Below are 66,820 nucleotides of genomic sequence, written 5' to 3'. Positions count from 1 at the left end.
CATTATTGAACTGTATATGGAAATGCCTGAAAGAAACGACTCTGTAGAGTTTGGTTGACATAGCTATAGTAGTTTCCGAGATATGTACAAAAGACTTAGTAGGGGGCGGGGCCACGCCCATTTTTCCAAAAAAATTGCGTCCAAATATGCCCGTCCCTAATGCGATCCTTTGCGCCAAATTTCACTTTAATATCTTTATTTATGGCTTAGTTATGACACTTTATACGTTTTCGGTTTCCGCCATTTTTTGGGCGTGGCAGTAGGCCGATTTTGTCGATCTTCGAACTTAACATTCTTATGGAGCCAAGAAATACGTGTACCAAGTTTCATCATGATATCTCAATTTTTACTCAAGTTACAGCTTGCACGGACGGACAGACAGACATCCGGATTTCAACTCTACTCGTCACCCTGATCACTTTGGTATATATAACCCTATATCTGACTCTTTTAGTTTTAGGACTTACAAACAACCATTATGTGCACAAAACTATAATACTTTCCTTAGCAACATTGTTGCGAGAGTATAAAAATGGTATGTCTATTGTTTATTGCTATTTTATTTAGCAGATAATTGATGCTTTAATAATCACTAATAATTTAATTTTTTTTAATTAACCAAAACTGTTGAAACTCGATGGGTGCTAATCCGATGAAGCGCAGTATAAGTAGCTACCATACAAGTTGGCTAATCAAAATCAAGTTCTTGTAAGAATCTTTTGTATTTGTGAATATGTAGTATTGTATCTAGTTACAGTGCAACCGAGGTAAACCTTTTTTCTTGTTATAAAGTTATCTTACTTACAACAAAACCCTTGTCAAAAATACATATTTTCAACTACATACATACATGCATGCATCTACTGGTATTCTTATTCGCCTGCGCCATCAGCAATTTTGCACACGATTTGCTAAAATCAGTTGCTTAACCCAACTTGTAAACCATTTGCAGAACTTACAAAAGTTGCAGTTTGCTTACAATGGTGGCTAAGAAATGCTCTACTTGATTAAACGAAACGTGACAACACCATTATACAGCACCAGCTAACACCAATGTACACAACATGTACCCGCTTGCTTGACTGAGTCAATCAGTTCCAGCAATTTAGTTGTTAAATATTAAGAAAACGACCAGCAAAGGGGTTTTCGCACTTAAGATTCACACATTTGTTGTGCTCTTGACAGAGTGCTGGACAGTCAACTCATTAGCCAAAACACACCCATTCCATTTTCAGACCATTTAAGGAAAAAGTGTCAGTGTTATGAAACTGGTGTGACCAAATATTTTGCCGCTTATGGTGTCATAACAGCAGTGTCTTTAGCGCTTAGAAAAGAACTGCATGAAAAGCGAAAGTGTTGTTAGAGTGGTGGCTGTGTAAATGTAGGTAAATGAGAGTGGCACACCTCTGGCTTTACTTTAGCGGTTTAATTCTTTTAAATTTGAAGTACACACAGAGTAAAGGCCAAGTGCATCATAAAAATTATGATTTTTATTTAATTAAACTTGTAATCTCTGTCAAATATGCAAAATTAACAAATGAGCGAGAGCTAAGTTCCTGCGTCATTAGGTTAGTCTGTAAGGCTAATGAGTTACGCATGTTTTGGTCCTTAACGATACCAAATGGAGTGCCATTATGTAGTCCATCAGAAGTGGTCAGCATGTAGGATGCCTGCGATAGCGCAAGAACAGCGCTGGCGGGAACTTTGCCAGCCTAACAATCCAGTAGTAGAACACTTTAAGAATACTAAGTCCATCAGAAGTGGTCAGCCAGTAGGATGCCTGCGATGGCGCAAGAACAGCGCTGGCGGGAACTTCGCCAGCCTAACAATCCAGTAGTAGAACACAGAAGGAGCCTTACTCTTGCAATCTTGTCAGTCTCTCAACTTCACTCTCCATTCTCTCGAGTGCCAGTGCTGGTATTGTGTCTTTCTGATCTACGACTTTACATATGACTTTTGCAGTTTTATACGTAGGTAGATCGTTCCATTGTGTTTTGACCACGTTTTCGAGGGACAGCCATACACCAACCTTGATCCACAAACTCTTTGCTGTTAACTCAGGAGTTGATCTACTTACTTAATTACAAGATATCGGCTGTTGAGTAGATTATCTCACAAATCTGCTAGATTTAGCAAGATTTCACCATACTCGTCACCGATGAGGTTCCAAGTTAATCTACTCGAAATCTTCCTGTGCGACTCTGATTTAACGCCATCTGTTTGTCAGTAGGAGGATGGAGTCATGTGTAGAAGTTCACGCAAGTGAGGAAAGTTCTCTGATGGCCATTCACTTGGGAGTGGCCAGAAACGATTCTTTTACACATGGCTCAAGCAGCTCACAACTTCCGGTCTTTGACCAAGTATCCTCTGGGTAGCCTAAGAACATCCGTTCGAAGGCGAGCTAATGTGAGAAGGCGAACAACCCCTACATAGGGTTGTGCGCTGGATTTGGGACCCGCCACGTAAAAAAATCCCCCAATGAAAGGAAGCAACAAGCCTCGGATAAACTCTATAAGTCGCTCATAATTCCCGTCCTGCTGTATGGTGCAGAGGCTTGGGCGATGACAACAACCGATGAGTCGACGTTACGAGTTTTCGAGAGAAAAATTCTGCGAAAGATTTATGGTCCTTTGCGCATTGGCCACGGCGAATATCACATTCGATGGAACGATGAGCTGTACGAGATATATGACGACATTGACATAGTTCGGCGAATTAAAAGACAGCGGCTACGCTGGCTAGGTCATGTTGTCCGGATGGATGAAAACACTCCAGCTCTGAAAGTATTCGACGCAGTACACGCCGGGGGACATACATACATATGTAAAAGCCATCCAAGTAGCATATAACAGAGAACGTAAAATAACGGTTATTTACAATGCTGCGCAGCCAGAAAGTAACTGACACTGGCTGCGGGCTGTGTTTCTACGGTATAATAACTGCCGCAAGTGTACTCAGAGCGCGCTCAGAGAGTGCCCGCTGACAATAAGCTGCCGATCACTGTTTTAAATAGCTGCAGAGCGCTACCTATTGTCCGATAGCCACAATAATCAGTCTTTTATTTCAGTACAATAAAAGGCATATGCATACATATTTTTATTTACTCAGCAGAAGCAGATGTTACTTACGAGTATTTGTTTATTTGAAGTTATCGCTCTTCGACTAAATTTTATTGAATCGAACGTTTTCTTAAATGGAAAGTAAATTTATTAAATAAAATATATAATATTTGTACATAAATATAGATAAAGAGTTATTGCGTTTTAAATATCAGTATGTTTGTGTTATCGGTGCGAAAATGAGCTTCGAACAAAGAGCCAACATTCAATTTTGTTTTCAAATTGGTGAAACTTTTACCGAAACGATTCAATTCACGAAACAAGTTTATGCCTATCCCGTAGCGGAGTGCACTAGTGGTTTCAACGTCTTCAAAGTGATCGTGAGGACATAAATGACGATCAACATGTGGGCCAATCAAAATCTGTGATCACCGGAAATTCTTTCGAAACGGTGCGTGAATTCATCAAAAATCAACCGAAATCAGCCAAAATCATCATGGAAATTCATGGAAATGGAATTGAACATCTCAAAAACATCGATTTAACGCATTCTGACCGAACATTTGGGCTTACGAAAGGTGTGTGCACGGTTTGTTCCGCACAAATTGACTGACGATCAAAAATTGCTCAGAATCCAACACTCGAAGGACATCATTGTGACCGAAAATCACATTTTAACCATTAACCACTCCCCGTATTCACCTGATATGGCACCGTGCGACTTCTTCCTTTTCGGAAAAATGCATTTGCCCATGAAAGGAAAGTATTACGCAGACGAAGAAGCCATTCAAAAGGCTTGCACCGGCATACAGGCGGCCATACCGGCCAACGAGCTAAAACCCTCGTTCGCATGCTTTTGGACCATTCAAAAAGCTGTATTGAAGCAGAAGGAGACTATTTTGAATAAAATAAATTGATTTTTTTTGTTTTTTTTTTAAGTCCTGTTTACTTTGGAGCGCATCTCGTATTACCACTTATTTTCTCATTGCGACAGTCAAACTTTAAATGGCTGCAACTATCAAATGGAAACATAAATTTTCAAATCCTCAGATTTCGAATACGACCATCTCAGCTTATAGCTGACTTTGTTCGCTCAGTGAATAGAAATAAAAAGCAAATTATTTATTTTTTCGACTTCAAAGTAATCCCTACCAGATGTAATACACTTATGCCAACGATTTTTCCATTCCACGAAACACTTTTCATAAGCACTTCAGCTCCTTCTGCGAATTTTGTTTTATAGCTTCGAGCGACTGAGAACGGGTTCCACGGAGAGGCAATTTCAGTGAACAAGAAAAAATAACACGGAGCCAAAGCTGGTGAATATGGTGGTTGATCGATGGCATATATTGCGTTTTTGACTTTAAATTGGGACACAATCATGTCTCTAAGCGATGGTGCATTACCATTGTGTAAAATATATGAATTATTCTTCCACAATCCCGCCCTTTTTCGATAGATATTCTCACGCAAACGCCTCAATACGGCCAAATATAACTCCTAATTGCTGTGTTGTTGGTTTCGGTTCGTTTTTGCTCTCCATTCCGATGACTGTTGACTTGTTTGTATGTCAAACTCATAAATGTGTGGGATCGGAATTCATATGTCAGAGATCATCATGTCATCATGTTCAGAGCGACCTGTTTACGGCACTCTTCTTGAAAGCAATTCAACCGAGTTCAGGAAGAACACGTTTCATAACCAAAATATCCACCAAAATCATTCGAACGGACTCGTGAGAGATGTCGAGTTCTCTTGCCATCTCTCTAACAAAATTTATAGCAAAAATATCAATTGCCTTTATACGACACTTCAAGAATTAGCTTCAATTATTGCCTAAATTAAAGTGGTTGGGACTCCAGTCTGTAGGGTAACCCGTTTGATTTCCACCGCTCCAGTTGACTTCTCATTCATATAACCAATATATTAAATTTTTTCTCTTTAGGTTTTTATCATTCCGTATGTTCAATAAAATGAATATATATGAACCCAAGCTAGAGCTATATATTTTGAGACATAATTGAAGCAACCAAAGTATACAGTATATGCGCCTTAGATATTTTTACAATGCCTCTTGTACTTAAATTTAAGTAAATAAAATAATTCAAATAAATAAAATTAAACAAATATGTAAACATTTTATTTATCTAAAAATAAAGGAATGTTTTCGCCAGTTCATTTATATGCCACAGAGTGCCTTTGATTTATTACATGTGTACATAATGGTAGCCAGTCGGTCAAGATAACCTGGGATCATACGTAAATGGTAAAACGTATTTTCCAACAAAGTGAAACAAACACCTTCCGAAGTACAGCTATAAGCGGAAAATTAGCAATTGAATAATGAAAACTTTACCAAATTTTTAATACCAAGAAAATATCTCAATGCCATGCTTATGGTTTTATACGGCCCTACCAACTTCGTTCTTTATACTTTTACAGCTAGGGTGTACTATATTTATTTAATTCTAGTAGAGTTCTTAAACATCATCTTTCTTTGAAAACTTGTACTTTTTCTTACCAAAAATAGTGAACCTAGCGTTCACTCAGCTCTTGTTTTGAAGTGGAAATAGAGACTTTTGTTTATTATTTACCTATCTTTTGAAGAAAAAAAACTGTTAATCAGCTATGGTTAATGGAACAATAGACTGCAACAGAGCACCAGCATTTATGCTTATTTTATATTATTAAGCATTGGCTAGAGAGAGATTTGGTATAGAGAAAGGTTAACTTGTCCCGCATTGGCAAGACTACGCTGTAAGCATCTGCAGTCCCCACAGTATGATATAATGGAGGAGGTATCTATAGTAAGGCTGCGAAATCTATTAAAATTCACGTCAAACGCAGACATCCTGAGCGATGACTACTCCTATTGGACTTAATAAGTGAAGTACATTTGATAAAGCAAAGAACCAAAGTGGTCTATGCGTATTGGTCTACCAGATCAACCTAATCTAACTTAAGCATTTGGTATATGCTTCGTTAGTAAAGATGTTTTCCTTTACCGACCTTATATGCAGAGCTCCTGTACAAAATTGGTGAATCGAAATAAAGCATAACGAACTAATGTGGAAATGCTAGACATGAAGCACTGGAAATGTGCCATAAGTGAGCAATTCACAATAATTGTGAAGTCAGTAACAACTTAGGAAAAGGGCTTGATTTCCTTTGACGAATTTATTAGGTACTCTTGTAAAGATATTTTCCTTATCTCAACTGTAGACGCAGTTATACAACATCTTAGAAGTTGAATGGCGTGCGAATTTAAACCAAGAATTGTATATCAAATTTGTCTACTTTTTAAATATTTTAAGTAAATTCAACAAAAGTGTAAATCCTATTTGCGTAACCAAATATCAACTCAAATAAAACATTTTTCACTCTAAGTTCGCTGAACGCTTACTTTCCCATCTACATTAGACAGATAAGCATACAAAAGCTCTATAGTTTTAAATTTGGATTCCATTCAGCTTCAGCTTCTAATGCAGTTCAGACTACATCCAGAAGATTACTTATTTGAAAATATCCTTTTTAGAGACTCCTCAGTGGCGTCCTTCCTTACAATATGACAGCTACAATTGAGTTAAGCAACAATGCTTTGCATAGACTTTGCCAGAGCTACCACAAGTACAATGAGTTCAAACAGCCACGTACACTAGAGGTTCTCAGTTATGAGCATTCAGCCAACGCAGACACCGTCACTGGTTTTCTGGGTCGCCACCAATTCCTCACGCTTAAAGTGCGTCGAATTGATGCCGAAGGAAAGGAGCATTTGGAAAAAGTACGTTTCTTCACCAAATCTCCACCATTGGAATTGGCATCTCGTATGGAGTATGTAGAAGAGTTTGGCGTTTTCAAAAAAGAGGTTAGTGTATACCGTCAGTTATTGCCTCAATTGCAAAAAATTATTCCACATGTGGCTCCTAATTGCTACTACGCTGACGAGCGCCTACTTGTCTTCGAACATCTTGCAGATCAGAAATTCCGTATGGCTGCCGGTCGTGACGGCATTCTCAACTATGATCACCTACATTGTGTGTTGAAAACACTTGCAGCGCTGCATGCCAGTTCCATAATCTATGAAGTGCGTTGTGGACGCAAGTTGAACGAGCTACATCCCGAAGCTGTGGTGGAGAACTCTTATCCGTTGGGCATTCCGGAGACTCACGTGCGTAAACAAAATTTCAATAATGCAAATCGAGTATTTGCGGAACTGATAAAATTACTGCCGAAATATCAAAAGAATTTGGACTATATCTTAAAGGAGTTTCCGAAACGCATGGCGGTGATCTTCAAATTGGCACAGACGTCGGACAAATATCGAAACGTATTCTGTCATGGCGACCTGTGGGCAAACAATGTCATGTTTCAGTATAGTAAATCTAGTAAGACGCCCATACAGTGCCGTGTGGTAGACTTTCAGCTTTGCCGTTATGCACCGCCCATGTTAGATGTGATAACAATACTCACCATACCGACAAGAAGTAGCTTCCGAAAGCAATATTTAACTGAATTACTCGATGACTACTATAGTTTTCTGTCCAAATTCATGGAGCGGGAGCGTCTCAACATTGAAGACTACTTAGCGCGCCAAGAGTTCAATGAGACGGCAGACAAATTTCGCATTGTTGGACTTATTGAAAGTCTACTTTTCTCGCACTTGACGGATCTGCCAACAGAACTGGCAGAAGCTGTAACCTCGTCGGCGAACGGGTTCACCGATTTCTTTGATGCCAAACGTGTGGAGATGTGTTTGGAAGCTTTTCGCACCGATGACGTATATCGGGAAAGAATCACGGACATGTTGGAAGATTTTGTAGATAATTTTGTGTTAAACAACCAACATTAATATTTGTGACTGTGCAGCGGAAAGAAAGTTATAGTTTCAATAATATATATAGATTTAAATATATTTTGTTATACAATTTTTAAAAGGATGAATTCAGCTGTTTGTCAAGTCGTCATTTTTTCTATTAAAATATTTAAACAAGTTTAAGTTGCTAATATTTGGCAGCGATTAATTAAGGGTTTAGTGAGGCAGCCACTGAAGGGTACGGACTTTCAGTTTAAACAAATCAAGAAATTATTACATACAGTCAATACAAATACATACAATAATTTTAATGATATTTCCATAGACTTGGAAATAATTAAATCAGAAGTAAAGGGTTTTTGAAAAGTTGGACTGATTTGATCAATTTTTAAGGAAGCTCAATTTGGTCGACATAGTCATGAAGCCATGAAACAGTTTCGCTCCATCTTTACTCCAGTGGATAATGCGCATCCTCAAAGACACCGCACAGAGTGCACCGAAGAGCCTATTGCTGCTAAGGAGCAGCGTATAAAAGAAGACCCGAAAGAGTTCATCCACCATCGCGTGCCACAATTGGAGCTATGTCCGTCCATTTTATGGGAAATTTTGCGGAAAAATTTTGGTTTGTGAGCTTACAAAATCAAACTCGTACAAGAATTGAAGCCGAACGACCGTCAATGATGTCGCTCGTTCGATGAATGGCCCCAGAACAAGATGTCCACCGGTCGTTCGGTGATGGGTGATGGTTGAATCTTCTTCTTCTTCTTTACTGACGTAGGCACCGCTTACGCGGTTATAGCCGAGTTTACAACAACGGTCGTGACTGTCGAGTCGTTCTTCCTTTTTACTGTGGCAATTGGAAATTCCAAGTGTAGCCAGGTCTTTCTCAACCTGATTTTTCCAACGAAGTGGAGGTCTTCCTCTTCCTCTGCTAACCCGGACGGTACTGCGTCGAATACTCTCAGAGCTGGAGTGGTTTAATCCATTTAGACGACATGACCTAACCAGGGAAGCCGCTGTCTCTTAATCCACTGAACTAGATCAATGTCGTCCTATATCTCGTACAGCTCATCGTTCCATCACCTGCGATATTCGCCGTTGCCAATGCGAAAAGCACCATAAATCTTCCACAGAACCTTTCTCTCGAAATCTCGTAACGCCGACTCATCGGATGTTGTTATTGTCCATGCCTCTGCACCATATAGCAGAACGGGGATGGTGGGTGATTTGTAGAATTTGGCCTTTGCGCGTCTCGGGAGGACTTTACTTCTCAATTGGCTACTCAGTCCGAAGTGGTACCTGTTGGCAAGAGTTATTCTGCGTTGAATTTCGAGACTGACATTGTTGTTGCTGTTAATACTGTTCCAAGAAAGACGAAATTATCTACGACTTCGTAGTTATGACTGTCAGCAGAGACGTGGGAGCCAAGTCGCGATTGCTGTGTCTGTTTGTTTGACGACAGGAGATATTTCGTCTTGACCTCGTTCACTACCAGACCCATTTGTTTCGCTTCTTTGTCCAACCTGGAAAAATCAGAACTAACGGCGCGGTTGTTTTGGCCAATTTAGTTGAATAGGTGCGTTAATAAAAAGAATAGCCGCATTTAATGGGATTAAAATCCGCAAGCCATTGTTGAGACGTCATTATATTCTCGAAAAGTCACTACTTGGGGTGTTCTTTAAGCAAATTTTGTCGAAACTTAAACCGACCATAATGCTACAGTCAATGGTGAACGCTAAAGAGCCATGATTAAGGACTTTTTATGACTGAATTGGATGATTCGATGCGAACGACCTTTGTTTCCAATAACATGGCGCTTCATGCGTCATCTAACGAAATAATCAACTTATTGAAGAAAATTTTTGTTGAGCTCTTAATCTCGCGTCCTAGGCCTGTAGCGCGGTCTTCAAGATCGTGCGATTTAACACCGCTACATTATATTTTTGGGTTATGTGAAGTCGCAAAAAGTGGTAATAAAATATGGCCAATTGGACCTTTGGGCTGGAATTTATTCGAGTCAGCCGCGGGGGTCACATAATGGCAAACCCTTTTCTTTATAAGAAAATCAAATTCTTGGCCAATACATTTAATTGTATGCCTATTATTTCCTTTTGAAAACCGCATGTCTAAAAAACACCCTTTTTTACATACACAGTCCTCTTAACAAATAAATTATCCAGCATTTTGAGAGAAAATGTAATTATCAATTTTCCTGTTTATCACACCGGCACTCTTCGGCTATTTTCGCATTATTTTTTACCCGTCACATATCGAGTGGTTTTGCATACTTACTTACATACTAACATACAAGTACATAGTCGTGGCTAAAGTTGAACGTTGATATGTACGTACCACCTTATATCCATTGCACTGTACATCGCATGGCTAACGGTTTATTACTTAATTTCTTTTCGTAACTTGACCATCTTCTTTTCTCGACTTCTTCATCGCTTTTCGCCACAAGCATTCGTTTCGGTGGCCGTTTTGATTTTGCCACTTAAAGACTAACCCATTCCACAATATTTGGCGGGCTTGAGTGTCTACAACGGTTACTTGGTCAAGACGTGAAATTCAGTTGCCAATCGGACGCGTTCAATTAAACTACGAACAAAGCGCGAAAGTAAACATTTCATTTTCAACTCACCTGCCGCCGAGTGGAAATCAAGTGCCGTCACCTACAGTTACTTAATTTAATTAAAAGTGTGGAAAATTTAGTGTGAAAATGTGAGTTCTCAAAAACTAAGTAACTAAAATTTTAATACATAATTTTTGTTTCCATCAATGATTCGAAATCAAAGTTTGTACGAATAAGCTTAAGACAAGTCGCAAGTCTATTGATGATTGAATTAAGAAAGAGATGTTTATAAGTATGTTGAGATGTGGTAAGATTGGAGACAGTGTTTTGTCTTATAAATAAGCTTTGATATGTCGCTTAATAATATATACATATGTATAATGATTCCAAAAATTTTCCCAAACCCTTTCCACCAAAACTTTAGCACAATAAACTAACAACAAATTAAGTTTTTTCACGAGTTAACAAAACTGTTTACGTTTCTGCTCACAATTTACAAGCCATTTGAGCGCTTTTCTATGCTGCAACTTCTCTACGACCTAAGGCGTCACCGGTATTTAGATGTTGCAATATTGTTTTCATAATTCTTTACTTCGTCACTACACAGCCTTCACTGAAAGCTAGTAAGGAAGGCTAAGTTCGGGTGCAGCCGAACATTTTATACTCTTGCAACTTGCTATAATCAAAGCCAAGGAAATACCTTAAGATGTAAAACGTGCACCAGATGAATCTAAGCAATTTTACACCACATAAAATCACCAATCATATGGAGCAAAGTCACACGGATGTTCGAAAACCTTTATATTAGGTATATGGGGTCTAAGGGAAGTATTGGCCCGATTCAAACCATTTTTGACTTACAGACTTACTATTGTCAGCGAAGGATTATTCCGTAATTTTATTTATATATCTCATAGATTGAGCGATATTTTCGGTCAAAAGTCAACTATAAATACTGGGCTCACATCTTCGATACCTAGGGGCTTCAACAGTTTTGCACGGATTTAAACAATTTTTGGTCACTTACTTACTGGCTTACTTTGAAATAATTATTAGTGCTAAATTTTATACCGTTATATTAATTTCTTCTTGATTTGTGTACTCGAAAGAGAGAAGCAAATGGTATTTAAAATTGTATTGTATGGGAAGTAGGCGGGAAGAATGCTAGATAATAAATTTCGTCGAAATCGGCTGATCGGATTCCGCGTATGTGATTCCACCAAAAATCGTACAATTTTCACACCATCATTTCTGAGGTAAAATTTAATGTCTCAGGCGTATTTATGTAGTTGTTTTGAACAATACCGTAACATGGAGAGTGAGTGTGATTATCTTTCAATTTCATCAGTTTTCACACAGTTCTTATCCGTATAATACTTGTGCTGCGCAATTTGGTTGTTGTAGCTTTAGTGGTATATTAAACTTACTAGAGAACCACAGGTGCCCTTTGCTACTGAAGAATGTTCTTTCAACAAGATATCTAAATTTTTACTCAAGTTACAGCTTACACCGACGGATTTATCTCGATTAATTTTAGGTCATACATACAATCGCTAGGTGAAACAAAACTATTATACCGTGTAGCAACATGGTTCAAGAGTATAAAGTAACGATAAAATATTGGCGTAATCTTTAACTCTATCATTCGTGTAAGGCCGAACGTCAATCCAACCCCAGAGATATAACATAGCGGTCATTCCATAATTTGGCGACATGGTTTTGTACCCGTATTCCGATCAAACAAATATGATAAAAATATTTTCAAAATCCAAAAAAAAATATTTTTTTCCAAAAAAACGTTTTTTATGCTTTTCCAACAACTATTTTTTTCAAAATTGACTTTTCCATTCGATTCCGCGTTCAATTTTACATAAGAATCAATGTTCAAAAATATGGGACTCTGACCCCATGAACAGCATTCGGCTATAAGAAATAGAGAAATATATAAACTGGGAATTTTACTCATTAGACTTAGTCCTGGATAACTTTTCAATGTTTAACTGACCCAACTAGTAAGATAAACTCAAGAACCGTAGTAGCTTAATTTCCTAACTAGCAGACAAATTTTAAGCGTTACATGCGCTTGGCGGCTCTAAAAAATAATATTTTTATTGTTTTATTTAATTCTATAAGATCACTTGAATAATGTATTAAATGCTTAAGTTGATTCGGGTCCTAGTTTTGAAGATATAGCCTTGAAAAGTAGTGCGCTCGAGGTCAGCAGTATAGTCACCTAAAACTTTAAAGGCGTTTCTCACGAAGTTGTGTTTTCAAAGTCGGTTATAAAGGATTCTCTATCTAACCGGTCTCTATGATTGCGAATCCCTGCAGGTTTGGCTCCATATAATTTTTACTTGTTCCACAAACTGAAATTGTTTCTCCGTGAAACCCGTGAAACATGATTATGTCTGTACAAAACACTTTTCATAAGCACTTTTTGGAATGGCCTACTGCTCCTTAAGCGAATTTTGTTTTATTCGATCCACTAACAACGGGTTTCACGAGGAAACAATTTCAGTTTGCGGAACAAGAAAGAATTATATGGAGCCAAATCTGCAGGGATTCGCAATCATAATTCGCAGGATCAATCATGTCCAAAGAGACCTGTTTGCGCTACTGTTTTTGAAAAAACTCATACGAACGGACTCGCAAGAGACGTCGAGCTCTCTTGCCATCTCTCTGACACTTGCCTGACGATTTTCAAGCACCATATCCTTCACTTCAGTTTCTTCAGTTGAAGAGGTCGAAGGTCCAGAACAAGGCATGTCTTCATCGACCTCTCGCCCATCTTAGTGGGTTTTATACAAATTTTTGGCATGTGTTTTTGATAAAACACCATCAAGTAAGCCTTTTTCAACATTGCCAACAATTCCGCACACGAAATTTGGTTATGTAGAAATAAAAAATTTCAGACAAATTCTTTGTTCGATATTTATATTTATCTGTATTGTAAAAATCGCAACGCACTACTGAGCAGTATTTACTTCAGCAGCAGCTGTAAACAAACTGGTTGACACGCGCTCATAATTGGCATTGTAATTAATTGGCGTGGACACCGCTTACGCGATTATAGCCGACTTAACAACAGCGTGCCAGTCGTTTCTTCTTTTCGCTACGTGGCGCCAATTAGATGTTCCAAGCGTAGCCAGGTCCTTCTCCACCAGGTCCTTCCAACGGATTAGAGGTCTTTCTCTTCCTTTGCTTCCCCCGGCGGGTACTGCGTCGAATACCTTCAGAGCTGGAGTGTTTTCGTCCATTCAGACAACATGACCTGGCCAGCGTAGCCGCTGTCTTTTAATTCGCTGAACTATGTCAATGTCGTCATATACCTCATACAACTAATCGTTCCATCGAATGCGATATTCGCCGTGGCTAATGCGCAAAGAACCATAAATCTTTCGCAGATTTTTTCTCTCGAAAACTCGTAACGTCGACTCATCGGTTGCTGTCATCGCCCAAGCCTCTGCACCATATAGCAGGACGGGAGTTATGAGTGACTTAAAGAGTTTGGTTTTTGTTCGTCGAGAGAGGACTTTGCTTCTCAATTGCCTACTCAGTCCGAAGTAGCTCCTGCTGGCAATAGTTATCTTACGTTGGATTTCCAGGCGGACATTGTTGGTCGTGTTTGCGCTGGTTCCAAGATAGACGAAATTATCTACGACTTCAAAGTTATGACTGTCAACAGTGAGAGCCAAGTCGCGAGTGCGACAACTGTTTGTTTGATGACAGCAGATATTTCGTCTTGCCCTCGTGCACTGCCAGACCCATTTTGTTTGCTTCCTTGTCCAGTCTGAAGAAAGCAGAACTAACGGCGCGGGTGTGGAGGCCGATGATATCAATATCATCGGCATACGCCAGCAGCTGTACACTCTTATAAAAGATTGTACCTGCTTGATTAAGTTCTGTAGCTCGAATTATTTTCTCCAGCAGCAGGTTAAACAAGTCGCACGACTGGGACTTAGCAAAATACACTGCTTTGAAATATCATTTACCAGGGAACTTTATTAACAATTTCCGGGTCCTTTTTTGTCAGAATGTATAAGTAAACAGCGTGACGAGCTGAGTCGACTTAGCTATGTCCGTCTGTACGGAACAAGTAATTCAGTTTTTGAGGTATCGATCTGAAATTTTACACACATCCTTTTCTCGTCACGAAGTTGCTCACTTGTCAAAGGCGCCGATATCGGACCATTATACGTAGCATACATCTGTCATACAAATTGATTGGACAGAATCAAGTGATTAGATTGGATGCAAGCCTCTTCCACTTGACGAGATATCCTTAAGAATTTGGTGTGGATTATTTTCCTAGGCAAGAGTACTACAACCTCCGAGGGAATTTTTCAGATCGGACCACTACAGCATACAGGCATAGCTGTCATACAAACTGATCAAACAAATGCAGTTCTTGTGCGGAATCTTTTGTATTTGTGAATAGTATTATAGCTTCGGCGCAACCGAACCGACGTTGACGTTTATTCATGTCTTTTTTTTGATGTTGGCAGCTGTTCGAAGGCGTTTTAAAACTTAAATTGGTAGGGCCCACATTTTATCGCAGATCATCAGGGCGCGTGCCACCACAAATAAGGCGAGAAGTTCAAACAATCAAATGTGTCTGTACGAATGAATTAATTTGTCTTACATCACATAATTTTTAACTTGCTTGCCTAAATTAGCTTATTTAGCATTCAATGAGCGTAGTGCAATTGGTTATTTAAAGTTTCACCTTAACCTAATTGTAAATCAGTGATTATATTAGCTTTGCGGTAACGTGAATACTGTAAACAAACCGCTAAGTCTGAGTTGAAAATTAATTATACTTGTATGTGTGTTACAAGATATTTTGTTTTGTGTTGTGGCATGTAAATTTTTGGCGAACCGCAAATTTTAGTAAATATAATAGTTAAACAAAAACGAACATAACTCCAAGCAAAGCAAAGATGAATTGAAGACTGTAGACACTTGTAAACAATTTGACAGAAATTAACATTCGTGGAACACGCCGTAACAGACTACAAATTGACGGCTAATGTCCGCTATTTGTCACAACAACAGTGCAGCATAAATTCATACATAATACCAGAAGTCTCCAAAGTGGCGCAAAAGTCAAGTGAGGTCGACGAATGTTTACTTCACTGGCAAAATAACTATTTGTTGTATTTGTGCTTACCGACACTGCCAGCGAATTTTATCATGTCTTAGCTTGTAGGCTTACAAATGTTAAACGACTTTGTGGGTAATTTAGATTTGGGGAGTGATAAAACTCATAAGCAATGCTTGTTTGTAATTTCTTCTATTGCTTAGGCTTTCATTTGAGAAAGAGCGAGGAAACAATGCACTGAAAAATGAACAAACTTGTTGTATACATTTAAAACGATTTGATCCAACATTACGCTTCGGCTTTGCAAGCTATTTCAAGGTTAATTATGCGCTCAGTGAAAAAAATACCAAAACACTGTAAAGCGCCTTAAAACTTGTAGAAATTTGCATTTATCGGAAAACTTCTGTGTAATTGAAAATATATTAAAAAATCTTCGTATACCTTGCTCCGAACCATCGTCAAGAAATCCTTGATCGATAATTCTTTCCCTGTACAAAACTTTGCATTGTTTGATAATATCCTCTTGTTCTACCTCCTGACAGATTCCATTCCACAACAGTCATTACATGGTGCTCCTAGTTTACCGGCTTGTCTGTCAATTAGACAGTGCCCTGTTAACACTCCAACTAGCGTTCTTATGTCATTTTAATAATCGGCATGTGCGGCCCATATTTCGTTCATACCAAGCTGACTGCTTGTTGGGCACGTCTCCGGGACTCATCTAGTATATCTAACATATTTGTCGATTAAACATCTACAAGTAGCTAGAGGCATATAATTTCCTTTTTTTTCTGCATTCTCATTGTAGGTAGTGGAGCCTGCTCTGGCTAGTTCATCTGCTTCAGACTTACCAGAGATATCACTACACCCTGAAATAGGATGTTAGCTCCACAAAGAGATCAAGACATTATTTTACCATTTTTGATGAAGCTCTAAGAGGCTTTAATGATTTCAAAACCGCATGGCTTGTGTACAGAAATATATTCCCTGCAGTGAGCACACTATTTTGTCAGAACAAGAAAGCTTCTTTCGACTTTATTGGGTAGACACGGGAGCTTACTAAGTATCTTAAAATAACCCTTATTGCACGCGACCAATAGGGGGATTATTTCAGACCAAAAGCTGACTTCGCTGCCATTTACTTACAGAAGAAGTGTGTTGGCAGTAAGTGTAAAATTACGTAAAGTGCCTGACTTAGCGTGGGGAATATTTAACGAAGAACATTCTTTGGCATTTATTTTTTGAAGATTATCTCTTTGAAATTTTGGCCGCGGCTATGTCTCAAATGATCCATCCGTTGAGTGCAATTTTCCATGACCCGTTCGAGCATTACGGCTGGTAACTGGCGAGTGATTGCTTCCAGGCAATCGAAAAGGGATTAACCGCATAGACTTTAGACCTTACATATCCCCACAGGAAAAAGTTTAACGATGAGATCTTGGTGATCAAACTTCCTCACCAAAGTATTCTCTCCATAAATTCCTTGATTAATGTGATGTGTGGGAAGTGGCGCCGTCTCGTTGAAACCAAATGTCATTGAGATCATGAGATTCAATTCCGGGCATCAACAAGACGGTTATAATAGGGCGATAACGGGAACCACTGATGGTTAACTTACGGCATCATTTTTGAAGAAATATGGACCGATGATTTCACCGACCCACAAACCACATCACACCGTTATTGCTTCTGGGTGAAATGAGAGCTGACTGAAGAGATTCGCTTCAGGTTGCTCTGCGTCCCAAATGCGGCAACTTTGCTTGGTTATTATACACATCCATTGAGCCAGAAATGGGTCTTAGAGCTGAACAAAATTGTGTAGAAAAAGGCGGATCTTCTTGGAACTTTTCAAGAGCCCATAGAGCGAAGCGATGTCGACTGGGTAGGTCGAGCTGCTTCAGTTATTACCACAGCTACAGGTTTACTGTTCAAGTTGTTCGAAAGTATGATGGCAGGAATTGTCATAGTGTAATTAATCGTCGTATGGTTGCTATGGCAAGTGCCCCCATTCACTTCACCAAACTTAACTGAAGTAGTAAGAATTGTTTTGAGCATGATACCCTAAAAATTAATTAGCAAGTCAGCGAAAAGGTGTGGGAATATTTATTACAATATTGCTTGACTTGCGCAATTGAGAAGGCATTACCCAGCAAGACATCACCGGTGGGACCATACATATGTGATACATTTATCAGTGGATGTTCCAGAATTTATTTCTGGATGGATTATTGATATTACTTCGTAAGTTCTTCTGAATTTTTATTAAAATTTCTGATTTTTCGGATCCTCCGTAGATCTGCCACTAATATCTATAGTTTTTTGCTTAGTTTTAAAGCATTCCCTTGGGAGCTGGTTACCATATCATAAGCATACTTATATACGTATACATATGAATACATACGTTCAATCACCTTCCTAGATTGTGAGATGTTTTAACTACTCACCCATAAAACGCGGCTGTCATAGTTGTGGCATTGTGACAGTAACCAAGAAAGTGACAATTACGCAATTAACTCGTTTTCTATAAAAAAAATATGTAATAGTGCTGCATCGGGATGTACATACACACGCACATATTTGTCAACTCTGCTTGCAACAAGGAAACCTAAAAATGCAGTTAGTCGACAAGTGCGTAACGTCTGGCGTGATAGCGTTTGACATGCCACCAAGACCTGTTAAGCAAGTGAAAATCGGAACCGGCATCGCTTGTTTCAACATACTTTTGCTTTCCTGCGGCAACAATATATTTTAATGGCGCGTGCGGGTACAACTTCTCCTTCGAATTGATTAGTCTTGTGGCAACAAGTAGCCACTTGTCATATGACTTGGGATCTGGTTGCCTGCGCATGACAACTTGTTGCACGTGACACTGTTACGCATGAATATGCAACGCAGAAGGAAGCAAGCAGAAAAGTAAATAGTAAATAAAGCCAGTGGCAACTTTTATGCCTGCTCGAAATAGGTAGACCCACGAAAAAATACTGGCAAAATTGGAGTCTACTCGTCTTTTTAACCATTTCCAAATATAAAATTACCGTATAACTTAATATTATGTATAAAATCAGTACACACTTGCGTTATCCCAAACGTCTCGTGGGCGAAAAAGATTAAATAAAAATGTGTGCCGTGCATCTTTAGATAAAATCCTATATCTAAACAACTACTTCAACAACTTCAACGAAATTTGATGTGTAACATTACTTCTTCTTCTTCTTTATTAGCGTAGACACCGTAGGCAGGTCCTTCTCCAACTGGTCTTTTCAACGGAGTGGAGGTCTTCCTCTTCCTCTGCTTCCTCCGGCGGATTCTGAATCGAAAACCTTCAAAACCGGAGTGTTTCCTGAACTAGTCGTCATATATCTCAAAGTCGTCATATATCTCGTACAGTTCATCGTTCCATCGACTGCGATATTCGCCGATGCCAATGCACAAAAAACCATAAATCTTCCGCATAATTTTTCTCTCGAAAACTCGTAACGCCGACTCATCAGATGTGGTCAGCGTCCATGCCTCTGCACCATATAGCAGGTCGAGGATACTACTCGGATCCACGATCCTTTAGTTATTCTGACGTTGTTTTTGGTGTTAATGCTGGTTCCAAGATAGACGAAATTATCTACGACTACGAAGTTATGACTGTCACATTGACGTGGGAGCCAAGTCATAAGTTCGACGACCGTTTATTTGATGATATGAGACATTTCGTGTTGCCCTCTTTCACTACCAGGCCCGTTTACTTCGCTTTCTTATCCAGTCTGGAGAAAGCAGACCTAACGGCGCGGTTGTTGAGGTCAATGATATCAATATCATCGGCGTACGCCAGCTGCTGAACACTCTTATATGAAGATTTTTTTAAATTTCCGGCCAGACTCTTTCAGAGGCTTTGTCTACAAGCTGTCTACAATTACAATTACATACTATACATTCAAATGGACTTCAAAGTCCAACACGTAAGAGATATCCATTCAAAACTTAAGTATGCGAATTGACTTTCACAGAAGGCCAACTGATACACTTTTGCGCGCCTGCTCAACATATCCAAATGAAGAAAACTTGTACCTACATATGTATGTATGTATGCATCAACATAACTGTTTATATTTGGATGCCAACATGCCTATCAGCTGACAAAAGCAACGTAAACTTAATCAGCTGTTTGGCAAGGAAATTCAATCGCCTTAATCAGCTGAACAGCCAAGCGTGTAAATATGGTCGGGAAGTGACTTTGGCATTTGACCAACGTGTGGATAGCCGGCAAGTCGGCATGTAATGCGGAAATGTTTTGTAGCAAACTAGGTTCCAAATGTTATTGGGTTCAAATTTTTGTCGCATGCAAATTCAACTAAACGAATGTTTACTTGTCATCAATTTCATACTGGTTTGTGGATATGTGGAAATATATACATACAACATATATGTACATTAAATTTCGCTAGACACTTTCTCAAGTCGAGATGTTGTAAAAACTATGCCCTGATGTATTTTAGCAACAGTACCCAATGGCCGACGTAACTGATAGACTTGTATGTAGACATGCCACATTTCGAGTGTGAACGCACTTTTCAAACGGTGGCAGAGCTACCGCTTTTTAGTGTGTCGCACTACTAAGTTTACAGCTAGTTGTTCCTTTGTTTCAGGTGGCAGTTGCCGGAAGCTTTTGTTTGTTGCACACAGTCTACGCTCGAGAATTTGAACTAAACAAATCAAACAATGCATAAACAATCGATGAAACTGATCCTTAAAAAAACTGTCGTCAACATCCAAAACTCTTTGTAAAGTTCATAGTCCATGGGGTAACTGAAGTTTGTAAATCTGAGTCGGTTTTTCGTACTTCGTCTTCTTTACTGGCTTAGATACCGCTTCCTTATTTCGTTTGCTGCTTGAGCCATGTGTAAAAGAATCGTTTCTGACCACTCCCAAGTGAATGGCGATCAGAGAACTTTCCTCACTTGCGTGAACTTTTACACATGACTCCATCCTTCTACGCCAACTAAGAAGAAGAAGAAGAAGATACCGCTTCGCGGTTATAGCCACTTCGAGATGCCTAGTGCAGCCAAGTACTTTTCCATCAGATCTCTCCAACGGTGTGGGTGTCTTCCTCTGCCTCTTCCTCTACCTCCACCTCCATCGGCGGGTACTGAATAGAACACACTGAAGAAAAAACGTCATATTTTTTCAATGCGTTGAAAATGTCAAATTTTGTACCGAAAAGTGATGATTTGCGGAAAGCATTCGATTTTTGTTTCCATTTGAAGAAAAGTGCTACAAAGTCGCTTTGAATGCTTGTCGATGGTCACAACTAACATGCAAAAGATTGTTACAACGGTTCAGAGATAATAATGATTTTGCTGTGAGAAATGAAGAACGTGGAAGACCACCAAAAAAAGTCCGAAGGCATTGCAAGCAATATTTGATGAAGATGATACTTTAAGTCAAAAGCAAATGGCAGCCATATTAGATGTTGCACAACAAATAATTTCAGACTGTTTGAAAGCTATGGCAAAGATCCAAAAAGTGTGGCACCCCCATATGAATTGATTGAAAGACAAATGGAAAACCGAAAACAAACTTGTGAAATTTTGCGACGTCATTAGCTCTGCTTTCTCTAGATTGGATAAAGAAGCGAAGCAAATGAGCCTTGTAGTGAAGGTGGGCTACACAAAATATCTCCAGTCATCAAACAAACAGTCGTCGAACTCACGACTTGGCTTCCACGTAACTGTTGACAATCATAACTTCGAAGTCTTAGATAATTTCGTCTGGCTTGGAACCAGCATTAATACCAACAACAACTTCAGCCTCAAAATCCAATGCACAATAACTCTTGCCAACTTGTGGTACTTCGGACTGACTAGGCATCTAATATCTATCTAATGAGTTGACGTTACGAGTTTTGCGACAGATTTATGGCCCTTTGCGCAGGTTGGCAACGGCGAATACCACAGTCGATGGAACGATCAGCTATACGAGATATTCGACGACATATATATAGTTAAGCGATTTAGGAAACAGTGGGTACGCTTTCATCCGAGAGGATCAAAACACTCGAGTTCTGAGACCATTCGACATAGTATCCGCCGGGGGAAGCAGAGGAGGAGGAAAAACTTCGATCCATCTGAAAGACCAGGTGGAGAAGGATCTGGCTGCACTTGGAATCTACAATTAGCGCCTAACAGCGAAAAGCATCCACCCGCCGTATTCACAAGACTTGGCGCCCTCCGATTACCATTTATTTCCATCGTTGGTACACGCATTCGATTCCTACGCAGAAGTCGAAAATTTGGTATCTGATTTTGAACATACTTAGTTATGTCGATGTAAACTCAATACGTCTAAAAAGTGTCGGTTTGGTGTTGTCAAACATAATTTTTTTGTGGTATTACTTTTTCAACTCAATGCAAGAGGAGTTGACTAGAATATCCAAACATTAAACTTGCTCTACCAAGCGACTGAGTTGAGTTGTATTGATTTTTTGTTTAAAAAAATTCCATCTGCTTAATATCGCTAAAATCTTTTGTTTCCAGGTTGGCAACATCAATGAAACTTCAACTGAAAATAGTTGAAGTTCCTAATACCAAAACAAAAAAAAAAACAGTTTGGTTGATCTGAAGTTGAATTGCTTTGACTTCAATTCAACTGAGTGGAGTTGAAAATTTAATAGGGGTATATGTTTTTCGATTTTTCCCGCGAATACTGTTTTTGAGCTTGCACTCAAAAATCTAACGACAATTAATATATATTAGAGGATTCAAGTCTGTTTATATTTTAAAGTAATGAAAGCAAAAATGCGCTTTCGAATATTTTTGGTTGTTCGTTTTAGCTGGTGTTCACAGTACTGAGCGTGCACTTTGTAAACATTTGGATACATACGTAATTTGTACGTGTTTTTCCGGCTCTTTGTTGCTATTGTTCTTTTTTACTTTTATTAATTGTTTACGGTTTATTTAAGTGTCATCACTCACAACGGAGATATCCACATAGTCGAGAGTAGTGTATTGCACGGTATGTTAGTTTGTAGGTTAGGACAATAATAAAAGTCTTGTGAATGAATTGTATTATATAAGTAGAATCATATTTCCTTTGACAAAATTAAAAGTTCACATTGAAAATGAATTTTTTTGTGAAGAATTGCAGAAATTGATGCGCCATGTTACTTTAATACAAATTGTTTTGGGAGAGATTTCTATCGCAATTAGCGGAAGAATATGGTAGTACCCTAATTTAGTCGAATAATTTCAAAACTGGTGGAAATTCTTGAGAAGCGTCGCCAAGTGTTCTAGTAAAGCCTTTTCGCAGAAATCCGTCGTTCTTAAACAATCTTTTTACTGTTCTTGTGAGTTTTCTCTAGATCAAATCCAATCCAGCAACTTCTGCAATCTTTAACGTTTGCAGATATGCTTTTCCTGCCGAATTCATATTATGAAAATAAATTAAATAGATATTATGAAATGAGAGGTTCAAAATCCGGGGTTCAAATCTGGAATAATAGTACTTAAGTATGTCGTAATAATTTAACTGTGGCACCTGTTAATTTAAAAAATTTCAAAATATGGTAAATTTGATTTCCGCCGTTTTTCAAATAAATTACTTAATTTTTTACGAACGGGAATTAAAAGAAGTCGTTCGGTATCAAGTCAGGACTATGGGGTAGATGATTCCGCAAATAGATGTTTTGAGTGCTTAAAAATACTGTTGGTTGTTTCAACCGATCTGTGAGAGCTCATATCGACACGATACTTTTTTACAGTCGAAAGTTGTATAAAATAATCGCGCGACAATGTTCGCGATTTAATTTCAAAACATGCTAAACAAGGCCTGAATCGAATCTGGACTGTCCGCATAGACTTTAGACTTTACATATTCCCATAGGAAAAAGTCCAACGGTGTGACATCACACGATTTTGGTGGCCAATCGACCGGCCCACAAGGTGAAATAACCTGCTCATCGAAGTGTTCTCTCAATAAATCCATTGATTCATGTGATGTGTTGGAAGTGGCACCTTCTTATTGAAACTAAATGTCACCGATATTGAAACCAAATGTCGCCGAGATCACGAGCTTAAATTTCAGACACCAAATAGTTGGTTATCATGATGCGATATCGATCGCCATTGATGGTTACGTTCTCACCAGCATCATTTTTGAAGAAATATGAACCAATGATTCCACTGCCCCACAAACCACACCAAACCATTGTTTTTGCTAGATGAAATGGCAGCTCTTGAATCTCGATAGGTTGCTCTTCGTCCTAAATGCGGCAATTTTACTTGTTTACATACCCATTGAGCTAGAAATGGGCTTTATAACTGAACAAAATTTGGCTCGAAAACGTCGGATGTTCTTTAAAATGGGTTTTTTGAGAACAAAAGAGCCCATAGAGTGAAGCGATGGGGAGATCGAGCGGTTTCAGTTTTAACACAAGCTGTATTTTGTACGCTTTAAATTTAAAATCTCGACGTAAAATGGGCCAAGTCGTTCCATACGTCAGTCCGAGTTGCTGCGAAAGGCAGCGAATCAAGTCTCCGCGGTCTTCGTGTACACTCTGAGCTACAACTAATATATTTTCTTCACTGTGTGCTGGACGTGGTCTATTCAGTCGAATATTATCCAATAATCACTGCTGGGTCTCAAGATGGATGATGATGTTGCGATTAGTACGCTCAGTCGGCCCATTATGTTGACCATAATTCGAGCGAAGTGGGCGAAACACATTCTTTACAGAACGAGAATTTTCGTAATAAAGTTGAACGATTTGTAAACGTTGTTCAGGCGTAAGTCTTTTCAAGACGAAATGCCAAAAAATACTGCACAAAAATAATATGACAGCTTGTCACGACTGACGCATGATCCGTCAAAAAGTAGGCAAGTACTTCTACTTGGATCACGGTGTCGGGATTCAGAAAAAAATTAAAGAAAAATGTTTGCCATACGGAGTATCAGTTACTCCTTGAAGTAATTGGAGAAAAAGTATTAATTAGTATTTATTTTTATTTGTGAAATTTGTACTTGAGTTTTTAGTTGAGTTTCTATAAAAAATTTTGAAATTGAGGTTTAACACTAACTTTCAAACGAATGATCGCATTTATGCTGAAGCCTGTGTTAGAGGCATAAACATATTTTTTATGACATTAAAATCGTACCCCAACTCAGTGGAGAAACGTCGACAAAACAATTGTGTTCTCAAAAAAACCAATTATACCAATTTAAAAATTCAAATTCAAATCTCCTCTGCTCTGGAATTTAACTATTTTACTTATTTTTTTTTTTAATAATAGGTTTACTAAACATAATATCCAAGTTTGGTTTTTCATGCTATGCTTTGCCGTCACCCTTGTATGGGCGCGTCCACAACGCTATGCACACATCGCAGTTATCGAAAATGATGCATATGAACAGACCTTACCTAACGCGCTGAGAAATCCCTTCTACAAAACGCCTCGAGTGCGCGAGGCACTAGCCAAATCCAGCTGGTTCGGACCGGGCGAGGAGCCGGTAAGTAAATTAGCCCAAATTGTTTATCAATACCGTTATTGAAGTTCAAAAAATACTTTTACTTGTAGGTATATGATCGGCAAGCGGAGAAAATACCACGCGCTGAGATCTACAACGTGCTCGCACATGCCGGGTTCATCAATCGGAGAGGAAAATTAATTTAAGTTGGCGACTGAGCATACCTAAGAGTTCTGAGCATCATAACGGAGAGGGCTCTCTAGTTATCCAAGTGGAGTTATTCGTGGCCACACGAAAAATCAGCCTATTTACCTAACCTAACCTCACCTGACTGAGAAATGTATATGCATATGCATCCAAAATATCATACTTATAAATATGTATTTTTATTTAGGATTCGTTGTCAACAAACAAAATCATGTATTTGTATTATATTACAACGGATGTAGTTTATATTTTAAAAATATTTCATTGCAGTCATAAACATTAAGTGTTGCGCAGTTGCAAAGTAAATGAGACAAATTGATACATTTGTGGTTTGAGTGTTTTACAGTTATACAAAATTGTACATATTGAAACGGATTTAAATATATGTATTTAGCTTAGTAGGAACTAAGCGTTTAGAAAAAACGATTACTGTAAATTGTATTATATTAATGTTAATAGCAGTTGTAGTCAGATTCTTACTAGCACTTTAACTAATTATTGTTTCAAAACTCTAACTCTACACTACATGCTGAAATACGTTTCAACTGTGCCTCGTTGTCGTGTCTCTGCTGAGCTAAAGAACTTTTCGCCGCATTTGCATTGATTGCTTCGCTTTTCACAATAAAACTCTTCCGTTTTTCCATGGCAGTTGCCTCATCGACCATCTCGACATCTTCGTCATTAGTTGTGTTGCGCTTCGTCTCGTTCGTTTTCACTTTCACTTTTGCAGCGTCATCCAACTCTTCCTCGGCACTTTCATCATCATCGGTCGAGTGACCGTCATGTCCATTCATAAAAACAGCCGCCCCACCATTAAGCATTTTTCTTCTATTATACAAGGGTTTGTTGGTTTTCTCCGCCTGCACTGCTTCATCTTTCTCTTGCGTATCGGCAGTTTTTAAGAGAGACTTCACAAAATCGGCAGCCAGCAGACTTAGTGGCGGCATTGTGTGTGTGGACATTTCAATTAGCTGGAATAAAAAAAAAAACAACAGTTCCATAAGGATTTAGTATTTTTAATGGCTTGGAAGATATTATTAGATATTGCGTGAGAAAATATTGTAATGATAATAATAAATAAAATAATAACATTTATCCGCAGAGGCTTATCTCGGGAGCCAAATATGGTTGACCGTTTTCATGATTTGTTACAGAGTATTATATCGGGTGATTTTTTAAGAGCTTGATAACTTTTTAAAAAAAAAAAACGCATAAAATTTGCAAAATCTCATCGGTTCTTTATTTGAAACGTTAGATTGGTTCATGACATTTACTTTTTGAAGATAATTTCATTTAAATGTTGACTCATGTGGTTTCAACAAGATGGCGCTACATGCCACACAGCTCGCGATTCTATGGCCATTTTGAGGGAAAACTTCGGAGAACAATTCATCTCAAGAAATGGACCCGTAAGTTGGCCACCAAGATCATGCGATTTAACGCCTTTAGACTATTTTTTGTGGGGCTACGTCAAGTCTAAAGTCTACAGAAATAAGCCAGCAACTATTCCAGCTTTGGAAGACAACATTTCCGAAGAAATTCGGGCTATTCCGGCCGAAATGCTCGAAAAAGTTGCCCAAAATTGGACTTTCGAATGGACCACCTAAGACGCAGCCGCGGTCAACATTTAAATGAAATTATCTTCAAAAAGTAAATGTCATGAACCAATCTAACGTTTCAAATAAAGAACCGATGAGATTTTGCAAATTTTATGCGTTTTTTTTTAAAAAAAAGTTATCAAGCTCTTAAAAAATCACCCGATAGTTTTGTTCACCTAACGGATGTACGTATCACCTAAAACTAATCGAGATAGATATAGGGTTATATACAAGGTGCGTTCCAAAGTAAACAGGAGTTCAAAAAAAGAAACAGAACAAATGCTTTTTCAATAAAATCAATTTAGTTTATTCAAAATAGTCTCCTTCTGCTTCAATACAGCTTTTGCATAGTCCAAAAGCATGTCAAACGAGTGTTTTAGCTCGTTGGCCGGTATGGCCGCCAGTATGCCGGTGCAAGCCCTTTGAATGGCCTCTATGTCTGCATAACGCTTTCCTTTCATGGGCAAATGCATTTTTCCGAAAAAGAAGAAGTCGCACTGTGCCATATCAGGTGAATACGAGGAGTTGTTAATGGTTAATATGTGATTTTTGGTCAAATAATCGGTCACATGATGTCCTTCGAATGTTGGATTCTGAGCAATTTTTGATCGTGTTTGGTCAAAATGCGATAAATCGATGTTTTGGAGATGTCCATGACCACCACTTTGAAAGCGTTGAAACCACTCGTGTACTCTGCTACGGGATGGGCAATCATCGCCATAAAATTGTTTCATCAATTGAAACGTTTCGGTAAAAGTTTTACCAATTTGAAAACAAAATTTAATGTTGGCTCTTTGTTCGAAGCTCATTTTCGCACCGATAACGCAAACATACTGACACTTAAAACGCAATAACTTCACTCCCAATCAATAAAATATCATGAAATACTCACTGGACAATCGATAAAGATAACAGATACTAACGCACCAGTCGACATATAGATGGCGCCACCAGGGGGCGCTAGATTCAAAAATGTTTACTTTGGAACGCACCTTGTATATAAGTATAAATGATCAGGATGACAAGAAAACTTGAAATCCGGTTGATTGTCTGTCTGTTCGTCCGTGTCCGTACTGCGTCGAATACTTTCAGAGCTGGAGTGTTTTAGTCGCTGTCTTTTAATTCGCTAAACTACAAGTATGTCAATGTCGTCGTATATCTCATACAGCTCATCGTTCCATCGAATGCGATATTCGCCGTGACCCACGCGCAATGGACCATACATCTTTTGCAGAACTAATAAATATAAAATATTTCCCTGGCTTGATTCCTGCAAGTTTCAAGAGTATAAAATGTTCAGTTGCACCCGAACTTAGCGCTTTCTTACTTGTTGCCTTAAACTCGGTCACAATAGTACTCTTTAAAAAAAATCAGCTTTATCGGGACAAGTCGAGCAATATATTCTCCAAAATCTTTCGGACGGACACGCAAGAGATGTCGAGCTCTCTTGCCATCTCTCTAACACTTGCCTGACAATTTTCTTGCACCATATTTTCCATTTTTTTTTTAATATTTTCATCAGTTGTAGGTCGTTTAGAACGAGGCATGTTCGTTGATTTGTGTTTTTGATAAAACTGAACCCCAACATTCACAACAATTCTACACACGAAATTCGGTTAGAAAAGCAAAATTCGAGATAAATTGTTTGTTCGATATTTTTATTCATTGTAAAAATTGTAGCGCACTACTGAGGTGGACCGACTTAACCAACTGATTGGACCGACTTAACCAACTGATTGACAGATCGTATAGTAATTAAGGACAGCCCTGTCAACTAAGCAAATTTAATTTCAATTTTCAGGTGCTCTTCTGTCTCAATGTATTTCGCAAATTTAAAGTGAATACAAATAATTAGTTCTTTTCGGATTCCAAAAAATCTTTATAAACTGAGAATTTCCGATTGAAAATTTGGAGGTTTTCCGATATTAAGTGAAAATAAGGTGGCAAAATAAATAGCTTAAAGCAAATTTGGAATATAAAAATATTAGGTTAGGTTAGGTTATCCTAATAGGAATCTCACTTGGACAGCTTAGAACGCCGGTCCGGCTAATGAACACACCGAACTCAAGACGCAAATGGAGATCCAACTTGGTCCCATTCCATTGTAAACGGGGCAAAGGTGCCCTCTCGTCAATTAATCCAATGCTTCAAGTCGAGCATTCCGAAATCAGCTCGTTCGATTCAACAGTTTTGTATAAGATCTTTGCACATAAGGTCGGTAAAGGAAAACAGCTTTACTAATGAAACATATACCAAATCCTTAATTATATTAATATTCTTAATTAAATTATTAAGAATAATTGCTGGTTGTAAGGTTCCCCTGATTTTTTTCCATAAAATAGGTAAGTAATTAACCAAACCACCAGCAAAGGTGCCCTTTCTGGCTAGCTCATCGGTGTTGCAGTTACCACCGATTCTAGGCACCCTAAAGAGCCTAATGATGAAGAAGCTGAATGAATTTCAAGTGTGCGCTGTAAGACGCAGGAGAGCTGAGCATATGAAGACTAGCTTTGAGCGCACTGTTAACGAGCTCAACACAAGTATTGCCGCTCCGCGGCTACCGACATCTTAATAACAGCCGTTGCTTCCTGAAAGACAAAGTTCGGTCGCCTAAGGCTAAGGTTGACAGAAAGCTCCTAACAGAAAACTCTCTCTAAGACATTTCCTTCTAGCTTCGATCCATAAAAAAGCTCACTATTCCTCTTCCAGCCACCTCATTTACGTATCCTTCGACGGCATGTGAGTGGCCTTTGCGCGACCCAAATTTTCAGGACTAAAATTGAAGTAGGGGGAATTTTGGGGTAATTGTGCGGCTTTCTTCATATGCTCAGCTTTCCTGAGTCTTACAGCGCACACTTTTTTGTTATTTCAACTTTCTTCTTTTATGGTATGAAGCCGAAATGATTTTTTTTTTTCAAAAATTATCTTCCCTGGTCTACTCGTTTTATAAAGATAATCATACTTTGTTTAGTAAAGCTCAAAGGCCCAACTTGGATAATATAAAAAGCTTGTTTGTAAATAATTGCGTAAGTATGTGTAAATTTAATTTTACTATAAAACATAATTTTTCCCCAAGTGAATTATATGAGAAACTAAAATTAAAATAGCGGCCGCCTAGAGTTGAGCTATAAGACTCATATTTGAGGATTTGTATACCCTGAAGAGAGTATATTAACTTTACTTCGAAGTTTGAATCCGTCAAAAGGAACTGCCGAATAAAGAGCAGGGTTGATACAGCCGTCTGTCCGCCTTTCTGTAAAGATATACGCGAACTGGTCTAATACATACCAATCTGAAATCAAGTGCTTGTGTGGAATGTTCTTCATTTGTGAATTTATTACAACAAACAGCAACATTTGGGTTCGTAAGTTGAAAAAATTGTAAAGAATCATTTGAAGCACTCCAATGTACATTAGTATTTATGAATATATATGTATATACATATGTATTTATGTGTGTACTTAGCGAAAAATACGACTAATACGTAAGTCGATCGAAGGATGCTTTTATTGCTACCAGATTATTTATTATTAAAACGCAATTCTACGAAGTCAATAAGGCATTTTTTGCTACTGCACCAATAGGCTTTTTTTCGCTTAGCGACAGTGCATAAAGAAAAAAATGCATACGTAAAATAATAAAGCAAAACAAAAACAATTTACGATTAAAAGTAAACAATTCCGCTATCAATAGCAATTTGGGGGCGCACCTGGGAGCAACTAATATCAACCGTGATGACAACAAAAAGAAATAACAGAAAATTAGTGTTCAAAGGTACACATGCATTATTTAAGAGGGGCGATCGAGAGGAGTTAAAAACTTTAATTCTAAATTCAATTAACGAATATTTAAATTTTCGTTTTTTGGTAGAGGATTGAAAACCAAATATATTAGAACAATTTTACGAATATTTTTTTCTTCTATTTTGATTTCCATTCATCAAACGTGCACATTTACAAAAACTAATTTCGATTATTTAACACAAAAGTATCGACAAAATCTTCCAGCATGTCCGTCATTCTTTCCCGGTATATGCCATCGGTGCGAAAAGCTGCCAAACACATCTCCACACGTTTGACATCAAAAAAGTCGGTGAAACCATTCGCCGACGAGGTTACAGCTTCTGCCAGTTCTGGCGGCAGAAGCGTCAAGTGGGAGAAAAATAGACTTTCAATAAGTCCAACAATGCGGAATTTGCCTGCGGTCTCATTGAACTCTTGGCGCTTCAAGTATTCTTCAATATTTAGTTGCTCCCGCTCCAAGTATTTGGACATAAAACTATAGTAGTCATCGAGTAATTCAGTTAAATATTGCCTACGGAAGCTACTGCTTGTCGGTATGGTGAGTATTGTTATCACATCTACCATGGGTGGTGCATAACGGCTAAGCTGAAAGTCCACCAGACGGCACTGTATGGGCGTCTTACTAGAATCGCCATACTGAAACATGGCGTTGTTCGCCCAAAGATCGCCATGACAGAATACGTTTCGATATTTGTCCGACGTCTGTGCTAATTCGTAGATTGCAGCCATGCGTTTCGGAAACTCCATTAAAATAAAGTCCAAATCCTCTTGATATTTCGGCAGTAATTTTATCAGTTCCGCAAATACTCGATTTGCATTATTGAAATTTTGTTTACGCACGTGAGTCTCCGGAATGCCCAACGGATAAGCGTTCTCCACCACAGCCTCGGGATGTAGCTCATTCAACTTACGTCCACAACGCACTTCATAGATTATGGAACTGGCATGCAGCGCTGCAAGTGTTTTCAACACACAATGTAGGTGATCATAGTTGAGAATGCCGTCACGACCGGCGGCCATGCGGAATTTCTGATCCGCAAGATGTTCGAAGACAAGTAGGCGCTCGTCCGCGTAGTAGCAATTAGGCGCCACATGTGGTATAATTTTTTGCAATTGAGGCAATATCACACGGTATACGCTAACCTCTTTTTTGTAGAGACCAAACTCTTCTACATACTCCATACGAGATGCCAATTCCAATGGTGGAGTTTTGGTGAAAAAGCGCACTTGTTCCAAATGCTCATTTCCTTCGACATCAACTCTGAGAACTTTGAGCGTGAGGAACTGGTGACGACCAAAAAATCCAGTGACGGTGTCTGCGTTGGCAGAATGCTCATAACTGAGAACCTCTAGTGTACGTGGCTGTTCGAACTTATTGTACTTGTAATAGCTCTGGCAAAGTCTACGCAAAGCATCGTTGCTTAACTCAATTGTAGCTGTCATATTGTGAAAACGCGTAAAACTAAGGCGCACTTAAGAATGATAATTTCAAATAAGAAATCTTCTAGATATAGTTTGAACTGCATAAGATGCTGAAGCTGAATGGAATCCAAATTTAAAACCCTGGAAGTTTTGTGTGCTCACTATTAGCAAGCTTTGCCTAATTCAGTTGGGAATATAAGCGTTTGGCGAACTTAGAGGGAAATATCTTTTATTTGAGTTGAGATATGGTAATGCAAATAAGATTTGCACATTGTTGAATTTGCTTAAAATATTTAAAAAGTAGATAATTTGATATACAATTCTTGGTTTAAATTCTCACGCCATTCCATATCTAAGATGTTGTATAATTGAGCCTACAGTTGAGATCATAAAAATATCATTTCAAGACAACCTAATAAATTCGTCAAAGAAATCAAGAACGTTTTCTAAGTTGTTAGTGTCTTCACAATTCTTGTCAATTGATCATTTCTGGCAAAGCTCCAATGCTTCAAGTTCAACATTCCAACATTAGCTCGTTCGATTCGCCAATTTTGTAAAATAACTTTGCACTTAAGTTCAGTAAAGGAAAACATCTTTACTAACGAAGCATATACCAATTGTTTAATAATATAAAATAAGAATAAATGCTGGTTGCAAGGTTCACCTGTTTTTTTTCGATCAAATAAGTAAGTAATTAACCAACACCTCCTTTTCTACTACAAAACAAGAACTAAATGAACAATAGTCATAACTAATTTTTGTAAGCAGAAGTACAAGTTTTTTAAAGAAAAAAACGTTTAAGAATTTCAATAGCACTAAATAAAATATACCCTCAAAGTATAAATCTACGTCTCAAATACTTGAAATTCATTTAAGGCGTGTCTTTATGTACTAAGTGAGAGTGAGTGTCCTAATAAGTGAGTGAGAAGAATAAGTTGGTATTTTTCATTTCATTTCATTTCCTAATTTTCCGCTAATCGCTGTACTTCAGAAGATGTTTGTTTCACTTTATAGGAAAGATACATTTTACTATCTCTAGTAACTATTTACACACAATCCCACGTTATCTGAACCGACCGGCTACCATTATGTACACATGCAATGAATCAAAGACACTCTATGGCATATAAATAAACTGGCGAAAATATTCTTTTATTTTTAGATAAATAAAATATTTGTTTAGTTTTATTTATTTAGATTTAACCAACAAAAATTTGTGTGAGTAATCTTTACAAAGAGAACTTCCGGATTACTCTCAATAGGGTCACATTCGGAGCCTCCGAGATATACCTTTATGACACAATTAGAAACTAATTAATCCCAAATGAATATCTTTTGGCTATAGTTAATGATGAATTCGTTAAATCTTTATATATGTACATGAATACAGTTAGTCTACTTTTGTAGGTATTCGGTTAAAAAGAGTAGAATTAGTCTCTACATAGGTCATACTTAAACTAAAGCGAACAGTTTGAACCATATAAAAAGAGCAAAAGTAGTGTTTGTTTCATGTTTCTTTGAACGCGTGTTTCTTCAAATTTCGCGTTTTGATAACATATTGCTTATTGAAGGGAAAAAATTCAGTTGAAGCAATAAATTGGCTTGATGATGAGTTTCCCGACACTGCCCCAAGAAAATCAAAAATCAAAAATTGGTATGCTAAGTTTAGACGTGGTAAAATGGGTACCGTAGACAGTGAACGGAGTGGACGCCTAGAAGAGGTTGTTACCGACGGAAACATCAAAAAAGTCCATAAAATAATTTTGAAAGTCCGTAAAGTAAAATGCAAAAAAGCCATGAATTGGGCTTTGAGTTGCCTCCGCATTCACCGCATTATCCAGATCTGCCCTCCAGCGGCTATTACCTGTTCTCAGATCTCAAAAGAATGCTCGCTGGGAAGATATTTTCGTCGCATTATCGCCGAAACTGATGCCTATTTTGAAGCAAAGTACTTATCCTACTACAAAAATTTTATCAAAAAGTTGGAGAGTCGCTATAATTAGTGAGTCACCCCTGGAGGGAACTACAAGTATGTTGAATAATAGGTATGAAGGAAGGTAGGAGTGAAGCCCTGTTGTCGTTCGGGCTCAATTAGCACTGGCTGTGCCATTTTGTTGCACTATTCGTAGACCTTTTATATTTACTATCACGTTTCAACTTCTCTTTAAAATCATTTTGAGGTTTCGATGAAGCTACATACGTATGTCCGATATGCTTTTTGTGGACATCCATTCAAGGTTTGGTGCTTGACGGATTCCATATGTTCTGTGTCGGATCTGTGATAGGGATGGGCATTCACAGAGAAAGTGGAAAACTGCTTCCTTGTTCCCTGCTATACTTTTCCTAGACCTATTTAGTAAGTCGTTAGTTCTTTTCTTGTCATATGTTGTCCATAATTGTTTAGTTATATTATATTATTGTTATGTTTTTCCATCTTGTTGAAATTGTCTATTGATTTCTATTTTGATCGATCCTAGGGGACTTGGCATTAGCTCTGAATCGGATTCCTTAAGGAAAGCTACTGCTTTTGCCAACTCGTCTGCTTTTTGAATAATAATAAACGGATTTTGCCAAAAAATGTTTTTTACTATGGTAGGCCGGGGGAGTTTTCAATTAACTTATTAGAATATCGAGTTACTTCCATTTCTTTTTCGTAGATTTCAATGATACTCGTATTACATGAAATCCAAAACAGGGGACAGAAGTGCGTTAAATATGAAAGGTTTTTGAAAGAAAAACAAAAACTTTTTTTGGGCAAGAACAAAAGAAACAAATTTGTAAATGTATTACCAAAATAATGGTTCGGTTATCGAGACGGATCGCGAGCTGCGTCCAATATTCTGTTCGCATAATCGCCAAGAAGAGTCGGTAATTCGGGCAAACATGGATCGGTTTTGCATCACGTTTGCTTTAGTGGATAATGCTTATCCTCTGAAGCAGACGCTATTCCTGCTCTGTGGAGCAGAGTATCGAAGAGAACCTGAATGAGTACTTTCGCCATCGTGAGTTACAATTGAAGCCGTGCTCATCCACTTCATGGAGGATTTTGAAGATGGATCTTGGTTTGCGGGCTTACAAATTCCAATTCACAATTCAAAAGAAAACTTTGTTCAGTGATGAAACTCCTTTTGATTCAATGGGTACGTTAATAAACAAAATTGTTGCATTTGGAACGATGATAATCCACAATCCATTGCGGAGACGATTTTACATCATCAAAAAGTCACTGTTTGTTGAATCATTGGTCTATATTTCTTCAAAATTTTAACTGGTCTTAATGTTGCATTCAATGGGGAACGCTAGAGAGACTTGATTATTGACTTTTTGTGCCTGAATTGGATGATGTTGATGTGGACGACCTTTGATTCTAACAAGAAGACGCTACCTGCCATACAGTCTACGAAACAATCAATTTATGGTAGGAAACTTTTGGTAAGCGCATTATCTCGCGTCGTGGGTGATGGCGTGACCTCCGAGATCGTGCCCTTTAACATCGCTGTACTATTTTCTGTGGGCTTAAGTAAAGTCGCTTATTTACGCAGATAAACCCGTGACGATTAAAGCCTTGGAAGATAACACTCGGTGATTTATTGCTGACATACGCCCCCATAAATAAAATATATTTATATATAATAAAACAATATTATAAAATATTTAAAGATAATGGCACACGCTTCACTTTCCAATAACAATAGCCAATAATTTAGGCTATAATAAATAATCGATGATGATTTTCATTTCTGCTTGAAAGCCACATGTCTCATAAAAACACCCTTTATGTACACTTCGTATTTCACGGTAGATAATTCTAAAAATACATTAAGCAACAAATTAAATTGTTTTGCAGCTGTCTAATAGAAGTGCGGATCATTATAAGTAGGCACGTAGTGAAGTATATTCCATAATTTGCAAGGAGCAAATGACTAACGGTCAAAGTTCAAGACATGATAGTGTCCGATAAGCCTATCGAAACCCACATGTTCCATTTTTATTGCCTAACTATGAAATCATTTCTTTTTCAAGAATTTCAAATTTTGTTTTTGCTAAAAATACATTGTATTTCGTTTTTTCAATTGTAATCAAAATTAATCATTAAGAATATATGTATGTATTTTCATATACGGATACTTCTATGTATAGTGAGTTGAAAGAACCAAAGCTATTAAGAAGTCATCAGCGCAAGCAAGCGAAGCATTCTTATTTCCAATAATAACAATTACAAATATCAATGTAGAAACAAGAGAGAGGTCAACACAAGAGAAGACCTTAAGTACAGTTGCACCGAAGCTAGAATACCCTTCACAAATAAAAAAAAATCCATACAAGAACTTTTTTTTTATTTTGATCGGTCAGTTTGTATGACAGCCATATCCAATAGTGATGCGATCTCAACAATTTCTTCGGAGATTGTACCGTTCCCTTGGATAATAAACCAAGCAAAATTTCATGAGAATATCTTAACAAATAAAAAAGATTCCCATACAAGGACTTGATTTTTATCGGCCAGTTTGTATGGCAGCTATATGTTATAGTAAACCAATCTGAAAAAATTTTTGGGATATTATATTGTTTGCTTGGAGAATAATCCACACCAAATTTCGTGAAGATATCTTGTCAAATAAAATGTTTTCCATACAAGAACTTTTTTTGATTTTGATCGGTCAGTTTGTATGACAGCCATATCCAAAAGTGATGTGATCTCAACAGTTACTTCGGAGATTATACCCTTCTCTTGGTTAATAATCCATGCAAAATTTCGTGAGATTATCTTAACAAATAAAAAAGATTCCCATACAAGGACTTGATTTTGATCGGTCAGTTTGTATGACAGCTATATGATAAAGAAGGCCGATCGGAACATTTTCTTTGGAGTTTATACCATTGCCTTGGGTAATAATCTATACCAAAATTCGTGAAGATATCTCGTAAAATAAAAAAGTTTTCCATACAAGAACTCGAGTTGGAACGCTTAGTTTGTACGCCAGCTATATGCTATAGTGGTCCGATATCGGCGGTTCCGACAAATAAGCAGCTGCTTGAGGAGAAAAACGAACGTGCGAAATTTCAGATTGATATCTCAAAAACCGAGCGATTATTTCGTGTATAGTATACAAACGGACGGGCAGACCGGGAAACATGGCTAAATCGACACAGCTAGACACGCTCAAGCGCTATTCACATGGCAAATTTAATACACCACGTTTGAGGTATAACAATGTAAGTGATAGCGCAATCGCTTTGAACTCATAAATATGAAGAGCCAAAAAAAAATCGTACAGCTGGTATTGAGTGCGCACGAACTTTAAGGAAACTTTCAGCTGCTCTCTGGTTAAAACTGGACTATACATGTTGGAACATACGGAAGCTGCTCATAGGCGAACAAAGAGGAAGCTAAGCAAATGAAATGATGTCGAAGCCGGCATACTGGCGGTCTCCGGCAAGGAGACTTGAGTGCGGAGCAAAGAAGCACACACATTTCCTAGAGATATGAGCGAGATCTCGAGAGATCTTTACTAAAAATGCCATGGAAAAACAATTGAAATGCAACAACAATACATGAAGAGAACAGTATGCGTATTCAAGTACAACGGTACACATATTTCCTATATGCTGGGCAACCCCACGAGTAAATTAATTATATTTTCCAAATGAACTTAGTGCAAACCGGCTATCAAATTATCTAGTTCCCCAATCAGCTGCAGCTGACTAAAGTTGAAGGCACTCTTCAGAGCAGAGGAGAAGCGTCTTCACGACACATCAAAAATATGAGTAATGCTCGTACTTTTATTGATGATGATGACGATGATAAAGGCACAAAAACAAAACGGACAGTCATAAAATGCGTTTGACCTGCTATATAAATAATTAAGAACAAGCTCAAGCAAGTCAGGGACTGAAGCATTTAAATAGTTAGTTAGCTGGAATTACAGTTACAATCATCAGCAAAAGCGCATAAAAAATGGAAATATAAAGCCAATTATAAGAAAGAGATACTATATACATATGTACATAAGTGCATATCAGTCGAATACATAAAGCCGGCACAACATAACACAGATCCGAAATATAAACCACTACAACCGTTATATCGCTGGAAAGAGAATTGTTTCTGGTGTTGTTGGCAAATACACGCGGCAATTAGTTCAACGAAAAAACGATGACAAACTGCTCGTGGCGCCAAAAATGTGTATAAACTGACCAGCAACCCGGTAGTTAGCGCAAGTGCGACCCGAAAGTGCTTGTACGGTGGAGAAAGCGCGAGAAAAATATTAACGAATTATCTTAGAAGCTTTACGCACGCAAGGAATTGGTTCTATTTTTAGGTGTCAAGCAGCTACTTCGCTGTTGCCGAGTAGGTTTAAGGGTTCAAGGAACCGCTGAGCAAGAATTCATAAAGAGTAAATATAGAAATACTAATGGTGGTCACCAATCGACAGATAACGAGAACTTTTCAAGCCTGCTTTAGACAAAAAAAATCTTAGCCATTATACTTAAGTATATTCCTAAACCATAAATAAATTCATAAGAGGGGCTCTACCTCCACCAATAATTCAGAAATAGAAATATACAACTACTAATCTGCCCCAGCATGGGTTAGTTAGCAGAGCCACTATATGGCCTTGAGTTCGCTGACAGTGAGCTAAAAGCTAGTCAAGAGGTACATGACCTCTTCCTTTGTTGTTGTTACAGCGGTTACCTAGTCCTCGTTGGGATGGTAAGGATTAGATAAATTATCATCACGGTCATCCAACGGTAGGCCCAGGAAGCGTCCTGTTTCCTCGGAGTCGGACCATAGGGAGAGGGGTGTCAGATGTGTAGGGTTTGCAGGGCATGCAAAGAGGTGGTAAGTGCCATGCAGGTTCTCGTTGCACGTTGATATGTCAGAGTCGATTATGGATAAGTAGGAGTGTAACCTGCTATAGTATCCAGAATGAAGCTGCGAAAGAGTCAATTCTCGCGGCAACTCGAGCTCGTGGTCTGCAATGGGTGGTGGTTTGGCTCTCAGCACGCCATTCACTGAGTGGAAGTCGGTGATTAATGGATCTATTCTGAATGGCGGTCAGTGCATGCCTGAAGTTTGTTGCGTCCGAAGTCTGGTCGGCATATTGTTTTATCTCATCGACGTACTTAGTTGAGGAAGGACCTCTTGATGCTTCTAGGAGGCGGATCCACTACAAGCAGGTGACTACAGGGATGATTTCTACGAAAGCAACCCAGCAGAAACTGTTTGCAGAGGAGTTCATTATGCTCCTTAACTGGTTGGATACTGACCTCATTGTGCGGGTGTTCGATAGAAGACATCAAGAGGCATTCCTGTGTAGTACGGATTGCAGTGTTCTGTATATGTTGCCAACAACGTTTCTTTGTCTTTTCTCCATATGCTGCCGGCTAGCGACTTGAGGATTTTGTGTCGGCTTTGTACCTTGGCAATAATCGCAGACGCTTGCGGAGTGAAAGAACACAGGCTGTCGCATGTCACACCTAAAATCATAGGGTGATTGACAGTCGAAATTTTAACACCATCGACTGCAATACTAAGGTCAATTCTGTACTCTTTCGTCCAGTTAGTGAATATGGTCGCTGTGGAATTAGTGGGTGCGATTGTTTATTTCCGCGCATCGAGGAAACGAGAAGACGCCGGATTTTTTCGGCTCGTGCAATTCAGTAGGCATTGATCAGCATCGGTCAAGGGTGGAAAATGTCCATTGAACTACTATCTCTTAGCGATGCTCACAATAATACTTGTTCCAACTTGAAACTGTACTATTGGTATTCACGAGAGGCGGAAAGATTTTCACAACACGACTGAAGCATCACGGTTGTCATACTTTTACGAGCCTGGCAATTGGCTGTAATTAATATTAGCCATCTCAATGTATTGGTGTCAGACACTAGGCGTCCATATGTGATGGTCTTTTCTATTCATGCCTAGCTGTCTAAGTTTTAATTTTTTTCATCTCAACGTAGGTTATTTAGGACGTGGAACGTCGCCATTTAGCTTCTGATACGAATGATACTTTAAGGAATAACGCTATGAACGAGTTCGTTCGCTAAGCGTATACCTCAAATTCGACTACAAGCTACTATTTCCAAGCTTCTCAGGCACAAAAACTGATTCGTTAGTAAAAGATTTATTTCAAACCAAGCAGACAAGATAGTAATAGATTGTGAGGGTTGTTCGAAATTTGAAAGAAATCACACGCACGTGAGGCGTGGCTTTGAAGTTTTGAAATCTAATGTAAAAATACTCCCTACTCCCCTCTTAAATTTTGATTTTGAAAAGTTAAGAACGTTTGGCATTTTCTACTTACACTTGTTGTACTGGAGTGCACACATAACCTACAACGCTGAAAAACATTGAGAGAGTTGCTGCTATTGCTCCCACTGCCAAAGCGATACGCAAATAAACAAGTTATGGTTGGAAAAACTGAAGAACTCGAACGCCAGCGAAGTAAACAAGTGGCGCAAAGAAAGGAAAATATTGAAACAAATGAAAAGTGAGTTAAAGTAGAAAAGAACTTTGCAGTTAAGAAGCGAAAAACAGGGTGAAAAATATATGCGAATGTAATGGCTATTTATAGTGCAGTAGTGATGTGCATCTCAAAGCTGGTGGAGCGCTCAGATCAACGAATGTGCAACACAGTAATATTCGCTAGTTGCCGCCGCAGACTGTCACAGCAACACGCGTTATAAAGCGTGCTCACTGCCGCGACAAAGAAGCGCTTTGGCTCTGCATGGCAGACAACGGTTGTGGAGTAAAAGCAGTGGGTACGGTGACAGTTATCACCGCCTTCGTTCTTGTCGTCGTGCGAATAATGCTAACATCGGGGCTCGCATATAAATTGGAATGCAGGCAACACCATGTGCGATAATTTCAAATTGTCACTCGCACTCGGCAGAACAAACGAAAGAGCAAACGCGGTTCAACGCGGCGTATGAGGCAGGAAAAAATTAAAAGAAAATTAAACTTAGAAAAAATAAAAACTCAAACGAAGTAGCGTTATTGTGCGGCACAGACTTCAAGATTCAATGAACAAAAAAAATATGGAAAAAAATATTAAAAAGAATAAAAAATAAAATAATTAAAATAAAAATAATATTAAAATAAATAAAAAAAAATAAATAATAAAAATAAAAAAAAAATAAAAATAAATTAAATAAAAAAATAAAATAAAAAAAAATAAAATTAAAAAAAAAATTAATTAATTAATAAAAAATAATAATTAAATAAAAAAAATAAAAAAAAATATTAGTAAGAAAAAAACATTTAAAAGTAACTGCAACAACTCTAAAACTGAGAAAAAGTGTAAAGAAAGAAGTGGGCGAAGAGTCACATTTTTAAATAGTACACAACAACAAACAAAACAAGTGAAATTAGTGCCAAAATATATGAATTATATATAACATATGTAATTCGACTAAAAATCACAAATATATAACGCATAAATCATAGCTGCAAGTAAGAACAACAAAATGCTACCCAAAATTTTTCACATAATTGCTATTGCGCTACTGGCTTTATTCGCTCTAATGCCAACAAGTCAATGTGGACCGTTGCCAAAAGTGGATGAGGTAAGCATTTGAAAAACAGTTAACTTTGGTTGCACAGTTGCTACAATACCCTACGCGGGTACAAGTTTTCTTTCAAGAACTAGATTTCGACCGATCAGTTTGTATGGCAGCTATATGCTATAGTAGTCCGAGGTGAACAATTTCACCGTATATTGTATTGTTGCTCTGGAAAATAACCTATGCCAATTTTCGTCAAGATATCTTGTTAAATAAAAAAAATTTCCTTACAAGGGCCTGATTTGAACCGTTTCGTTTGTATGGCAGCTATATGTTATACTGGACCAATCTGAAATTTTGTTGTCGGATATTGTATTTTTGGCTTGAAGAATAATCGACATCAAATTTCGTGAATATATCTTGTCAAATAAAAAAGTTTTTCTTACAAGGACCTAATTTTGATCGATCAGTTGGTATGACAGCCATATCCAATAGTGATCCGATCTGAACAATTTCTTTCGGAGATTGTACTGTTGCTTTGAATTATAAGCCATGCCAAATTTCGTGAAGATATATTGACAAATAAAAAAGTTTCCTAATTTTGATCGATCAATTTGTACGGTATAGGGTATCCGACTTGTCCGTCTGGGTGTTACAAGCTTAATGTACTCTGTTTAGTGTATAAAAATTTGTTTAAACTCTTTATGTATATGCCTAGGAATAGAAATTTTTATAAATAAAACTGTTATCATGTTATATGACCTCCACCACTGACGCACGATTAACTAATAAATTGACAAAATCTCTTTCGAGAAACGTGTCGAACAAGACCGTAAACACACATTATAAGTAACGAAATTGATTTAAATTAAATTATAACGAAGACATCCAGTGAACAAAAACGTGTACAGAGAGATGTTTTGACTTTGAAGTGATTCTTCTCTTAAACTATTTCAGCTTTCAAGCTGACAATATGATAATCTTTCGTATTTTTATAAAATTTTAACTTTGCAAAAAATTAAAATATCTCACTTTTGCAAAACAAAAAACACTAACGTTGGCAACACTTTAAATCCAGTTCCAGTCAAACTGTATTCAAGGGTGATCCATTTTGGGCTTCCTACCGCGGCTACGTCTCAGATGGTCCGTCCGTAGAGTTTAATTTTCAATGACTTGTTCGAGCACTTCGACTGGTAACTGGCGAATGAAACGCGTGTTTATTCTCTCCAAGACCTGAATCGAACGGGGATTGGCCGCACAGACTTTAGACTTTACGTATCCCTACAGGAAAAAGTCGAAAGGTGTGATATAACAAGATCTTGGTGGCCAATCGACCGGCCCAAAACGTGAAATTATCGGTTCACCGAAGTGTTCTTTCAATAAATCCATTGATTCATGCGATGTGTTGGAAGTGGCGCCGCGATCACGAGCTTGAAGTCCACACATCAAATAGTGGGTTATAATGGCGCGATAACGGTCATCATTGACGGTTAATTTCTCACCGGCATCATTTTTGAAGATATGTGGACCGATGATTTCACTGGCCCACAAACCACACTAAGCCGTTGTTTTTTTGAATGAAATGGCAGTTCCTGAATCTCTTCAGGTTGCTTTTCGTCCCAAATACAGCAATTTTGCTTGTTTACAGTACCCATTGAGCCAGAAATGGGCCTCATCGCTGAACAAAATTTGGCTCGAAAGCGACGGATCTTCTGGGAAGTTTTCAAGAGCCCATAGAGCGAAGCGATGTCGCTTAGGAAAGTTGAGCGGCTTCAGTTTTTGCACATGCTGTATTTTGTACGCTTTCATTTAAAGATCTCGACGCAAAATGAGCCAAGTCGTTTCATACGCCAGTCGGAGATGCTGCGAAACACGGTCTTCTCTCAACTACGGCTACTATATTTTTATCACTGCGTGCTGGACGTGGTCTATTCGGTCGAATATTATCCAATAATGAATGCTGGGTCTCAAGATGGGTGATGGTGTTGCCAATAGTGCGCTCAGTAGGCCCATTACGTTGACCATAAGTTGAGCGAAATGGCCGAAACACATTCTTTACAGAACGAAAATTTTCGTAAAAAAGTTGAACGATTTGTAAATATGGTGAAATGCCCAACAATACTGAACAAAAATAACATGAAAGCTTGACACGATTCACTCGTGATCTGTCAAAAAACAGGCTATTGAAAAAAGTACCTCTACTTGGATCAACCGTTATTTGGTAAGCGAGTTTCTTTTGTGCCTTAAAGTGCTAAATTCAAAAGGTCTTAAAGAATTGGAAGGTTTGATGATAGTGGCACGTCCAAAAATTAACTTTCATATCCCAGGCTGAAAGTAAAGTGGCTCGGAGTATCAAGGAGCACCCCAAAATATCCGCTGTCGCTTCGCCAAGGAGTTAGAAAGAGTTGGCATTGCAAAAACCCAACCCTAAACTGTTCGGAACTTAGTGCTTTTCCGCAATTTTGGAGCGTACCATATATAAATATCGGTGTGATTTTGGTTAGCATAGTATATGTATATTGTATGTACAACAAAAAATATATTTATATCACATGACAGCAGACACGTAGTCTAAATGGCTACTTCTTTACACCTTCGCCTATATATGTACATTCATAATACATATACGCTACAAGAAACCCTACAAGAAATCTCGGCTGCTGATCGGTTTGTTGTCAGTGCTTACTTGTCAATTGACCTGAAATCTGAATTGAAATCTAGATGAAAACGTCGAAGACTCTATAAATTAATACATGTATAAAGAAAGCATCAACGTGACGAGCTGAGTTGATTTTCCATGTCCGTCTGTCTGTATACACACATATGTATGTATGCGCCAATCCCTCAGTTTTTGATGCTCTGAAATTTTCCACATGGAAGCGGCTCATTTGTCGGAACCGCTGATATAGTACTACTATATCTTATAGCTGTCATATAAACTGATCGCTCAAAATCAAATCCTTACATGGGGACGAGTAGTATATAAATATAGCTAATCAATTCCAAATACAAATACTCATAACAAAATGATAGAAAACTCTGTTCTTCGCGCTGACAAATTTTTTTCCAGCTGTGATACTCAAATGACTGGTAAAATGACTGACACGGTACTTGTAGGTGTATCATAAAGTTTTGTGTGTTTTCGAACCTGTCAGCCTCCGCATTTGCATAACTGTAGCTGTGTGTGTAAGCAACGTGCAACATTTGTTTAGAATCTGTGTAGCAAAATAAAACGCTAGAAACTGTTTGTACACAATTAACTTTTCAATTGAATTAAATTCTATTCTATTTTAATGTCTGTCTGTATTTCTCATTCCAGCAACAACTTTCGAAAATACCACAATGGCATTGTTTGCGCTACTTCAAACACGATTTATTGATGATGCGCCGCTGCCGGCATTTGCATGTGCCAACGGCTCCACGCTCCGGTAATGTCAAATGAGTACCAATGTACGGGAGACCATGGCCTCCACCAACAACACAAAGGAATGGCGGCCTCGTTGCGGACTGGTTAGCTGAATGACTTAAATGAGGCATACACAAATTATATTTGGAGGGTACGTTGATTTGTATGCCATTGCGACGGAGACATGTCACATAACACACTGCCAAAACACAACAACAACACCAGCAATAACAGTTGTAAACAAGTATATAATACTTATGGTGTATTGATCAAGGATTTACATTGTTAGGCACAAATTTGTATACTCAAATGACACAAAAACCGGCAGCCACTGACTGATTTTCAACCAAAAATACACACGTACATAAATACTACATGTGTATATAGTGTAAGCGTGACTGATTAAATAATCAAAAACACGGAAATGCCGGCAAACAATTGCTTTTTATTTAATTTTGCTTAAAACTCATTTTAATATTTTCATACATACATACTTACATATATCTTTAAAAAGCACATGCACAGTTACTTATGTGTGCTTACATGAGTATATACATACATACATATATGTATGTACATATGTATATATGTACTTGCACATTAGCATGCACATAAGGAACTGATTTTGTGGGCCGCAAAGGAACTCAAACTCGAATAAAACACTTTGGCGATTTCCTTCAACTCAATGAGATTTTTGAGAGCGATAATTCTTTGTATGCATGTGTGTGTATTTTCCATTGAGTTGCAGTGTCATTTAGTAAAAATATAAACTTCCTTATATGCATCGCTTTATACATAGTAATTCAAAAAATATATATAGCTATTATTACAATAACAAAAAATAAAAATCAATAGCTTTAAGATAATGCGTACATACATACATACATATGAACCAATAAGTAAATAAGTAGCTTAAGCCAAATGTACTTCATATAATATTCTCCATAAGCATACACATACATACATATATGTATGTATATGTACATAGATTTGTTGTTTGTACTTTTTTATGCTTAAGAAAATTTTGTATATTTTATATTTCAATAAAGTGGTGAAATGCTCTTAGATTTGCTCTCTATGTTGAGTATCTCGGTAGCCATACCTTTTGCGAACCCGGTGAATTGGTTAGAATTGCTGTTAACCACTCAAAAAAACATGTGGCAGGCTATGGCAGTTTTGTTAATAAGCGACAGTCTTTTTGATCCATATCTAGGAGTTTAGAGCAGCATAATGGACCTACATATGTAGGTCTCCATTCATAGCCTCACAAAAAATTAGTCTATTTACCTAACCTAACCTATTTGTGTTGAGTAGCAATAAAACAAGTAAGGAAGGGAAGTATTGGGTATATTTGGGCTAGGAAAAGGTCTGGACTGATTGCATTACTCAAATATAATCAGGAATGTATTTCAAGCAATTTTATGACAACACTTATACTGACCGACATATTCGATCTGTCAAAACACTGCACTCCGGACCACTACGGGATGTCTTTTGATGTCTCCCGTTGAACACCTCCACAGTGAGACGCTTATGCTCCCAGTTAAGGAGCATAATGAACTCCTCTGCAGGCAGTTCCTGTTGGGGTGCTTTCGCAGAAACCACACCTGCAGCCATCTGCTTGGAGCGGAACCGCCTCCTAGGAGCATCAAAAGGTCATTCCTGGACTACGTCGTACAGTACGCCGACCGGACTTCGGACGCAACTAACTTCCGACAGGTACTGACCGCCATTCACAGCGGATCCATCAACACCTTCACCGACTCCCTTCCCGTGAATGGCGTTCTTGGAGTCAAACCACCACCCATAGCAGTCGAAGAGCTCCAGCTGGCGCGAGAAACGCGTGTGACCGTTGCGCAACTTCGTTCTAGATACTGTAGCAGGTTAAACTCCTACTTATCCAGAATAGACCCTGACATACCGTATGTATGTCCTGCATGCAACGAGTCTCCGCATGACACTGACCACCTCTTTGCATGCTCTACGAACCCTACTCATCTAACACCCTCCTCCCTTTGGTCCGATCCCGTCGAAACAGCACGTTTCCTGGGCCTACCGTTAGATGACATCGACGACAACACAAATGACATTTACCATCCCAACGAAGATTGATTTTCCGTTAAAACAACAACAACAACCTCTATGCATGATCGATACGATAGCTAAAGTATTGCAGAGGCTGTTCTGCAGACGTTTGGAACGTCAGCTAGAAGGAGAGCTGCCTGGCTTGCCAGGAAACCAATTCAGTTCATCAATCCCCCACAGACGCAGTCGGAAAATTGGCGGACATTGCTGCTAAAGTTACAGAGGGAACCAGATGGATGCATGGCGATAAAAAATATTGCGCATTTGTCACACTTGACGTGAAAAATGCTTTTAATTCTGCTTCCTGTCCACATACCATTAGGGCTCTGGAGGAAAGAAACACACTGGGATATCTGCTAATTAGTAGCTATCTGTCTGACAGACTGCTACTGTACGACACCGGTTCAGGTTCAAAAACTACGTGGTGACAGGTGGAGTACCGCAAGGCTGCTTATTGGGTCCATTACTATGGAATGTACTATACAAGTGGTGTTACGTCTGCCTCTGCCAAAGAGGCTCAAATAATTGGCTATGCGGACGACATTGCTGTGACGATCGCTGCGAAAGAAATTTCCCAAATTCAAAACTTCTGCATTGTGACCACAATAAAAATTAAGGATTGGCTCACGGAAACTAAGCTACAGTCGGCCGAAGAAAAGACGGAAGCAGTGCTTATCACGAGCAGAAAAAAACTAGAAACGGACACCTTAAATATCGATGGATACAACGTTACAACGTAAAACTCACCGAGGTACCTTGGCGTTATGATTGATAGGAGACTGAATTTCAAAGCGCATGTTGAAAAAGTCTATTAAATACTGGTGTATGCGGCTCCTATATGGGGATAGCACTGCGCCAAATACAAATGCCAATAAGATAAAGGCAGTGTTCAGGTTATGCGCCATTAGAGTGGCCTGCGCGTTTAGAAAGGTCTCACTTGAAGCGGTCAGTATCATATCTGATCTTATACCGCCAGATTTAATGGCTTCAAAGCTAAGTAGAGTCTATTAAAAATCTAAAGCTATGATAAGCGTCTAAGGGCCGACAATCAAAAAAAGGAGTAACAGGCGAGCGTCGGAGAGTGGCAAAGAAAATGGGATACGACAGGAAGATGGACGCATAGGCTAATTAAGAATGTAACAGCCTGGATTGAAAGACAACATGGGGAGACAGACTTTTATTTGACGCGATTCTTGACGGGCCGTGATTGTTTCAGGGAGTACCTCCACAGATTCGGCCACGTTGGCGACACAAAATGTTCATTATGCAGCAGTGCCGATTGAAACGCCGAGCATATCTTTCTTTTCTGCTCGAGATATATAGTGGAAAGAACTACCAACGAACGAATAATAAACCAAAGGATGTCGTCCGACAACATTATAAGTCACTGGCTGCATTTAAAGCTGTATGGCGAAAATGATAGAGTGGGTCGCAATAGCGATCCAAGAACTCAGGATAAGAGAACGGAAGCGGAGAAGCTTAAGATCAGCTGAATAATTCCGCAGGGAGTTTGTGAAGAGGCATTCTTGCCCAGTTCGGTCCTGCAAAGTAATGCCTAATCGGCGGTCCCGCAGGCCCAAATACAAGCTAAAGCAGCCGGAGTTAAGAGTTTGGTACATAGGCGTACTGTTCCGCAAGTCCAGTAAGATTAGATAATACTAACTTGGAGTGATCCCGAAAGAGGTGTATTCTTAGCGGTCAATGTGAACCGTGCAAGCTGCCTTTCTACAGCGGCAGCTTCTTTGGAAGATTCCCCCTCCGAAATAAAAACATAATATTCGACAAGTGTGCTACAACGTTCCCACGATAGTCGGGTCTAAGTAACCAGAATGGACCCGCACTTTTTTATACGGTCAAGGACTGTCAACTTGGCAAAGTTCTGCCACTACAACAACAACAACAGACAGGAGTCGCCGTAAAATTCTAGAAAAATGGGTTAAAATCAAGTAACTTTTGTAGTTAGCAGGTGCCATGAATTCTGTTATTATGACATCGATTTTTGAATCAGATTTTATGGGCTTTCGAAGAGTATCGAGAAATAATCGAGATATATTAAAAAATTAAAAAAAAGCGTTTTAAGGGGTTATGGGTAGTTCCGATCAGAGCTTTAGACTACCTATTAATCAATTCCCACAACCGCTGATTCTACGATACCGGAATAATATTCATACAAGGACTGTTATTTCGATTTTCTAGATGATGAGTCTTCAAGGATTTGTGATGGTCCCCGCAAGGAGCTTCGATTAGAACTGGATCAACAAAAAAGTGTGTTTTGAATTTTATAAACAAAATAATTTACTGGCAAAAATAAATGTTAATCTTTCCATGCCTCTGACCGCACCTAACCTCACAAACCAACGTTAACATGAAGAATTTTTCTTGGCCACAATTAAATTAATATACATACATACATTCAGCGTTTAAAATATATCTACAAAGACTTTTATATAGTATATATAAAAAATACTCACCGATTTCACAGCCATTTTGCTTGAATTACCAATAACCAGTGGTCCGATCGGTTGTCGGGGGTTGGTCTGCATATCAGAATGTTGTTGTGTAGCAAAAGTGCCGAAGGTACTGTATTGCAACGCTTGATTGGCCGGATTACTAAAGGTAATTGGAGGCGGCGCATCATCGTCCACACTGTCTGGCACACCCAAATATTTAATTTCCTGAAATATATGTATGTACATATAAATAAACACATGTAAATATATATGATCCATTGAAACTGTTTCGGTTTCTGTATTCACCTGATCTTCTGTTAAAAAGTATAATGTGGATTGTGCCTGCCAGTCAACATTAATGGAACGGTTCTTGGGATGTCGACGTGGGAGCCAAACTGCGCCGTACAAACGGGGCAAATTGCGTCTTTGATATATGGGTAGCGGCACATTTGGTTGGAAAACGTACACTATAAAAAGTTTTAGTAAATTTTCATATAATTTTTATACAATTTGTTATTAAATTCGCCAGTGATGTTTGCTCTGACTTACATTCGTTATACTTGGTAAAGGCAGCGCATAAGTTGCTGATTGGATCGAAGGCCAAATGCTCGACAGACAATTTGCACGCCGCATGTAAACGTAGCGTAAGTAAATTGAAAATTAGAACACGCCGCTCTGTGCACACTATGACCTGAGAGCGGAAAAAATCTTTAGCTTCATATGAAATTCAAAAATGTGTTTATTACGTTTGGCTTACCAAATGAGCCCATTCGCCCGCCGCAAATTGCACCTTCGAGATTTGAGCCGTTACTGGATCAAGATCACCTATTTCTTCAGCCAGATCTGTAGCTGCTGGTTGCTTCGTTGTTGTTGTTGTTTTCTCCCTCGTTGCCGCGGAAATGTCATAATGTGTGCTAGTGCCGTTAGTAAGCGTTGAGCCTTTACTTTTATCGCCAAAGTTCAGTACCTCCATCAGTGGCAGCAGTTTTTTTTGCACCTCCACATCATATTTATTTAATCGGTTTTGATATTCGTGCATGCGACTCTTAGCTCTGTAACGTTCTCTGGTGCTCATACGCTTGAGCACATTTTCCATATCGCGGTAGCACTTCTGTTCGCCTTCTGGTAATATTGTGTCGTGCAAATAGGCGAGTAAGCGTGCGCGACCCTCGGGACGGACATTCACGCGGATACCGAGCCGTTGAAAGAGCAACACTTTATGGAAGAAGTTCAGCTCATGCATATCCATTATTTTGTTGTATAGCTGTCTTCGCGTCTCTTCGTCGATTTCTTCTGCCGACACTTCTTTGGGATTAAATTCTATTTTTTCACATTTCTCGGCAAACTTTTCGAGTTCCTTAATGAGCGTTTCGTCATATTTTTCGACGAAGTCATTCAATAGTTGCAACCAGCGTTTTTGTTTTTCCGGCGTGAATTCATCCTTCAGTGGCGACTCGATGTCTTTGCGCCGCAAGCTTACTTGTATGTGTGGCGCAACGCCATCATAACCGGGCGGTGGTGTGAGTGCTGCTTTCAGTTTTAAATTTTCAGCTTTATATATGCAAAGCGTGTTGCCATAACCAGCCGCTAGTACGGAACCATCTTGCGAAAATGAAATGGATTCAACCGGTAAGTTACGGTAGCATGTTTGCGCTACGCAATACCAAACTTTTCCTTTGTTATAAATATTGTCCGATTCTTCCAGCGACCAAATCTTGATTATGTTATCCTCACCGACGGTGGCACACAACAAATTATCCATTTGATTTGAACTAGAGAATTCGATTGCTTTGAATCCGCCTTCATGTGGCAGCTCGATATTTGTATTTAGCACGTAACTAAAACGAAATCAAATTAATAAATTACTGTATTACAACACAATCACTTTTCACGCACTTTTTTGCAGCTTCATCATATTTCCAAAATTTTAGACGCAACTCTGGCAAATGTTCGTGGTCGTTGAACACCTCACCGGTGGCCATCCAATCAATATTGAAAGCAGCCTTTGTCACAATAATGTTGTAGAGAACTTTATCAGTTTCCATAGAAAGCGCGTTTTGCATTACAATGTCCATCTGCAAGCAAATATAAATTCATTGTTGTTATATTTGTAACAGTATAGGTTAACGTACTTACGTTATACAACATGTTCTTTGTGTATACGGAGTAAAACTGCAAATGGCAATGTCTTCCATTCAGCACAAGCGTGTTCGTGCGTGGATTTAAACGTAGCCCAACTGGAAATTTACATTGTCCAGTTTTATCATTTTCCATGTAGGTGAAGTCCTGTAGGGTGCTTATCACTTTATTGTCCGTGCCAACAAAATGTACGGCATTATCTGCTGTGCAAACAGCAATTTGTGAATTATTATCATTAACAGCGAGTTGACAAATAACAGAGCCCATGCGTGGTAAAAAATTGCGTAAATTTGGACGATTAGTATTCCAATACACAAGCACGGACTCATGGCCACTACTGAAAAAACCTACGCCGCTGGGTGTGAACGCTATGCTAGACACAGCGGTGTGGTGCCAATGATAGAGGGTCTGCAAAAAAGAATTAAACAGTTATTATATTAGAGAATGTAAATTGAAAGTTTTTGAATTAAAATTATTTTCACGATATAATTTTACGTGAATACTCACAGTCTTTACTGTACTCTGACACATAAATTCCCTCCACAAAAATATTTTGCCAGTTTCGTCACCTGTGATTATCGCTTCTTCAAAAGGATGTGCGCGAACGACCGTAATTGGGACATGGTGGCCGTTAAATAACCTGCAAAAGTAAACAGAGAACACAAGTTACTTATAATACAAATGCTGCATTATGAAAAAATTTTAGGTCTAAACAATATCAATATGCGCCCTCTGCTTATATGTATGTATTTATAAATAATAAAATAATAAAAAAGATTTAGTAAAAAGCTTTGAGAAATAAATAGAGCACAATTTACCTCTTCCATGACCACGTTTTATAATTAAGGAAATATATATACGCCCCTTGTACTATAGCTATATTTTTGAATTTGCTTGTGTCCACTGCAATCAGCGGTTCGTCGGGCCTATAATTAAAGAGTAATCAATCAAAAAATTATAACAATAAAAATATCTCGATAAACTTACAACAACTTTAATTTACAGGGTACGTTTAAACGTTCCGCACTACTTGTATCCACAACGAACCATTGTACTTTCTCCTCATTAGCAGTGCGAATTGTAACAAACGCGCACGCCGTTTTGGAATTTCCATATAAATTGATTAGGTTAAAACTTAGGACTTGTTGATCTGTGTTTAATTTTAAATCTAATGTCTCTTGAAGTCGACCACTACGCCAAAACCAACGAATCACTTCTCCTTTCGTTGTGCATGCAACTAGCGTCTCATTATCGCGCAATTCCAATTCCATGGACACTAGATTACAATTGGCGTCTGATAGTTTGCGTACATGCTCACCGGTTGCCGTAGAATAAATTCGCACAACATCCTTGGAACGTATAAATATGAACCTATAATTCGAAAACTTTAGCGGTGAAACACAATTAACGCTTTACAACTTACTCTCCTCCAGGGGCAAAAAGTGGCGTATGTTCAACAAGATTGGCACCAGCCAAATATTGTAGTTTGAGTTTGTCAAGTTCGTCAAAATCCATTATGTATTATTTTCATAAATTGGAATAGTTTTGTATTACACTCTATAGCTTTTGTAGCCGAGTTATCAGTTGACACACGCCTTGCCTCTTTGCTTTGTTTGATATACTGCAATGTGTTGCTGCAATGATTATCTGAATAGATTATAGGCAGCAATCCACTGCCTTAAACACCAAAAAGTGTGGGAATATAGTTGCCCAACAATTTTCCAAACATTTATATTTTAATTAATATAAATTTAAGTTTTAATAATGGCACTTTTCACTGTTGCCCTGCACGTGTTGAATCTGTCAAAAATTATAATCCATTGTAAGTGTTGTGCTACAAATTCAGTTTCATTTTGCATAGCCTCCTAAACTGTTTCCAAAAAAACTAATTATATATTGTTATATCAAATCAATCATTTTAATTTAAAATTGAAACAGAGATTGGGTGCATATCCTTCGTAGTAAATTTTAAGAGCTTAAAGCACTGAAATGTATTCATAACGAATAATCCTTAAGGAATTTTTAACAAATTGCTCAGTTTGATGAATACTAATCGATTTTTCCAATCGATAACATTAATGTAGTCAAAACTGTCAATCCCTAATAATGTATTAGAACAGCTGTTGCCTGCGTGGGACATTGATTTTTTTTCTTTCATATAAACGTACGAACGAAACAACAAAAAACATTATAATATTTTATAAATTTGTGCTCATTTATCACAGAAAACTCAATGGAAACACTATTGAACAGTGCGTAGAAATACAAGTGAAACATTTTAAAAATTAAGCGCTATCTTTAATGATTGCGAGCGCATTCAACGATTGACAACAAAATCTAAACATATTTGCGGCATAAGTGTGTACGTAGCAATTTATTTATAAAGTGTTAAATGTAAAATGCGACCGAATTCTACATTTATAACCCCGGTATTATCATGGCATGTGTGTGTGCTGCTGACCTGCTTTTGTCCCAGCTTGGTACTAGGAAACCTCAAGGTCATTTATGCTGTGAACGCTGGGGGTCAAGAACATTCTGACAAACATGGCATACATTATAGTGCAGATCCTTTGCATGGACGTATTGGAACAGCTTCAGATTATGGTAATCACCTGCTATTGATAGGCCGTGTGCCGGAACAAGATGAAGTGCTTTATCGCACTGAACGTTATCATACAGCAACATTCGGTTACACATTGCCAATAGACGGTGATGGCGAGTATGCGTTGATAATGAAATTCTGTGAAGTCTACTTTAATGAGCCAAATAAAAAGGTAAGCTTCAATTAATTTTCTCTGTATGCCAATGTTACATATATTAATGTTTGATTTATAGTGGGCGTTTTGTTTTCTGATATTCGTAACTGATTATTTTGATTAATCATATGTATCTTAGCCATACTAGTAATATCGTCATCTAAAATGCAAAACAACGTATGATCAAAAAATTCGAGATTGATTATTGATTACGATTCACTACTTCAAATTACATGTTCACCATTTTAAGGTTCTGCTTTCATATATATCCCAGTTTTAACCAATATTTAACTTTTGTTACACTCATATTCCACTTTATATCGCGTTTTATTCAATCCTCTGTAAATTTCCGAAAATGTTGTCGGTTGACGATATACAGAATTATGTGACTAGATAAAATGAAATGTTTTCTAATTATCAACATATATTATTTGCGGTTTATGACTATATATTGTTTGCGGTTTATGACTAATAACAATTTTTGTATTATTTCAGGTCTTCGATGTGGTTCTGAACAACAAACATACTGTAGTAAAGGAATTGGATATATTTCATCAAGTGGGTCGTGGTACTGCTCATGAAGAGTATGTTTATTTCATCATCTCTAATGATCGACTATACTACAAAGATGAACAATCGGACATACGGAATGGTGTAGTGCGCTTAGATTTCATTAAAGGCCACTATGATAATCCAAAAATCAATGCCTTTGCGTTACTCAAAGGTGATGTGGCAAATATTCCCCGATTACCGCCCACATCGGATGATATTCTCCCGATCGATTCTGACATGGCAGTTTTTAATGATCGCGTCTCTGCGGAGGGTGGCGGCAACAAAGAAATTTCATCGGACAAATTACCGGAAAACCAGCAGCGCAGTAGAGATACGGCGTCTTCAGTAGATGATGATATATTTGATGAAGATGAAGATAATGAAGAAGAAACATGGACAAAAAAACGTAAGGTTAGTGGTCCACGCCAACCGGACCCCTACTCCATGGACGATTCTTCAGTTATGTTGCCAGTGTTCATAGCGATTGGAGCATTTATACCATTGCTCTTTTGCCTCTGCAAATTGTGATTTGTTGTTACGCTTTGTACGTAAGTTATTAAAGAACAAATGGTACTAAGTGGAGCGGATGTGTGATGTATGCAGCTTCTGTTCACTCTCGTATATATTGAAGTTTCACATTTGTTGGAACACCGGATATTGTTGCCAAGTCCAACAGCTACATTTAAGTTCAATATTTATTTGAAGTTGCACCTGATCTCCTTGGTATATACATATGTATATGTTTTTTTGCAATATTTCTTCAGACACATTTGCTTTAATTTTCAGTAAAGATGTTATTATTGAGTTTCACGTTTTTTTATATTTATTTAAAAAGTTAAAATAATATTTTTGGTTGTGAAGTATAGAAATGCGTACTTATTACTGCTATGCGTTTTCAATAAAAGTGTTCAATGCTCAATGAATTTTCTAAAAAAAACGCACATTGTGTTTTAACATTTTTTAATGTATTGTTGTGAAGAGTTTAAGTTATACAACATTTATGAATTATAATAGTATTATTATAACTACATAACTATTATTTAATGTATGTGCTAGTTAAAAAATTTTGACAAATAGATTTGTGTTAAATTGTTCAATATATTTGATTTAATTGGTGTACGTAAGTAAGAATATTATATTATAACATAACAGTATCACTTATAGAAGCTAAAAACTATTTTATATTTGGAATTACACTCAGTCCTTTTTTTACGCGATTATTGGTTCTGCCACTAATCGCGTAAAAAAAAAAATCGCGTAAAAATGTTTAGTTTTCCAATATTAACTGACGAATTGGTTCCGAATATAAAAAATATCGCGTATAACAAAATATACGCGCAAAAAAATATTCAAAAACAATACAATAAGTTGCAAATTTCAGACTTATGATTTATTCATTCATAACAAAATAAAAACTACAAAACAAAAACCATATATAAAAGAGAAGAAAATAGAAAATAGGTAGATTTGCTGAAAAACCCGTTGAATGCTGTTTAATCACTGTCATTATCCGTAGTGGAAATTATTCTTAGCCGCTTATTTCGATGGCCGGCACTGATATCACTAGAATTTGTATCAGAATCAATAGTAAGAACTATGGATTGATGTTCTGATTGACTTAGCATCTCCGACTGAGTTTGCACCATAAATTCAGTTAATTTTGTTTGATTGCTTCTTTTTGGACCCAATAAATTCCGATATAATTCTTTATATCTTAACATGCAGAGACTCAATTCTTTTTGAAAAATTCGTGCACGTTCGGCATCAGTATCATTTGCTACAAAATAATTTTCCAATTCTGCTGCAAGTTTAAGACCTTGCTTAATCGTCTCTGCTTTAATTGGATGCTCGTCTATCTCGGTGTCGCTGCCATTTTCCGATTCGATAACTTCCGTAGCTATTTCAATCAAATCGTCATCATCGAGCTCTCGGTCTTGAAGAATTTCGTCAATATCTTCTCTCGTCATATCTGCAAGAATTTCTCCTCCCGCTGAACGTGCTAAATCAATGATATCTGAATAATTAGTTGAATTGCTTGTTACGGACATACCACTTTTAACACATTCTGGCCAAAGAGATTTCCAGCATGCGTTTAACGTATGTTGCCTTATTTCAGAAATTGCTTTTGACGCGTACAAGATGCAATCCTTGATAGAAAAATTTTTCCAAGCATCAGTGAAGTCCAATTCAGGATTTTCCTCCAGTTTTTTCATAATGCACTGAAAAGTTTTTTTGAGGTAGTACATTTTAAAAGTCGCAATAATGCCTTGATCCATCGGTTGGATAATTGATGTAGTATTCGGTGGGAGGAAAATGATATTTACATTAGGATGTTCAATCATCGGATGGCCTGGTGCATTGTCAATTATTAAAAGAGCCTTAAAGGGCTGTTTCTTCTTCTCCAAATAACTTTTAACTTCTGGTACAAAGCATTTAGCAAACCATTCTTGGAATATATTTCCAGTTACCCAGGCTTTTTTATTGGCCATCCAGTGAACACGTAAATGATTTAAATCTTTGCCCTTTGGTGCTCGCGGCCTGAGACTTTTGTTTACTAATAGCGGTTTAATCATGCGGTCACCAGAAGCATTGCTACATAATAAAAACGTTACACGGTCCTTTGCAGCTTTGAAGCCACCAAATGATTTTTGGGTTTTAGACCCATATGTTCGTTTTGGTAACCTCTTCCAAAATAGGCCGGTTTCGTCCGCATTGAAAACTTGGTCTGGCGTGTAACCACCTTCTTGAATAATTTTTAATAACTTTGGTGGATAGTCCTGCGCAGCTTTACTATCAGCTGAAGCAATTTCACTCTAAGCTTTTAAATTATGAAAATTATGTCTTTCATTAAACTTCGAAAACCATCCACCACTAGCTGAAAATTCGTTTTTGTTTTCTTGGTTCGATGTTAATAGAGATTTTTGTTTTATTGTTGTAGTATCAACTGGGATTCGTTTCTGGTTGAGATCCTCAATCCAAATTGTTAATACGTTTTCCATTTCTTCAATAAAAACATTTCTTGAGTATGAAGTTTTCTTCGCATTTACATTTTTTCCGGAAACTACAGATTTTCTAATTGCATTTTCATTTTTTTTTATTGTCCGCACTGTAGATTCACTGAGTCCAAGCCTCTTTCCCACATTTGTTGGGCCAGCTCCCTGCTCTAGATAGTCCAAAACTTTTATTTTTGTTTCTAAAGAAATGCCTTTGCGTTTTTTATTTTTTCCTGAATTAGCTTCCATTGTAAAGCTAGCAAAAATTGAAATTCCTTATTAAAAATTTTTATTATTTTTATTACAAAGTTATAGATATATTTTAAAGTCTTACCAAAACAACTGCACCGGCCGCTAACTAAATTTAGATTTGCAATAATTGATACACATAGAGTAAAATTTTTTTGTTGGGACTTCCCCGTATTATATTTGTCGGAATACCACGCTTTTCGGTAGACATTCTAAACAAGATCTACGTCGATTTCTTCCTTTTGTGCTTACCACCGAACCACACTTGACTATAGCGACGCCACGCTGTCGCCCCGCTAAAACGGTACTTCTTGAAGAGACGACATGCAAACAACCAATCACAACCCAATCAACGGCTGATGCAATAATGAGGAACTTAGTCCTTTAACGAAATTCCCGAAACTGCATACCCATACACTAACACACGCATACCAATATCCACATACTATTAGGATGCGCCGACATATTCAAAAATTATTACGCGTAAAAATATGTAAACAAGCAAAAAACGAAAAAAAAAGCAATCGCGTTAAAGTGAGAAATTCGCGTAAAAAAAGGAATTTCCGCCGCAAAAATAACCGCGTTAAAGTGAAATAGCGTAAAAAGAGATCGCGTAAAAAAAGGACCGAGTGTATTTAAATTCTTCATCGGTAAACCTGTATTCATCTTTGATTTATTATTAACTTGGTATTCACCACATTGGGACAAACGACTTTACAGCACTGGTAGATATAGTTTCAATGACACGAAGTTTGAAAGCCAGTGTAAATTGTTTTGTCACAGCTGTTTGACAAAACGTAAATAAATATTTTAATGAGATTTACAAATATGCAACAGTGAGAAAATTAATGAAAATTATATCCGATGTAAATACAATTTTGTTTAAAATGAAGATTCTTTGTGAGACAGTTGTGCAAGATCGGGTAACGCAACGTAATCGTTCACCTCGCTATGTTAAATCCACTCTGGCAGTTGGATATAATAATTCCGCCAAGGATGTAGATGGAAACAATACCAGACTCCTAGAAATAATGCATTTTACACCACAGAACCAAGCGGGAGAACGATTCAAAGTAACTAATAACATTGATAAAATATTCTCCAAGTTTTTGCGGGACGGCAAAGTTACTATTGGTTTCAAAGAACCAGCGATAAATCTCATGATCAACTGCGATCCCATACCGTTGAAGGGTTTCCTACAAACTATAAAGCTTGGTTTGGAGGGAAAGGATTCAATCAACTTAAGACTGAATATAGCAGCTGCGTCTGCTATACCACAACGCTCTAAACCACAAGAGAAATTGACGGTTTTGCGTCGTGGTGATTATCCAGTCAAAGGGTTTCCACGCACACTGAAATCATTAAAAATTTCAAACATACAATTACTGAAAATAACATTTGATATTTGCTCCCTACGTAATTTGACTACGCTCGATTTAAGTGATAATCAAATTTGTAAAGTAAGTAGTTTATTAATTTGTTTATTTCGGTACCTCATAAAATAAAATTTATATTTTTCTCAAGGTGCCACGTGAGATGGGTCGCTTACCACTTGTGTCTTTCACTATTAACAACAACCAATTGGGTACAATTAACAATTGGGAATGGTTGCGCGGCAAAGAAATACGTAAATCTCTGCGTGAATTGGATTTATCTGCCAACGAATTAAACCACTTTCCACTTGACATAATACGTCTTGAGCAGCTGGTTGGACTTAAATTAAGTGATAATAAAATTAAACGATTACCGTTTGGCTTCCGACGTCTTCGTAACTTACGCAACTTAAACATAGCTTCTAATTTGCTTACTTCACTGCCATCCGATTTCAATCAAATGCGTATTGTTGTGCTGGATCTGTGGGGAAATAAATTTGGCATGAAAATGGAGCATAATATAAGTGAAGCAGGCACGAATAAACTCAATTCTTCGCCACTGTGGCTTTTAGCGGCACGTGCTGTTTGCCAAAATAAATTGCCTTATTCAGCGGGCACAATACCTTGGATGCTGATCGACATTTTGGCTGAATCGCCGCTTTGCGCTTGTGGAAAACTATGCTTTGACACTACCATTTATGAACGAGCTGTGATGGCTACGCTAGATAACGTAAAGACATTAGTTAGCAGTAGAGAACACTTAATTTATGCTGATATAGTACTGTGTGGGATGAGTTGCGGAGGGCGAAAACAAATGATTTTTTATGAGCAACCTTAACAGAGAACAGAGAAGGATAGTATTTAAATTTCATTAAAGCTGTTTATGTATACTTTTCGCTTCATTCAATTGCAGCATTTACATTACAATTTCTAATTTATTTGAAAAATATTATTTTTATTTTCAAAAATAATAAAAATTCAGCTACAATTCAGATGTAAATAAATGTTTATTATTCTACCTCATCATTTCTTCTGACAGCTGTAACCTTAAAAAATAAGTGTTGCGTTTGACAGGAGAAACTGCCAAACATAGTGTTGCTTGTTCAAGTCGCCTGGTTTCAAACAGTTTTTACCACGAAGCATCCTAAACTAACCGAACTTGGCCGGACAAAATCCGAGTCAGTTGCGGTCACGGTCAGAAAGTGCGCAGCAGACCAACCTGTACGAAAACGATTCTAGTAACTTTGGACTTGTCAAAAACTTTAGACACAGTCAGCCACGCATAGAAACATCGAACAATGCAGTCGCGTGCTTAAAGCGGAGCCGACTTTTAGGAGCATCAAGAGGTTATCCCTTGACAACACAACCATTAAACTATCGCTAATGGCTAGAAGAAAATGTGGACCCCAACACCACCATTTCCTTTAAGGCAGATATCGATAATGCGACGGGAGTCTTGACCAGAAGCATACACAATGCTGCCCATATAAGTATGCTAGAAGATAGAATCACACAGAAGGTCCATAAGAGGTCCAATGTGGTAATGACTCACAGAAAAGAGACGCCTTCGGCATGCGTTGCAAGTCAGTAGAACTTCTAATGACAGAGCACGTTTCAATTGTGACACAAAGCAGCTGAAGCATGAGGCTTTTACTCCTAAAGAGTTTACGATTGACCTTAGATATCGTGATGCTGAATCGGATTTGAGACCTGTTCATGGTGTACTCGCCCCTGTGCTTAACATTTTTTATATAAAAGCCCTTCCACTGATCAACTCTGAATCCACAATCCTACTACTGTTTCCAGAAAACCTTGGCTCACCTAATGGAACATTAGCATCAACTCCGAAATGTCCGTGTAAATAGTATATACCCTCAAGCACAAAAATTGCTCCCAAGCGGCTTTATAAGGTCAGTTGTTACCAATAAACAGATGCGCAAAATATTTGGGGTTTACAATTAATAAGAGGGGCGCTTGGATAAAGAAACCATAAAAATAAAAGAAACTCAGCTAAGATTAATGTTGGCGCAGATATACTGGCTCCTTAGACCAAGATTCCAAGATTCCTTTGGCCGATCTGGACATGTGGCACTTAAATCTGGCTTAGTGCAGCAAATTCAAATTTAAAAGTAGTACAAGCGATGTCCCTCGCTTGCAGAAGTCCAGACTCTGAGCCCAATTTTCGACGGTTTTCAAGCATAAATCGACCGATACTGCTGCAACTTCATGCTCGATATTCGTACAAAGTTCATCAATCATCGCTGGCTTGTTGGCATAGACCATCGACTTGACGTAGCGCCACAGGAAATAGTCTAACGATGTCAAATCGCAGCCAATTGACTGAGCCATTTCGCGAGAAAAACGTTTACCAAACTTGGTTTCCAATAAATCGATTGTGACATTCGTTGTGTGGCTTGTGGCACCATTCTGTTGGAACCACAAATTGTCCAAGCCCATATCATCCAATTCGGGACAAAGATATTAGGGATGCAATGGTGACATGTGGATTGCTGCCTGACCAATAACGCATATTTTCCTTATTGACGAACCCATCCAGCCAGAAATGAGTCTAATCGCTGAATATGATATTTCCTTGAAAATTCTGATAACTTTCAATTTGCTGCTCAGCCCAATACACGAACATATGTACATACGACGGTTCTGATGGTCAAGCGACTTCAGTTCTTGCGTCAATTTGATCTTGTTAGGATGTAGACCAAGATCTTTTCGCCACAACGACATCACAAAGATGTCCAACGTTTAAGAACGACGTGTGAGAGACTGATTCGGGTCTTTCCCAATTGATGCGTTAGCGCCAGCAATATTCTCGACACTACGGGCACTTCTTTATCTCACTGGTACGCGAAGATTTTGTGCTATGCCTGTGGATTCAAATTTTAGATTAGACAGGACGATTATTACCACCATAAATTGGACGTAGCGCTCTTAAAGTTGAGGCCACTGAATCCGAATTTCGCTAGTAAATTTTAATAATTTCGATTCTATGTTGAATCGTATATTTTTCCATGATGAAATGGCAAACCTTACTGAAGAGAAATATCAAAAGAGCGGGAAAAAATATGGTGTCGTTTGCTGTCCTATCGGTTCTTCTATGGAAACATTTTATTTGTACAGGGCATTCTAGCTGCGGTGCAATCATCATCATCATCAACGGACGATGTTCATAGACGTGAGGCAACTTTTCCACTTTGACTTTCCATTTTTACTGACAATCGTCCGAACGCCAGTCTTAACTTCATTTGCCTATTACTCCCCTCTACTCTTTTTCAGCTTTCGTTTAACTTTGTATTGGTTACATACATGGAACCAAACAACAAATGCACACAAACAATTTTATATATATACTTATATACATATACATATGTACATACATATGTATGTATGCATGTAGATGACTAGATATTTTTTATGATTCTAAGCATATGGAAAATATTTTTATGAGCAGACATTGTGGCGTGTCCTTAAAGTGGACGGTTGTGAGCTTAGAATGAGATAAAAAACGACAACAAAAACTATTACAGCCTGCAAGCTATTGTCAAAAAAGTTGATGTTTGCAAAACGATTTCGAGGCTCCAATATTGACCAAATGCATAGCATTATCAGACATTTTTGTTGTATATGTATGTATGTATGTATGTATGTATGTATATTAAATGGGTGCTTGTGTGGGTGGTGAACTAAATAATGGAATCCTCAACCGGGTCAGTTAGTGTATATATGTACATATGAACATATGTATATACTTATGTATGTAAGTATGCGTTCATAAAAATTGAGGCTTCGGCAACTCTCGAGTCGGTTGTTGTTGGCCTGCCGGACCAACAAGGCAACTCGCTTGCAGCTTTGTTCGACCAGTCCCTTTTGCCCAAAGATATCAAAAGTTGATTACGAAAATTTCATTTGAGCAATAAAAATAATAATACCCACACTCATGACAAACAGATAAACAAGCATGGAAATTGAAAATGTCATTATGCACATAACGTCGTTTGTCAAGTGGATCAGTGTTTAACGATACTAAGATGAGTATTAGGGGTTTACACTATTTGAGTTTTCGACAGATTTTGTATACAACAATTTCAGTTATTTTCACATTATATTCATATGTTGGTGCGGGGATATACCGTTCAGATTATCCGGGCGTAATATTGGATTCCAAATTAAAATTTAAGGAACACCTAGCGTATACTTCGGCTAAAGAAAACAAAATGTGTAATGGTCTATCAAGAATGATGGCCAATAGGGGTTGCGTGCGTTCCAGCCGGCGAGCTTTAATAGCATAAGCAATGAGTGCCGTAATATTGCAGAACAAATCTGGATAAAGGCACATAAAAGCATGTGCAATGCAAATAAACGCTGTGCATAGGTGCACTTCTATACGAGTAATAAGTGCTTTCCGAACGAAATCAAGCGACGCTGCTGAAGTTCTATCTAGTAAGCCGCCCATTGACATGCAGGGAGGCGAATTCGCGCGATTGGACTAGCCATCAGAGCGGTCTGTAGGCGTAAGAAAAAAAGGAGAGAACCAAAAGCATCACAATGTGGCAAACCTCAACCAAAGGACGGTGGACCCACAGACTAATCCCGCACATCCATTCCTGGATAGATGAGTAAAATGGGGACCTAGATTTCCACCTAATCCAAGTATTGAGTTTATATGGTTTATGGCTGCTTAAAAAGCTATCTGTTCCGATTCCAAATCGACCTTATTCCCTTACTGTCCAAAGTGTACAGAGTGGAAAGAAGACTCTGAGCATGTATTGTTTCAATGCCCTCGTTTTTCAAATGTAAGGGAAAAGTTAAAAACTTCACTTGGTGGTAGTTTTTCGTTGGTAAATTTGACAGAACTCATATGTCAGTCCTCTGGTAAATGGAAAGCTGTCAGCGAAGCATCAGCTCTAATTATGACAGTCATATGCAGTATATTAGGTGTAAGTCAGTCTGTGTGATAGATCAGAGATCTGTGTGATAGATCTCTCCCAAGAAGTAATACTTAATCCGGTGATTCCGTAGGAGAGATAAAATACCGTTCAGAGTTAGGCATAAGACAACCTTTTAAGTTGCCGGGCCACTATAGTATATTTCAAGTCGAGGTGTTTGCTATTGAGAAAGCCGCTGAGATAACCTCTAATCGATCAGCAGACAACTCCAGAGTTAAAGCGGACAGCCAAGCAGAGCAATCAAGGCAGTAAACTCGTTTTGTACATCGGACAAAATTGTCTGCGGAAGCAGGACAGCGGCATTAAATCTCACTCACGACCGATGGGCAGCAACTGACCACAACTGATAGAAGTGCAGAGGCTGGCAAGCGTATTTATCACAGGTGCCATGTGCACGTATGCAACCGCTGCACTATAGGGGATTCTGGACCTCACTCCACTCCATATCGTTCTGAAGATGACGGTATGAAAGGTCTATTTGGTCTATTTGATCGCTCAGAAACAAAGAGTTAATGGAGAGAGTCTTCCGTTGGCACTCTTTATTCGAGACGATATTACCAAGAGAATTTACGTTGAAAAGGATTCAAAGTCCTACTGGGCAGCAAAAGTGAATAGGAATGGGAAAAAATGGAAATGAAAAATCCAATGGCATACATATTACATGAAAACGACAGATAGAATTGGGGCTGGTGGAACCACCTACCAATCTGTCAGTGTCCATGAGCAGGTTTCAAAGCATTTTTAAAGCTGATGTCTATGCCATTAGCAGATGAGCAGAGATACTTCTAGAGATAAACTTCTATGGGGTACGAACTGTCATTCTCATTGATAGTCAAGCGGCACTTCAGGTAATCTCCTACGTTGAAATCAAGTAAACAAAGGTACTGGAGTGCATGAAAAGGCTTAGAAAGGTTGCCACAGAAAATAATGCTCCACTAGTATGGATCCCTGAGCATACAACCCTTAATGGAAATGTGCTAGCCGATCTCTTAGCGAAACAATATGTGGAAAAACAGCCCCTTAAGGCCCGAACCGTTCTTCGATGTGGGAAAAGAGGAAACCACTAGTAGAAGACGTCACTGAAAACAACTGCCTGTGCTTCGAGAGGCGAACCTATTTCTGGAGAAGTTCGATGCAAAACAGTGTATTCTGCACGGGCCAAGTCCATGCCCGTGTCGCTTTTGTGACCAAAGAGCAGATACGCAATCGAAAGAAAAATGAATCAGGCTATCAGACAATTAAATCCGCGCAGCGCAGCGGAGCTTTAGTAAGTCTCTTGGTTTTGAGTGGGTTGAAGCACGTATTGTGATAACCGGAAAGGGCGCAATAGAACAAAGGTCGCAGTGCATTTTTCTAATTCCATTCTAAAAGTACTTACATATCTACTCTATAAAAGTTCGTTCTTAGCCACGTTTTTATGCGGCGAAGTGTAGAAAAAGAGCGTACAGAGTTCGTCACAGGAAGTGTGCAAAATATTCGAAGAAAACTATGAATTATGGGGTATGCAAAAGGCCTTTGAATCTATCTATCAAGCAATCAATAAGATTTTCCATTTCTTTGGTTTTCAAAGTACATACTCTTTCTGCAAGCAGCAAACTCTGTTGAAATACGTCCTATACTGCTCTACAAAAGCGCGCCTTCAAATCTTTGCCGATTGTATCCAACAGAGGAATGTACACTAAGACCCTGTAGTATTCATCGCTAGTTCTCACGCAGAAATTTTCGCATTTTGGTTTTTCTTCGTCAACTTTTGCCGCCATTTTTTTCGTGTCTGAATAAATGGATCGAAAATGTTGTCATATTTGATGTATTTGTAAGATCCATCCATTCTTTCTGAAGAATCACGCTGAGTGAATGAGCTAGTGATAGAATGTCACATAGAGTATCGTTGCTTTTCTTGTTACTTTATATTATATCTGAGTAGTATATAGTACATAAAATTATTAATAAGCCATTTAGTGCTTGTGGTTGGGGCTCAAAGTTCTCCATAACTCGAACTCTTTAATTGGAAATAGAAGTCAAATTTCATAAAAATTTCCTTCTATAACTCGAAGTCTCTCTAAGTCGACGTTGTTTGTGGATAAGGTGATTCGCACTTAAAAAATAAAAAAGGTACTTGATTATCTGTTAAGGGGGTACTCTCATGTGAACGCATACATTTTACCACTTTTTAGGAAATTTTTTTTTATGCAACAACAAAATTCAATCATTTCAATTTTTTAATATATTTTTATTTGTATTTTGAAATGTACAAAAAATTTTTTTTTTCGTTTTTTACATTTTTAATATATATTTTTTTTTAAATCAAAGTAGTCCAC

The 66,820-nt window shown here is 38.1% G+C and overlaps 8 protein-coding genes across 8 annotated transcripts; 5 read left to right on the top strand and 3 right to left on the bottom strand.

The window, feature by feature from the left end:
* The first annotated feature begins 6,528 nt into the window (after nucleotides 1-6,528).
* Nucleotides 6,529-7,988, top strand: LOC120769679. The gene has a single exon (XM_040096799.1). It carries the CDS (start codon nucleotides 6,625-6,627, stop codon nucleotides 7,906-7,908), a length of 1,284 nt encoding a protein of 427 aa, XP_039952733.1. The 5' UTR covers nucleotides 6,529-6,624; the 3' UTR covers nucleotides 7,909-7,988.
* A 16,192-nt stretch (nucleotides 7,989-24,180) lies between these two features.
* On the top strand, nucleotides 24,181-25,204 carry LOC120767733. Its single transcript, XM_040093941.1, has 3 exons — nucleotides 24,181-24,245; nucleotides 24,824-25,040; nucleotides 25,109-25,204. Exons 1-3 carry the CDS (start codon nucleotides 24,181-24,183, stop codon nucleotides 25,202-25,204), a joined length of 378 nt encoding a protein of 125 aa, XP_039949875.1.
* A 204-nt stretch (nucleotides 25,205-25,408) lies between these two features.
* Nucleotides 25,409-53,408, bottom strand: LOC120768194 (WD repeat-containing protein 75). Its single transcript, XM_040094765.1, has 11 exons — nucleotides 53,042-53,408; nucleotides 52,606-52,989; nucleotides 52,437-52,544; nucleotides 52,126-52,258; nucleotides 51,616-52,026; nucleotides 51,376-51,554; nucleotides 50,237-51,317; nucleotides 50,029-50,170; nucleotides 49,786-49,946; nucleotides 49,501-49,704; nucleotides 25,409-26,176 (listed from the first exon to the last, which is right to left on the bottom strand). The coding sequence occupies exons 1-11, from the start codon at nucleotides 53,131-53,133 to the stop codon at nucleotides 25,709-25,711; spliced, it is 3,363 nt and encodes a 1,120-aa protein (XP_039950699.1). The 5' UTR covers nucleotides 53,134-53,408; the 3' UTR covers nucleotides 25,409-25,708.
* On the bottom strand, nucleotides 30,698-32,124 carry LOC120768195. Its single transcript, XM_040094766.1, has one exon. It carries the CDS (start codon nucleotides 32,047-32,049, stop codon nucleotides 30,766-30,768), a length of 1,284 nt encoding a protein of 427 aa, XP_039950700.1. The 5' UTR covers nucleotides 32,050-32,124; the 3' UTR covers nucleotides 30,698-30,765.
* On the top strand, nucleotides 41,319-45,713 carry LOC120768196. Its single transcript, XM_040094767.1, has 2 exons — nucleotides 41,319-41,601; nucleotides 44,858-45,713. Exons 1-2 carry the CDS (start codon nucleotides 41,503-41,505, stop codon nucleotides 44,978-44,980), a joined length of 222 nt encoding a protein of 73 aa, XP_039950701.1. The 5' UTR covers nucleotides 41,319-41,502; the 3' UTR covers nucleotides 44,981-45,713.
* Nucleotides 53,409-53,750: 342 nt separating the features above from the next.
* Nucleotides 53,751-56,023, top strand: LOC120769298 (malectin-A). The gene is made up of 2 exons (XM_040096227.1): nucleotides 53,751-54,392; nucleotides 54,870-56,023. Exons 1-2 carry the CDS (start codon nucleotides 54,018-54,020, stop codon nucleotides 55,452-55,454), a joined length of 960 nt encoding a protein of 319 aa, XP_039952161.1. The 5' UTR covers nucleotides 53,751-54,017; the 3' UTR covers nucleotides 55,455-56,023.
* Nucleotides 56,024-56,419: 396 nt separating this feature from the next.
* Nucleotides 56,420-57,729, bottom strand: LOC120768305 (tigger transposable element-derived protein 1-like). Its single transcript, XM_040094940.1, has 2 exons — nucleotides 56,977-57,729; nucleotides 56,420-56,925 (listed from the first exon to the last, which is right to left on the bottom strand). Exons 1-2 carry the CDS (start codon nucleotides 57,497-57,499, stop codon nucleotides 56,420-56,422), a joined length of 1,029 nt encoding a protein of 342 aa, XP_039950874.1. The 5' UTR covers nucleotides 57,500-57,729.
* Nucleotides 57,730-58,955: 1,226 nt separating this feature from the next.
* Nucleotides 58,956-60,490, top strand: LOC120769482 (leucine-rich repeat protein 1). The gene is made up of 2 exons (XM_040096505.1): nucleotides 58,956-59,628; nucleotides 59,693-60,490. The coding sequence occupies exons 1-2, from the start codon at nucleotides 59,017-59,019 to the stop codon at nucleotides 60,377-60,379; spliced, it is 1,299 nt and encodes a 432-aa protein (XP_039952439.1). The 5' UTR covers nucleotides 58,956-59,016; the 3' UTR covers nucleotides 60,380-60,490.
* Nucleotides 60,491-66,820: the final 6,330 nt, after the last annotated feature.

The sequence above is a fragment of the Bactrocera tryoni genome, chromosome 2 (genome assembly GCF_016617805.1).
Source record: "Bactrocera tryoni isolate S06 chromosome 2, CSIRO_BtryS06_freeze2, whole genome shotgun sequence".
In the NCBI taxonomy this organism is placed as follows: Eukaryota; Metazoa; Arthropoda; class Insecta; order Diptera; family Tephritidae; genus Bactrocera; species Bactrocera tryoni.
The sequence above is the reverse complement of the archived record's forward strand: the minus strand, read 5'-3'. Positions and strand labels throughout refer to the sequence as shown.

What these genes read in the sequence shown, in the direction of transcription:
- LOC120769679 (XM_040096799.1), top strand. Translation starts at nt 6,625, where the DNA reads ATGACAGCTACAATTGAGTTAAGCAACAATGCTTTGCATAGACTTTGC.
- LOC120767733 (XM_040093941.1), top strand. Translation starts at nt 24,181, where the DNA reads ATGGATGATGATGTTGCGATTAGTACGCTCAGTCGGCCCATTATGTTG. An exon ending in TTGACCATAATTCGAGCGAA is followed by an intron (nt 24,246 to 24,823) that starts GTGGGCGAAACA and finishes TTTTAATAATAG; the next exon opens with GTTTACTAAACATAATATCC. An exon ending in TCGGACCGGGCGAGGAGCCG is followed by an intron (nt 25,041 to 25,108) that starts GTAAGTAAATTA and finishes TTTTACTTGTAG; the next exon opens with GTATATGATCGGCAAGCGGA.
- LOC120768195 (XM_040094766.1), bottom strand. Translation starts at nt 32,049, where the DNA reads ATGACAGCTACAATTGAGTTAAGCAACGATGCTTTGCGTAGACTTTGC.
- LOC120768196 (XM_040094767.1), top strand. Translation starts at nt 41,503, where the DNA reads ATGCTACCCAAAATTTTTCACATAATTGCTATTGCGCTACTGGCTTTA. An exon ending in CGTTGCCAAAAGTGGATGAG is followed by an intron (nt 41,602 to 44,857) that starts GTAAGCATTTGA and finishes TTCTCATTCCAG; the next exon opens with CAACAACTTTCGAAAATACC.
- LOC120768194 (XM_040094765.1), bottom strand. Translation starts at nt 53,133, where the DNA reads ATGGATTTTGACGAACTTGACAAACTCAAACTACAATATTTGGCTGGT. An exon ending in CGGGCGAATGGGCTCATTTG is followed by an intron (nt 50,171 to 50,236) that starts GTAAGCCAAACG and finishes TTCCGCTCTCAG; the next exon opens with GTCATAGTGTGCACAGAGCG. An exon ending in GCAAAATGGCTGTGAAATCG is followed by an intron (nt 26,177 to 49,500) that starts GTGAGTATTTTT and finishes TTTTTATTCCAG; the next exon opens with CTAATTGAAATGTCCACACA.
- LOC120769298 (XM_040096227.1), top strand. Translation starts at nt 54,018, where the DNA reads ATGCGACCGAATTCTACATTTATAACCCCGGTATTATCATGGCATGTG. An exon ending in TTAATGAGCCAAATAAAAAG is followed by an intron (nt 54,393 to 54,869) that starts GTAAGCTTCAAT and finishes GTATTATTTCAG; the next exon opens with GTCTTCGATGTGGTTCTGAA.
- LOC120768305 (XM_040094940.1), bottom strand. Translation starts at nt 57,499, where the DNA reads ATGATTAAACCGCTATTAGTAAACAAAAGTCTCAGGCCGCGAGCACCA. An exon ending in GCCAGAATGTGTTAAAAGTG is followed by an intron (nt 56,926 to 56,976) that starts GTATGTCCGTAA and finishes TCATTGATTTAG; the next exon opens with CACGTTCAGCGGGAGGAGAA.
- LOC120769482 (XM_040096505.1), top strand. Translation starts at nt 59,017, where the DNA reads ATGAAAATTATATCCGATGTAAATACAATTTTGTTTAAAATGAAGATT. An exon ending in GTGATAATCAAATTTGTAAA is followed by an intron (nt 59,629 to 59,692) that starts GTAAGTAGTTTA and finishes ATTTTTCTCAAG; the next exon opens with GTGCCACGTGAGATGGGTCG.